Source organism: Sciurus carolinensis, chromosome 13 (assembly GCF_902686445.1).
Source record: "Sciurus carolinensis chromosome 13, mSciCar1.2, whole genome shotgun sequence".
Taxonomy (NCBI): Eukaryota; Metazoa; Chordata; class Mammalia; order Rodentia; family Sciuridae; genus Sciurus; species Sciurus carolinensis.
This window is the reverse complement of record NC_062225.1, coordinates 65,711,812-65,783,900: the sequence shown is the minus strand read 5'-3', so window position 1 is coordinate 65,783,900 and position 72,089 is coordinate 65,711,812.

Below are 72,089 nucleotides of genomic sequence, written 5' to 3'. Positions count from 1 at the left end.
GATCATTCTCCAGAAGAGCAACCACGACCGGCAAAAATAATTTTTTTTTTTTTTAAAGAAGCACACCTAAATTTCCGTAAGGGCATACAGAAAATTAGGAAACACTTATTAAAGAAAATTCACTAAATGTCACTACAAACAGGGAGAATTTGTGACACGTGAGCCGTGACCTGCTCCCTCCTCTCCCCTCCTCAGTTCACTGTGACAGATGCCTTCTTTCACCAGGGGTAGCCAGAAGACAGAGCCCCTCTCTTCTCTCAGTTTACTCAGAAACTGCAAGTTCATGCAAACACAAGACGCCATCACCCAGTCAGAGACACATCTGTAAGAGAAGGGTGCTTTTCTAAAGCAGTGGCTCATAGATATTTCCTGGAGGGAAATCCAATAAGCAGAGATGCTGAAGCTCTCCACAAAGGAAGGGACTTTATTTGAATCAAGGTATGTGGACAATTAAGCCTAAATATGCTCTTAAAACAATGGAGGTTTTGAGAGTAAACAAGAAGGGGTTGGCATCTCTGATAGCAATAGGTCAAACCCCAGGCGAGCCAGTTTACCAGAGACTAGGTAACAAAAAGCCCTGGAGATTAATATAATGTGTGGCAAACTGGAATCCTCCTATATGCCTCCTAAGAAATAAAATAGTACAAACTCTTCATAAAAATAGTCTGTTACTTCTTCAAATGCAAACTACAGAATTACCCTGTGACCCAACAATTTTATTCCTCTCATATAAAAAGATGAAGGAAAATATAGACTACAACAAAAACAACAGCAACAAAATACACTCATACACAAATGTACACAAATGGTCATGCAGCATGGTTCATAATAGACAAAAAGTGGAAACAATTCAAATGTCCGTCAACTGATAAATGATAAAGAAAGCACAGTATATACAAATGATGAAATACTATTTGACAATAAAAAAGAATTAGATACTAATATACACTATAATAGGGACTTCATGTTAAGAAAAAAAAATCACCAAAGGTCATATAATGTGTGATTTCATTCTTATAAAGTATCACAGATAGCCAAATTTGTGCTTTCTTCCAAGTTTTTTAAATACACGGTACACAATTATTGTGTATCACTACCCTTTTGTTCCATAGCATGCCTAACTTTTTTATTCCTGTCTAATCATAATTTAGTACCCACTGATCCATCTATTCCTATCCCTCCCTGCCCCTACTCACCTGTCTCTGGTAATCATTATTCTACTCTCAATTCCTGTGAGATCAACTTTTTCATATTTCACATAAATGAGAAAATCTACTACTTGTCTTTCTGTGACTGGCTTACTTCAACTAACATAACTCTTTCAAGTTCTAACCATGTTATCACAAATGACAGAATTAGATGCCTTTTTACAGCAGTCTAGTATTCCATTGTGTATAGGTACCATATTTTCTTAATGCATTCATCAGGTGATAGGTATTTCAAGACTATTGTTAATAATACTGCAATAAACATGAAAATGCAGATATCTCTTCAGTCTACCGATCCATTTCTTTTAAATGTGTATGCAGGAGTGAGTTTGATGGATCTTATATATGTAGTACTATTTTAACTCTTTGAAAAATCTTAAAACCATTTTACATAGTGGCTGTACTAATTCATATTCCTACTAACCAATGTTCAAGGGTTTCCTTTTCTCTATTTCCTCACCAGAACTTGCTGTCTTTTGTTCTTCCAATAACAGACATTTTCACTGCAGTGAGATGACACCTCATTGTGGTTTTTATTTGCATTTCCCTGATGATTAATGATATTGAGCCTTTTTCATATACTTGTTGACTTTCTGTATGTCTTTTTTGAGAAATGCCTATTAGGTCTATTGGAAGACAATGTTGTTAAGGTACTAGTGCTACACAATTTGATCTATAGATTTAATGTGATCTGAATCAAAATGTTAGTGTGAGCTTTTTAAAATATACACCAACTAGTTTTGTGATTTCTGTGCATAGAGAAATAAGTTGAAACATATTAACATATAATATAATTTTGTGCCTATAATAGACTTCCAATAAAATAACTCAATTATTGTGTTCAAATGTAAAGTTAAACCAACGCTGAATGTTAAACTACATATATATGTCTATGTACTTGAAAATGTGTGCATTTATACAGGCATGATTTTACAAACATATACTTTTTGAAAAACTAATTTTTCCAAATGAAGAAACTTCAGCAATGGATTTCAAATATGAGAGTTTATGTGGTCCAGAAGTTCAGAGGCTATGAAATCAGGTAATATTTTTTACAATCAAAATTTCCATACACAATTTTCTAGCCTCAGTAAACACATAAACTGGAGAAGCGGCATGTCTAGTTGAGCTTTTTAAGATATTGGATTTCATTGTAGGAAAAAAAAATATATTCTTTCCCCATCATCTGCCTGCATGCAGTTCCTGTGTTTGTGAGGAGTCTCCTTAAACTGGAATTCTTTTTTGAAGGATTCTTGTATTGAATTCTTAATCAGCCAGATCAAAATAATAAATTTGTTTAAAATGAGAGTTTATTGTCTTGGATAATATTAATTTCAAAGGCAGGTAGTTATTCCAAATTGTTTTAGTGGTCCAAGGGTCCTGAAACTCTGAGATAGTTTCTCTGCAATTCATTCAGCTTTTTAAAAATGATCACATTCATAACTACAGCAATTCCTCTAAAGAAGAAAGCAGACTGGGTGGGTCAATCTGCAGTTCTTTCTGCCCATCTCCTTTTGTTGCTCAAAGAGGAAAGAAACTATTTCTCGGAACTGCCCCTCAGTTCCATGAGTCGTAACACAGTTGCTTGCTATTAAAACAATCTACATTGTGTACAACCATAGAAATTAAATGATGTACCCCATTTGTGTACAATGAATCAAAATGTAGTCTGTAAAAAATTAAAAACTAAATAAAAAATAATAATAATTTAAAAAAAAAAAAACAATGAAAGACATGGGATCCCAGCATTATTTACCCTATGATAATTCATTCTTGAGACTGACCAAGGGCCATAAATCCCTGAAAAGTTGGTAATTCCCTAACAGAACTTGTGTTTTGGGGAGAGAGAAGATGGTAGATGGCAGCAGTGATTGTGAGCTTCCATTATCCCCTTGGATGTTCTGTCTGTTCCTGCTGCCTCCCTCCATCACAATCTGCATCAGACTCTATTTCTTGCTCCTTAGGGATCTGTAGTGCCCAGTACAGTGCTTCCCAAATAAAAGGTGCTTAATACCCATTTAGTGACCATTAAATGGATGAATGTGGTGAAGTTGAAAGTAAATACAACATACTCATATGAAAAACAAGGTAACTAGTTAAATGTAATGGAGCAATCTTTCTGTTTTTTATTTTTATAGGCTGCCTTTTCATTCATTGTAAACAAATGGGGTACAACTTTTCATGTCTATAATTGTGCATGATGTAGATCCATACCATATGTGTAACCATACATGTGCATAGGGTAATGATGTCTGTCTCATTCCACCATCTTTCATACCCGCCTCCCTCTCAATTCCCTCTATGTAATCTAAAGTTCCTTCATTCTTCTCTCACCCCCCTACACCCCATCCTCATTATATATCATCATTCACTTACCAGGGAAAACATTTGTGGTTTTTTTGGGCTTGGCTTTTTTCACTTAGCATGATATCCTCCAATTCCATCCATTTATTTGCAAATGCCATAATATTATTATTCTTCTTTTTGACTGAAAAATATTCCATTGTGTATATATACCACAATGTTTTTATCCATTCATCTGTTGAAGGGCATCTAAGTTGGTTCCACAATCTAACTATTGTGAATTGAGCTGCTATAAACATTGATGTGACTGCATTATTATAGTATGATGATTTTGAGTCCTTTGGGTATAAACCAAGGAGTGGGATAACTGGGTCAAAATGTGGGTCCATTCCTAATTTTCTGAGGAATCTCCACACTGCTTTCCAGAGTGACTGCACCAATTTGCAACTCCACCAGCAATGTAAAAGTGTGCCTTTTTCCCTACATCCATGCCAACATCTATTATTGTGTATGTTCTTGATAATAGGCATTCTAATTGGAGCAAGATGAAGTCTTAGAGTTGTTTTAATTTGCATTTCTCTAATTACTAGAGATGTTGAACATATTTTTATATATTTATTAATCATCTGTATATCTTCTTCTGTAAAGTGTCTGTCCAGTTTTATAAATGTCCATCTCTCTTAGTAACAACAAAAAAAAAAATCTTAAATTTTTCAAATTGAGAGTAACTTAGTCTCTTCTGAGTAAACATTTTCCTCAGGGCTTCTCCTGTTTTCTAGGTTCTCCACTACAGTGTGACATCTAGAGGGAACCCATAAAATCCCTTACTCCTTAACATATTCCTGAGTTCTCTCTAGTCTGCTGTAGGAAGGCAGGTCTGGTTTTATTCTTGGCATCAGAAATTCTTCTCTACTGAGGTGAAATGGACACTCTCAGGTTCTTTGGGATGGTGTTCTGTCAACCACTGCCAAACCCATAGCACCCTCCCTGGGTCAGAAAAGGTCCCTAGCCCAGTGGTGCCTTGCTTTTATCTGGAATCTTCTACTTACTTCACCCTCTTATCTGGTGCCTCTCAAGAGGAGGCAGAACTGTCCACACCAGGCAGCCTTATGAAGACATTCCATGTTGTCAGCTTTCCTCGCCACCAATCAGCTGCCATCTGGGTGGCCCTGCAGCACAGCACATGTCTAATGCGAAACTTGTCTAATAGACTCACAGATGTTACCACTCTGCATCACGAATATTAAGGAAAACATGCACACACACGACCAACACCAGTACCTCCAAGAACCGCAGCGACCTAACTAAATCCCCCGAAGTCTGATGATGGGAAAAGGGACATTTCAATAGCGCTCCCATGCATTTTGTGACTCACTCAACTTCATAGTTTTTTTTTTTTCTCCCTGACTTCAGGTTCTTTCTTTTCTTATCTGTGATAGAAATCTCCCCTTTATTATAGTCTAAACTCTGTAGCTGTTACTTATAGTAAAACTTTATGTTCAGACCCCCAAAGTTTGCTCTTAACGTTTAAAAAAACTTTTTGAAATTTTCAATTTCTCCTAATCTTCAAAAAATTATTCATAGTATTTATTGTTCCTTTCCTTGAAGCATGAGAAACCTATTGATTCAGTCAATAAAGACAGGCGTAATAATTTTTTAAAGAAATGAAAAGTACATTTAAAAAATATTTTCAAATATATCAATCCTACTGCAGAATGAATGAATGAAAACTATTAGATAATGTGTAATCAAAAGCAAGAATCGGATACAGTCCCTGTTCACAAAGACTTCACAGTCCAACAATAGAGACACATATAATACAGATTCTGATAAAAATCAGTCCATGAAGAGTATTGGGGAGTGCCATCTTTTCATTATCTGTGTTTGCTGTAACACGAATGTGCTAGTGCATCAAGCTTCTTGTTCATTTTTTGGCTACTCCAAGGATAGGAAAAATTGTCAAAAAGAAGGTAGAGTTTGAAGCAGATCCTAAAGTAAAGGTGAAATAAAAGTCACTAATTTAGGAAGAGGATTTAAATGTGAGCAGAGATATTAATATGGAAATATACATGCATATTTGAGACCAAAAATAAGATGAATTTGTTAGAATTATTAAAGAAGTAGAACATGGTGAAATAACAGCAGGACAGCAACTCAAGGATAAGTAAGAGACACTCATTCACAGGGGACTTTGCAACCTCAACTTGAGTGTACAAACAATAGTAGATAAGTAAAGATTTTCTAAAAGTAAGGTAATTTGATCAGAGTCAAACCCTAAATATGTTACAGTGACACTGATATAAAAGATGAGTCGAACAAAACATGAGACTAAAAATTCTCTTGGGAGGCAATCACTGAGCCTACATTAGAAGAATATAATGGAATTGAGTCAGTAATCTTGGTATAGGTCACTGTCAAAGCAAAATTACCAGGATTTCATCAACTGATAATATGGAGCAGGGGACGGAAAGAAGTTAAAGGTGACTCCAACAAGGTGAGTCCAGTGAGTAGGGAGTATAATAGAGTCTTACACAACTGCAAAGGCAGTGCATTCTATACATACTGTGGTAGTTCAAAATTAACTATCGTGTGCATTAGTGAGTCCCAGAAAAGAGATGATTTATAGTGTATATAAAGTCTAATGAAAATGCCATATGTAAGAAACAAGGGTGTAAGAAAGAAAATATTCAGAATTAATCGTAGAGGTCTATGGAAATTAAGTTGCACCAAATTGTTTTCTTATTTGTTACCAGAGTCAAAAAAAAAAAAAAAACCCAAAAGTGCAGATAATTTATTGGTGATTTCAAGAGAACTTAAGAAAGGAAAGAAGATAGAGATGAGTTCCAAACAGCTTTACCTGCACAACTCTTTTTGGCATATGAATAACAGATATGTTTAATATTACATATGCATCAACTTTCAATACCACTCACCTGCAGAACTCTTGGTATTTTTTTCTTGAGGTGTTTCCCTTGAACTTCAGCATTGAGCAAAAGTGTAATGCATGGGTTGAATAAGGTAGAGGGAAATATTACACTTACAAAGGAGATTTAAATAAAAATAGCCTACAAAAAGCTTTTTTTTTTTTTCCTTTGCTGTGCCTTTAATGGGATCATAACTTGAGGGTGAAATTCGTTTTCCTGCAAGAGACCAAAACTTTCTCCAGTGTCCAGTGAGCTCTGCAAGATCTGATTGGAGAGCAACATGGTTATAAAATAGACATTGCTTCCTCACTTTACTTCACTTTTTTCATCCTCAATCAACTCTATTCATGCGAACCCAACCATGGATTTCTCTTTTGGTTACATGTTCTTACCATAACATACACACCTGTGAGTAGGAAACTTTGTTCATTTCGGATGACTTGGTGCTTATTACTACATAGGATTTACTGGTGTGATTGTCTGCTTCATTCATTATGTTAAAACATCCAGAAGATGTCCCTGGTGGCAAAATGAGACTGATTAAATATTGGCAATACCACAGGCATATATATAAACAAATATTAACTCTATACTTTCTGTCTGTGTAGCAAAGTCCTTTAGAAAATCACCTATATCTCTTCATATGTCCAATAGGAAACTTATCTATTCTATGAATCAGTTTGCTTGGGTGAGAATTCTACTCCAATAGTTAGCCACATACATCTGGGAAATTATACTGGAGAACTTTTGGATCAAACCTTTGGATATTTAGCATGATCCATTTGGAGAGCAATTTTGCCAAAGAAAGCCCATTCTAACATTTTGTTAGAATAGTCTATGTTTATGGCATGGTATCCAAAATCCCTATATCTTAGTGGCTTAAAAAAAAAAAAAAGCAGAGGTTTCCTTTTTACTCAGGTACATTACACACTCACTACAAAAGTAGACATATATCTTTCAGTTGATGAAGAGTTTTCAAGTCATTCTGATGCTTAGAGTGGGAAATTCCAGTTTGCTACAAAGACACTGGATTAGTTCTATATGTTTACCATGCTCATATGACCTGATCTATGTCATATTAGATATATAGTGATTTTTGAGGAATTATGCAAAGCAGTCTGCAATATTATTTTCTTGTTAAATCCTACAATGGCCCCATAAGAAGTGATCCGAGTAAAACAATATGGGCTTGTACTATATCTTAGTGTATAAACTACATATTTGAAAATGAAGAATAAACAAAAAGCATGAATATATTTTACTTCCCATTGTTATGAAATCATAAATTCATTAAAAGAAAACACTGTTACCAGCTGTTTGTATAATAACTACAGTATCTAACAGAGGAGATCAGTAATTGATTTTGAACATATGAATTAATGAGAAACTGGATAATGTGAAGAATTTTCCATTATTTGCAAGATAGACATGTACAGATAAGCCATAAGCTGTTCCCTACAGTTGCAAGGTTCAAATATGAAGTTATACATATGAACAAAAGACAGAAGTGTCATTACACTTTTGGAAAATGATGGCTTCATTATCTTGAAGAAATTATGCAAACTGAAAATGTTTAACAGCAAAGAACCATGGAAGTAAAACCCCAGAAAGAATCACACCACAAGAAGAGACAATCTTGTGGGCTGTGGAGTGTCTGTTCTTTAATGAGCAGGATTGATGAGATGACCTGTGAGACTCTAGTCATGGACTCTGAGAAATGTGAAGCTAGAAATAACCTAAGGCATCTTGGGTCCATTTCTGAAGTAGGGGGCAGTCTATGTTTCTGCAGCAGAGGGTGTACAAAAAAAAGATAACAAGCTAATTAAGCAAAAGAGATTAATTGAACAGAAATGATCAAAGGAGAGTTTGGCTAAAGGATAGCATGTCATTCCTAAGGAGAATAATTACCTTACCTTGTACAACAGAAAGCAAAAGAGAGTACACCCAGATATTGTAACACAATATTAAGCTCTTCATGATGGTGTAATATAACCCAAGTGACATTTTAACTCTTTAGGTACAGTTTCAAATATATCTGAATAGGTTATACAAATATTTTCTATATAAAACATGTTACCCCCAAGCCCCAAAACCAGTATACAAAATGTACTAAAACTATTATTCTCAATTCAGAATATGACTGTGAATTACAATGCATCTCTTTGCTAATGACAAGATTGATACAATATTATTTTTAATATTTAACTAGAGAAATATATTGGATCCTTCTTGCTCCTCTGCCCCCAATATCTTGCAGATTTTTCTGTAATCCAGTATTTGATGTTTGTTTTGACAGGTCCATTGTGACTACCAACATAACCACTTTTCTGCATGAATTAAATACAAGTTGAGTTCCTACCTGGGGATCACACAGTCATAACTAGAGATCAGAGATTTATGATCTGGGAAATAAAAGCACTCAATTTCTTTCCCAAAGTCCTCTGTATCACACCCTAATGCACAGAGAAACATTAGCATTTAACTGATTTTTTTTGAGAAATAGTCTACTGGGTATCACTATGACCTTAAGTCTGTACAAAGTAGTCCACTGAACACAGGCATGTTAAACTACCTGCCTTTCAAGAAATTACATTTTGGTGGGAAACCAAAGTAGCACACATAAAACAATGTCAGCCATGACAATTACAGAGAAGCTCTTCTACTTGAGGGAGGGTGGGAAGCAGAGACAGGTACCAAGTCCACCTGTGCCAGTTACCAGTTCCATGACCTTGGGCAAAACCCACAATTTGTCTCAGTTTCAGCTTCTGTGCTTTACAAGTGGACATTATCAGTTAGAGCACTTCAGGTGGTTATGCTATTCAGGCTGTGGAACATCCATAATTTCTCTCCCATCCTCCTGAAAATTCTGCAAAGTAACTTAAGTAAGAACTGCAATGCCAGTATAAAATGGAAAATACAGAATATATAAGGATGGGAGGCTTTTTTGAAGGAAAAGTGCCAGAACACAGTAACTAAAAATGGAGTGGTGGTAAATGAGAGAGATTATCTTAATAGTATTCTAAGTTTAAGGGAATAGCAGTCTCACTGACCAAGGCAGGGAGGTTAGGATCAGGGAATGGTAAGTGGGGACTGGAAGGAAGAAGGTAAGGTCAATAGGAATGTGTTTATTTTAAATGGGTTAAACTTAGAGTAAAACATGAAAGTTTAGGAAGCCACTGGAGAGTTAAACCTGTCTAGAGACATTTCTCTGAGATGAATCAACACCTATAATAAGAATGACCACCATATAACTTCTTTCTGAATGTAGAATCAATAGTATGTCATGTCCACCTACATAATAGCCTATCCTTAGTTAGGCAAGTTCACTTTTATTTTGCAAATTAATATTAATTTTTCTCAATTTAAATTTAGATATACAGTATATTGATAAAGACAGAGAGTCTAACTATTGCTTAAATACATGGGCCCCTTCATTTTCATATACATGAGACAGTAAATTTTTGAAATATTTTTGCTTCATGGTGGTGTATGAAAATAAAAATATACATTATCACTATTGAATATGACTACAACACAGATTCATTAGAGATTTGTGCCATTAAATTCAATCTAGTGATATTACAGGGACACAATACATAACATTTAAAGCATGAGATGCAAGGAAGAAAACAGTACTTAAGAAATAACTATTGTGCCAGCTAAAATATGCACCCAGGTTTTCTGCTTCCTTTGTTGATATCTAAATTCCAGTAAGAGCTAAGTAAAATTATTCTTTGATCAGCCACCTGAGACTCATTTTTGCACATAATTTGAAATTAAGGTGCTGTAGAAAACTAGAATTTTAGAATGCCAGTACTGCTACTAATCAAGATGCTGAACTCATTGATCTTCTTAAAATAATTCATTTTATCACTACAATATACACACCACTGTATGCCTTTCAGGAATCCCATAAAACCATGGTTTTTAAAACTGAGAGTCAAGTCTCATACATGTATAACTTGCTCTTTGATTACCTTCTAAATGAAATTTCGTGTTCCTCTAGGGACACCATTAAATCATATTGTCGTTCATTTTTTAATATCCTACCTAATCATGTATCAGAAAGTGACAAGATTATGGGGAAAAGTCATGAAATGAAGCTTAAGATTCTGGGTGCCTGACCTTGATCTGATGCTCACTTGGGTTATTTAGTCACAATCAAATTTTCTTGGAAGTTAGGAGACAAGTATCTGCTTCATTCAAGTACAAATACAGTTGAAGTAGTTGAGGGCTACTCAAAGTCAAATACTTAATAGATGCTATCGAGAAATTTTGGTCAGAACTTTATTTTGAGAAAATTGCCTTGAATAGAGTAACTATGATTTGGACTCAAAAATTACCTGCATATATTGAAAGAAGAATTTATTTTTCTTTAGTTCCTCAGGTTTCTAAAACATTATTTTATTTGATCCACAATGGAGTACTGATAGGAAGGGAGGATATTAAATGCTTTTAGCCTTCCTTTTTCTTTATATGATCTGTGCCTGGTAATAAGTCACTCGTCTTCCCTTTCATTAGTTTCCTAATTATTGCTGCATAAACCAACCTGGTAAAAACACAATAACAGGGTACCTTAACCTTTGCTTCCTGTAATGATGTTTTTTATCTGCACTGCCTCCTCACCTGTCCATCTATTTTGAAATTGTTAAATTTTGACTCATAAACATCTTTTCTCTGCTTCCTAATGTCCTTTCCAGAGATCTATTAGGAAACCAATAGAAGGGGAAAAGACTCCACAACTCTTATGGAGGTAGAAATGGCAACTTCTCTTTAAACCACAATGGCTAATAGAATTATGCTACCCCAAAGTCCTATTATCTTCTTGACTCACATTTTAAGTTAGAAACATAGTCTCTTTAATTATTATGAATAAATCTGTGTTCATGGATGCTTGAACATTGAACATTATGGATAAAAGCTGTTGTATACTCTATACTTAAGTGCTTAAAATCTGTGGTTTCTGAAAATAATGTGATCCATTCACTATCCAGTAGAAAAGTGAGTAATTAATCTTAACTCTAAATCCATATGTAATTAAAAACAGGACTCTGATGCAAAGAGGAAAGTTTCTGTGCATTTATTCATTCATAGAATGGCTAGCAATCATTCAAGTACTAAGTTCATCCTATACAATACACACCTGTCTCTTTGTATATTGTCAAATAGGGGGAAAATGATAGGAGCATGCATTGGGACTGGACAAGTGCCATTTTCCAAGACAAATTAAAAATCAACTGTGATAAGAAGTGTTGTGTATTGTCTGTGTCCCTCCAGATCCTTTTTCTATGTTTCTTACCTGTTCTTAGCCTCAGAAGGTTGATCTATATTGAATGCATTCCTGAGCCTACAGTTGAGTTTGCCAATGGAGAGGAACCAGAGGGCATGAAAAGCCTGAGCCTGGATGTTTACTTCCTTACACCCTCTGCCTTTTCACCTTGCTTAGCTCTCTCTCTCTATGCTGATGGTCAGAGTGCTTACTAAACATAGCTCTCTTCTATAGATCTCAATCTGGCAAGTTCTCCCTTCCTTGGCTTCTTTTAGCATTGATTAGAAACTCAGCCCTGCTATTGCTATCCTAGGGCACTATGACAGCTTTTGTTATCTTTCATAAACACGGCTATGCAGTTTAAAATGTGTGTAAATCCTTTGGCATCTGTCCTGCTGGTTGACGAAGTCCTAGACACTTCCTATTAAACTGGACTCACCTTAGGGACTTCAGACCTGATGAACGAGAGCAGAAGCTGGGCTCTACGATTTCATAAGGGATCATGCTGCTTCTGCTTTTCTTATTGGGAAACATGCTAGGAGCCCTGGGAAGCCATATAAAAAAGCTCTGCTATCCTCTGGAAAGATCTTGTGAAGAAACCCAGTCAGACCACCTGTGCAAGCTCCTGCATGGTGCCAGCTCAGGTACAGACCTGTGAGTAAAGATGCCTTCAAATGAATCTAACTCCAGCCTTCACGTGCCCTCAAATTTGAATCCTCCAACCTGAAATCCCAGACTTTATGGAACAGAAAATAACCACCCCCTTTCTTCCCTTCACTAATTCCTGACCCACAGAATCCATGAGAATACTAAAATTGTTATTATATGTCACTGAGTTTGGGGTGACTTGTGGCATAGCAAACTTGCTCACAGCCTTGTGAACAGTTGGTCCTTTTCTCCAATTCTTCTCTAATTGTCCATGTTGAGTGGGATTCCCATTTCCTGGTAGAAGACTGATGGACAAAAACTTCCGGTGTTGTGTGAGGAGTCAGAACACACTCCCATAGGAGTGTGAAGGAAGGAGAAAACACTGCAGTTGGTGTAATCAGGATATTCTCCTCATGGGTAGCAGCCATGTCTGTTTGGTTGTAGGTTACCAACAACATCTCCTGAAGTTTGCTGAATGAGGAATAGGATCTTTTGCGAGGACTTTATAAAGAGCCGTGATTAGGATGAGAAGATATGAGAAAGCATACTATCATAGGCAAAATCATGGTAAAAATAAATAGCACAACAACCAGAACCTGACTGCAAATAAGAAATTCCATAAGGGCACAGTCCCTGGGGCAGTCCTCTTCACCTTCTTGCCTTCTTGGGATACTGATATTTTACCCTTTCCCCTCGGCCACATATTGGTCAGTCATTCTCCATAGTGCTCAGGAGAAAGTACAAACTTCTTAACAATGCACTTTAAATGTTTCTGGATCAATCTGCCTCTCTGCCACTGCCCTCAATTTTTCTTACCAGATCCCTAATTCCCAACTGTATTGTAGCCTCACGTTCTATCCACTGATTCAACCCTGACACCTTTACAATATTGAACATACTACAATGTTTTGGCTTAGAATACTAGAATATTCTGCTCGTCAGTCTTTTTCTTCTAAATAACTTGTAGTCACTCTTCAAAAATCAAGAAATGTGCCTTCCCAGTCACTGTCAATATGAGCTTTCTAATTTATCCTCCCTAATTGTTTGTAAAATTTCCTTTGCTCACCTGTGTTGTAGCACTTAACAATAAATAGACCGTAAACCTCTCAGACATGGACAGGAGTTTGGATCTTATGCATAGCAAAATAGATTAATTAATGGAATGAATCAATGGTTGAGGAAAGCAAATGTCAGAATAGTGATTTGATAGGTTTTGTGCAATTTGTCCTCATGACTGCACAGTCTTTTCTGTTCATTTCACTGGTCCTGGAACCTAGAATGGTGTCCATGACACATATGTTTGTGGAATAAATAAATGCAGCATGAATGGTCACGAATGAGAAAGAGAGAAGACATTACTGTATTTATTCATACTGCTGAGAAGCAAAGCCATTTAGAATCAATATAGAATTGTCAATCCCAAAACTCTTTGGAAAAAGGGTTCAGTTAATTAGATCTGTGTGTCTTGGTCTATTTAAATCAGGAGGGAACTTTTAAAAGAGCAACAGGATCATCTTTCTACTGCTTCTCGTCCCTGTTTCCTCTCTCACTGGTCGGGTATACAGTCCTCAAGCATAGAATTTAATTAATGCTTCCCTCAAGGGCTTAAGAGTGAAGACTTGCCTGAGATGAGATTCCTGGTTTATCTTTCTGTAGCTGCGGATAAGGGACTGGTTCAATTCACCCAGAATGTTTGCACAGTTAATACGTATTTCAATTTCAGTTTGCTTTGATGATTTAATGTTAACTATCTGAAAATGCTTTTATTTGAAGTAATAATTTTATGAATAACTCCAATTAATGAAGTACCTTAGGTGTCTTGCTTTCAAATACCATTTATACATGTTATTTCATGTTACAAAACTTAAGTTCAGTGTGCTGAGAGCAAGTTAATCCTATTTAAGAAATTTTAACAGTTTACAGTTAAATTATTCTTGAGTTTACCACTATTTTGGTAGGACATTGTAAGATCAAAAGTCAGAAGCTTTTAAATTTATTTTAAATGAAGTGCCATTTTTTAAACTCTGGAAAAGTGACATGAAATAAATTGCCAACTCTTGCATATTCCTCAGAGTAACGCCTCCCGTATTTAGTAAACCAGCTCCTTCTCATGAGCCTGTAAGACCACATTGATCTTCAGTCTAATTGAACCAAAATCATCATTTTAAAATTCTAAGCTAGTTTTACTATAGTTCCAAGTTACCACAAGTGATTGGAGTTACCTAATGTTTTAGTTAGCTTTTGCATTGCTGTGACCAAAATACCCAACAAGAACAACTAAGTGGAGGAAAAGTTTATTTGGTGTTCATGGATTTAGAAGTCTTAGTCCTTAGATAGTTGACATCATGGCTATGGACCCAAGGTAAAGCAGATCATCATAGCAGAAGGAACCACCAGAGGAAAGTTCCTCAGCTCACGGCAAGGCAGGAAGTGGACAGAGAGGAAGTGGGCACAGGAAGAACAGCCCTCCCAGGGCGTGCCTGCAGTGACTGACCTTCTCCAACCACGCCCCACCTGCCTACAGTTACCATCCAGTCAGTCCATTCAAGCTAAGATGGACTGCTTAGGTTACAGTTCTCATAATCTAAAAATTGTATCTCTGAATATTCCTGCATTAACAGGAGCTTTTGGTGGCCACTTCATATCCAAATCAAAACACATAATAATCAAATGATCTCTATTATTGGCAGTAAATTTTACTTCCACTATACTTTGGATATGGAATGTGCCCTAAAGGTCCATGTGTTGAAGGCTTAGTTGCCAGCCTATGAAGCTATTAGGATATGGTGGAAGTTTCAGGATCTAGTGGAAGAAAGGTCATTGGGGGTGTGCCTTGAGGGAGATCCTGGGACATGAGCCCCTTCCTCTCTCTATTTTTTGCTTCCTGGCCACTGTGAGATGAATAGACTCCTCCACCATTTGCTTTCATCACAATATACTTTGCCACCACAGGCCCAGAATAGGACCAAATGATCATGGACCGAAACCATGTGCCAAAATAAACCTTTTCTTTATATAAGTTGGTTATATCAGGTTTTTTGTCACAGTGATGGAAAATTGACTAAAGCAGTTTCTTGTTAGCTAGACCGACCCAGCTACAGAAACTGTCTTAAATGACATTTCTTTAAGCCTACAACTCTACTTGGTTTATTTTATTCCCAATCATTTTTGTTTCCTTCAATGACTCTATATCAACTCCCCACAAATTAACATTTAAAACTCTGAACTTTTTAACTTAAAGTTTGCCTCGTGTAACATCTGTTGACATTTAATTTATGATTTGTGCATTGAAAATTTCAAGCCAAAATAGATAAAGACATTCATTTCCTACGCCTTCCCAATTTGGCCATTTGATTTTAAAATGCCCTTAAAAACCACAAGGAATCAAACACAAATGAGCTATCTTGAGGTAAGGTCCGTCTTACCATTTAAAAAATTGCCTCTAGCCCGAAAGCTTCAAACTTTTATCAAAGGACCTGGAATCCAGACTCATGCCTAACTTGCATCTCTCTCTTTACTCTTACAGCTGAGTATGTCCCATGTGTGAAAATATTTTCTAATGGAAGTGCCAAAGAAATACCAGGTATAGGAAGGCCCAGAGTTCTCACCAAGGATCACAAAATCACGTAGGCACTCAAATTTGTAAGGTAACTGGTTTTTACCCACCTTAATTCTACTGGTTTTTAGGGCTATAAAATGGCTTCTAAATATAGTATTAGGTTCCATTTATGAAATAATATATGATGCGATTTATTTCCTAAGAGTGCCTTCATGACATGCAAGATCATATCCATGAAGTAAAGCACATCAGTTTCAATAAGGTTTGGTAGTAAAATGAAGCACAAAAGAAAGCTGAGTCAGGAGAGGTAGTTTGTATCTCTAAGTTCATCTGTTTCAAAATGTTGAGAAGCAAGAGACAAGAGTTCCTTTTTCATATTCTAATTATTTGAGAGAATTATGTAAAGAATAAACTTCAAATTTTGACTTCCAACAAAATTCTTATCCCCAGTTAAATAACTTGAAAATTGTATAGCTAAACTTGAGAGGAAACAAATAAAGAGGGTCTATATTACTCAACCTTTTAAAACAATTATGCCAAATGTTCATGTCTGGCATACAAACCAGCCTCTCTGAAACTTAATCTATCTGTTCTGAAAGTTATTCTTTCAGCTGAAAATAGCTACAAATATTGATTAATAAAAAAGTTTTGTTTTTTATTTTACAAGAATTCAGGGGATATCCTTGAAGGTCAAAAATGAAATGAAAGCAGTAATCCAGAGAGTTTAACATACTCTAAAATTTCTGGCTACTTTTATGACACCTAATGACCTCTGGTGCCCTTGAGTTTCATTTTTAAGATGTAGGGTAAATAGAAGACAGGAAGAAAAAGCCTGGGACCCTCCCTTGGAGTGAGTGATCAGAAGATTTCCAAATAAAACCAGAATCCTTATTGCTTCATTTTCAGACAAAAATACAATGGTATGTAGGTTTGATAGGTAGATGGAGAGAGACTAGATACATGGATAGATGATAAGTACAAAGATGATAGTGATAGGAAGGTAGATGACAGATAATAGAAAGTAGAAAGTTAAATGATAAGTAGGTAGGTAGGTAGGTAGGAAGGTAGATGGATGAAAAATAGATAAGATATTTTAAAATATTTTCCTAGCCTGTGTAGAAGCCACAGCAAAATGTTTTTCTTTACTTCATTATCCAATGATTTAATTTTAAGAGTAACATGTTATGGGAAGTATGGTAAGGAAATTAGTAATAGGGACAAAGAAGTTGCTCTACCATGTCTGTCTGTGTGTGTCCCTACTGCTTCATAGAAAGGAAACCTCACACTGCTATAGACTAGAATTTCTTCTTCTCAGAATAAAAGTTTTGGTTTCAAGCCCAAATTACCTATTGCTTTGTAACAACTTCAAATTTGGGTAGCTTAAAACAACCATTATTTTGCTTACATATCTGCAATTTGGGCAGAGGTTGTCAGGGAGAATTTGTCTCTGCTCCACTTGACACCAGCTGGAACAGCTCCATGGCTGGGAACAAGAATAATGTGAAAGTTTATTCACTCAAATATCTGCCGTCTGGACCCTAGCTGGGGCTGACCTCTAGCTGGGGCTGCAACACCTACGTAAAATGTCTCCACACTGCTTGGGCTTCCTGACAGGTGTATCTGAGGCAAAGTACACCTTATTTGTCTAATATTACTTCAGTTCTTTCCATTTCTTAGTTTCTTGTGGAAAAGTATCAGGCCATGGTAAAAGTGGGTATCCTCCCCTTGTTGGTGGAAATATTTTCAACTATTCCCCATTCAAGATGATGTTAGCTTGAGTTTGTAATATATGGACTTTATCAGATTGAGATACTTGTCTTTTGTACCTACTTTATTGCACATTTTTTATCATAAAAGACAACACTGTGTTTTGTCAAATACATCTGGTAAAATGATCTTGATTTTTGTCCTTCCTTCTGTTAATGTAGTGTATCACATTTATTAATTTGCATGGGTTGACCCATCCTGGTATCTCAGGGATAAAGCCTACTTAATGATGGTAACTATCTTTTTAACAAGCTATTGTATTTCTTTTGGTATTATTTTGTTGAGGATTTTCACATCTATATTCATCAAGGATTTGGACAATAGTTTAATTTTGATGTCTTTATCTAGCAATTTGGTATCAGGGTAACATTGGCCTAAAAGAGTTTAGAAGTAAGTATTCTTTTTTTCCCCCCTTGGAATAGTTTGTGGGGATTTGGTATTAGTTCTTTAAAGTCTGGTAGAATTCAACAGGTGCTTGACTTTTCCTTATTGGGATTGTTTTTATTACATCTTCAGTATCCTTTCTCATTATTAGTCTGTTTGTATTTTCTAGTTCTTCATGATTCAATAGATGGCATGCATATGCATATTTCTTCTAGGTTGTTCATTTTTGACATATACTTGTTCATAAGAGTCTGTTATGATGCTTTGTATTTATGTGGTGTCAATTATAACATTTCTGATTTTATTTCAGCCTTTTCAATTTTTCTCTTGATTTGTGTTAGTTTGTCAATTTTTTTTCTATTCTCGAAACCAGCTCTGACTTTGGTTGACTTTGTATTGTTTTATTATTCTCTTCTTCTGTTTTCCCCCTCTGCTATTCTTTTCTTCTGATGACTTGGGTTGTAATATAAACTAATTGTAATAATATTAGTTGAAATATATACAATATTTTTAATACATACTAAAATTTAAATTTAAATTTAAAAACAGTAAAGTATCAGGCGATTATGCTTTTCTGCCTAAAAGAGCATCTTTAGAAGAACTAAATGTGAGTTTAGCACAAAAGCCAAATAAGAGAACTTTCCAAAGTGGCAGTACATATGGAGACCGTAAAAACAGGGAAATGGTGAAAACATAAATCTCAGGTCACCTTGAACTGTGGAGTAAAATTTCCCCAGTTCCCCCAGCCCCACTCTATGACCTTTGTTCTGCCCTAGTTCTTTTGAATTTCATTTTCATTCATGGAAACTCCCTTCTCTTTCCACCTTTTCCTGCTTTCTCTTCAGTTCAATTATCAAATCTAGACTAGTATTATTTTCACTAAAATGTTTCCTTTCAAATAAAGAACTAAAGCTATTTTCCACCAAAGTGCTTCCCTTGTTGGATTGCAAAATTCACCTCAACCAAGCTGACCATCTATAAACTTCCCTTACATAAAGAGAACACACTGGGCATAAAGAATTCCAGCAAACATTGCTTTAAGTGGGAACACGTCCAAACATGTGGGTGCCAACTTCTCCCAGAACTTTGGATACTGGAAAGCCCTAAAGCAGAAGTGTGAATTAAGTAGAGTTTCTTTTAGCTAATTTCCCACATTCCCTTTCAGTGGCTTTGTCCCCTCCCAACCACTGAAGTCTTTCACCTAGATCTTGGTTGCCTAGAACTGCTCACAGTCAGCCTCACAAGGCAATTCCCTGTTCCTTTAAATCCTACCTCTCACGCCAGCAGCTGAATATATTCTTCCATGCTGGGATATTAGTACTTATCAATGGCTAAACAAATTCTTTCCATTCTTAAAATTAAAAGAAAAAGGTATCTAGAAATGATTGATGCTCTTATTCATCTCAGCAGACCAGGAGTTCAGAGCATTTAGCCAGACCATGCCATATAGTCTAAATCATACAAGACTAAAAACTCTGGTACGATCCTAATCATCTTCCTCTGTCATAAATAAGTGAATGAGCCAGTCTTTCTGAATACTCTGTCCCATTATTACTGATCCTGCCCTCCTGTGAGTCAGCACATTGCGACTCTGACACATGTGTATCCATATTGCATTGACTTTGGCTGTACTGCCAGTATGCTTTTGTATTCATGTTGATCTTCTCCACTACACCCTGTACTCCCCACGACAGCCACCATTTTCCAGATGGAAGTCAGGTTGTTACTCTTCTGCTCAAAACAGTTCATCAATCCTATGCCTTACAAGTTAAAACAGAGCTGACAGTGCCTTCCACCACAGCCAGTACCTCTCAGATCTTCTCTTCCTTCCTTCAGACAACCTTCTCTAGAACCTAACTTTCATGGAATTTTTGTCAATTTTGTTCACTGATGTAACTTCAATACTTCTAAATCAGCCTAGCAAGTCATTGGTGCTCAACAGATATGTATTTAATGAAAACAAAATTGGCTATTTTTCTCACTTTCTATCTTACGTTCCCTAGGTAAATGAGTGAGCCTTTTTCATGTTCCAAAATTAGTGTCAGATATAAATGTGGACTTTGGTCAGCTTTATGGTTCACAGAAAGTTTCTCTTCATCATGGGGTAAAAAATTTGAAAGTTCATTATTCTTCCCCCAGTAGCCTTTGGTGATCCAATGCAATTTGAATATATTTTTATGCCCTGTGCTTACTTACTGTGATCTCACTATTTCTGGGCACAATGTCGCCTCTCTAAATGCCAATGCAATTTGAGTCCGGCATAGCTCAATGGATTTGGGTGATGAAAAATTATTTGAAAATAAACAGGCCTGGATGATTTAGTCCCTTAACATCTTGTTCAAATATTTGCTTCATAATATAGTGACGTTATGGAACTGTGACAATACAGTCACAGATGTGCAGGCAAATGTGAATGTGGGTTTATATTGTGATTCTCCGAAATTTTTCAGTATCAGTTGTGTGGCAAAATGTTTCAGTCATAGTGTTCATCAGTTGCTTATTGGACTTCAAATTCACAAAACATCAAAGGGTTTTTACACAAACTTGCACTTAGTGGTGCTCAGGAGAAAATGAAAACAGAGGAACCAGTACCACCCTTTCAAATACCGAGTTTCCAAGGTGAGTCCCACCGTGTACTTCTACCTAATTACAGAAGGTGTTTTTTATCTAGTGGAATACAAAGACCATTGTCACAGGGTTCAGTCTTGCTAGTAGAGAGTTCTCAAAGCATTCAGTCCGGAAATATGCATTGGCATTACCCGCACCTAACAGAGCTGTGATTGGCTCTCCAGGTCATTCACACCTTATTCTACTGCTTTTTCACAGAAATGGATTAAGAAGGTACAAGTCTATACCTGCGCCAACACATATAAAAGGAAATCAAAGGGGAACTGAAAGCAGGCATTGAATATATCAGATTCCTTTTAGGCATGATGCCCAAATTTCAACAGAACCACTCCTTAAATTCCTTTAGACCTGCACTGAGGATCCCTTCCAGCTCACATATTCTATGCTTCACTGATTCTTTCAGACCCTTAGGATATTAACGTAAACTAATTTGCGTGGCTGAATTAAGATGAGGTTTCTGATGCTTAAACAGTGACAATTTCATGGTGCAAGAAATATGGGGACAAGAAGGCTAATCTAGTGGGAAAGAGCTTATCCCGTCAGGACTTTTCTATTTTAAAAAGCAGCAGAGACTTTGTTCAGGTCTAAGCAACTCAAATTTCCCCTGAGGCTGCCAACCTTTCAACATCGGGAGGGCATGGTTGCAGGAACAGAAAGAAAAGGGGAAACAGCCACACAAAAGATAGTCGGGCATGCCAAGGGAGAGAAAAATAAAGGGTGATGTTCCACAACCAGCGGGATGTTAGCATAATCTGCTTCATTGTTTTATCTAGTCAAGCTAAAGTCCATGGGGTAAATGGAAGAAATGTTGGTTTTGAAGTCAGGGAGCCTATGTGATGCAGTCAACTAGCTGGTACTAGGGTGCTCAGTTCTCTGAGGGTTATTCTCTTTAAGTGTAAAATCAAGGAATTCAGCTCTGAAGAGTAGGATGTGTGTGAAAAATAGAATACCTGGGTTTCAGTCCTGCCTGAGTGTATGCGTGTGTAAGTGTGTGTGTGTGTGTGTGTGTGTGTGTGTGTATGAGAGAGAGAGAGAGAGAGAGAGAGAGAGATTTAAAGCAAATTACTTCTACCTTAGATCTCAGTTTTTTTAATCTGCAAATGGGGAAAAAATATCTAGCTCAAAATGTAGTTATTCAACTGAAATAAAAAAATTCATAACATCATTTGTTACCTAAAAAATTACTGATATTTTTTTAAAAAATAACAGATACTTTTTAAAAATTTTTTAAAATTATTTATTTATTTATTTTTTATTACAGACCACATTTTGAGTCATTGTACACAAATGGGGTACGTCATTCCGTTTCTATGGTTGTGCACAATGTAGATTCATATCATTTGTGTAATCATACATGTACATGGGGTAATGATGTCTGTCTCATTCCATGATTTTTCATACTCCCCTCCCTCTCATTTCCTTCTACATAATCTAAAGTTCCTCCATTCTTTTCTCACTCCCCACTCCCATTATATATCATCTTCCACTTACCAGGGAAAACATTCATGTTGTTCCAGGGATTGAACCCAAGGGTGCTTAACCACTGAACCATGTCACCAGTCCTTTTTTATTATTTTATTTTGAGACAGGGTCTCTCTCAGTTGCTTGGAGCCTCTCTAAATTGATAAGGCAGACTTAGAACCTGCGATCCTCCTGCCTCCGACTTCTGAGCCTCCGGGATTTCCGGCAAGGTGCTGCCATCCCCAGAAGAAAATCTTAAATCTAATCTTAGGGAGCAGAGTCAGAAAGAAGATAAAAAGGCAGGAAATAAAGAGCTCTAAAATTCTAGTTGTCATTATTGCATGTGATGCTATTAATCCTAAATTGTACATAGGAGATTAGGCAGTGTTACATATATGCAAAACATTTCTTTAAAAAAAAGGGAGGGCAAGCATTTTTAATGTCCCAGTCTGCAAGAAATCATGAGTTCTGGGCACTTTTGAAAGCAAAGGGGAAAAGCAGACAGAAGTAAACGGCTGGCCTCTTCCAGAGAGGGGCCAAGAATATAAATTACCCAGCTCAAGATGTGTGGTGCTCTTGATTTCAATCTGAGCTAATAGTCGGGTCTAAGAGATCTGCCCTGAAGATATGCAGCAGGGCACAATTCCAGCTGGCAGAATTTTTTAGTACAAGTAGAAGTTTAGCCTTTGTTGGAGTTATGGGTAGGTAGTTCCAAAAGAGGTGTCCAAAACAGAAGCCATGCCTGGGGTCCAAGAGCTGGTTCAGGGACTTAGGATCCCTATCTAAGAGGCAAGTCGAAGCCAAGACAGTGACTGGAATGGGAACTAGATGTTGAAGTCCCAAGTAGAAGACTAGCCAGGAGACCAGATCACCCCTGGGAAGGAAAATGCGTTAGCTTTTCTTCATTGTGATGAAAACACCCTGAGATAAACAACTGAAAGGAGGGAAGATTTATTTTGGCTCATGGTTTCATAGGTTTCAGTTCATGGTCACTTGTCTCAGTTGCTCCTGGACCAGGGTGAGTGAGATAGAACATCATGGCAGGGAGCATGTAGTGGAGCAAAGCTGCTCCCCTCATGGCAACCAGGAAGCAGAGAGAGAGAGAGAAGAGGCAGGGGTCCCAATATACTCTTCAAGGGCACACCCACAATGACCAACTTTCTCTAAGTAGGCCCCACCTCCTTAAGGTTGCTCCACCTCTTCATAGTGTCACAGGTTAGTGACCAAGTCTTTCGGCACATGCGCTTTGGGGGACATTTCAGATCCGAATCATAATAGACACCAACCCAGAAGCAAAAGAGCTGCATATATCCCCACAGCCCAGCCTCTCACTGATTTAAGGATTAAATAGTTCCAAGCCTGCAGGTGGGAGAGCTTTAGGACCCACAGCTGTAGAAAATGGCACTGGCCCTAATTGGTAACATCTGCAGATGTATCCAGGCACTTTGCCTCCAGTTGTAACACATCCCCAACACTAAGCAACCACAAATATTACCTAAGTTCCAGATACTATCTAACCATCTCCAGTAGAATGTGAGATGTCAGTGAACAGGGGATTTACCACCATAAAGACCCTGTTGAAAGAAATAAGAAGAAGGTGACAATATAGAAGGCAAGTTCCAGATACTGTCTAAAGAGGTTGCTCATGCAGGTGAGTACCAGATGTATCTCACACTAACTCACTCCAGTGTCGCCAATTGCATTGATTCCACAAAACTAAAGGTAAAGGGACATTTAGATTCCAAATCCAACCTACAGGCATGTGGCAGAGCCTGGAAGCAGTATTTAGTTTTCCAACTAAAGAGGAAGAGCAAGTACAGATGCAGTAATTAGCTCTGCCAACCAGAAAGCAGTAAGTAATATGGTGTCCAACCAGGCAGGGGTGCACACTTAACCCGAAGTACTAAGAATCCATATGTGGAGGAAGTGCCATAGCAGACACAGGAATTCTGATTTTATCAACACTAGGCGCCTGACAAAGGGAGTGAATGATTTGTTTCTAGATGAGATCAAATATTTCATAAGCACAGTTGGAAAAGCCTACCAGTTTAAGCTGGCAGTTTTTAACAATACAAACAATTAAATGTTTGGCTAGAAAATTTTTTTAGAACTTTATTTAGGACCTAAGCCAGCTTCAGTAGTTTGAAACAAACACAGTGTGTTTCATTATGGAGCTCAGGAAGTAACATAAAATATTTTCCACAAAATTTGCCTCCAGGTAGTTGTAGTGGAATTCCGTCAGCAATTTCAGTATAATTTGAAAAGAAATAGCAGGCGGTCCCTTTAGCAATTAAAGACACATCTCAAAAGATAAATAAAATGGAGTTAACCCAACTCTAAAGGTAATCAATCCTGCATGGTGCTGAGAGCAGAAAAAAGTAAAAGAGTAAAGGAACAGGAGTGTGGAAGGGACGACAAAATCTTAACAGTCAGGCACACAGCTGAATTAAAAGTAGAATGAGGTGATTGAAGCCCAGATGGAGGACAGTCAAGGGAAATAAACAAATGACAAAATACTAATGAGACTGATACTGGTCCAGAGATGAACCAAGAGAATTTGTTTCTAAGAGCTTTGGACATGATCAGACCACTTGTAACCATCACAATAGAGAGAAATTGGTCCACCACCCACATGCAACCCTGCTCCAGGATCTTAAAGGCCACAGTACTCTCAGGTTCCTCTAATGCTCCAAACATTTACCTATTCACAGTTGGTGGATAAGAAGCACCATAGTGGAAGGAATAGAACTTTGATTAGAAATCAGAGAGCTTGAGTTTAAAGCTAACTCTGTGAATTCCCAGTTATGTGACCTTGAGGAGATTGCCCCCACCCTTCTAAATTTCAATACACAAAAGTTCTTTCAAAAGGAGACAGGACCTACTTTGTATGAATGTCCTTAGGATTAAGTAAGATAGAGGAAGAGTTAGAGTCCCATGGAACACATGCATGGATTATTGAACATTCTTGAAGGTAGATGTGTGCAAGTCAAAACACTAAGCATTTTACCTATATTACTTCTTAATATAATAATAATCTCTTATATATAATTTAATAAAAATAATATTTCTTAAACTCTTCTGAGATTAAGTTATATATTATCTGATTTCCTAGATGAAAAATTTGAAGATGATTTCTGAGAGTCTCCTTCCCCATTTCAAATGATTATACAAAAGTCAGATCAAGACAGAAAAAAATGAAGTCAGTAATTATATATGTAATTTCTTTAATTGTTAACCAAGGACAACATAATCACTAAGAATTTTGAGGAATGGAGCCTAGTACCCTGAGAGCTGCTTGTTCATACCAATTCCACACTCACCATTGTTTTTATTTGTTTGTCCATTCATTTGTTTGTTTCTCCCCTGTGAATTTGGTCAGTTTTGCTGTTTCACTGATATCACTGACTTTACTAATCACCTGCCTGCATCTAAGAATGGACAAGAAATAGAATCCTAATTTTTCTTACTGTGGAAAAATTTTAGAGTTTCCTTTAAAAGATTTAGCAGTCCAGGAATATAGACAAGGCACTAACAAACTGTTAGATCCTCAACGTAGAGACAACACATACCAAAACAAACACAAATCTATCACCATTACCCACCATCTGTGAAATAATGTAATCTTATTTTTAGTGATCTGGAGTTGTCAAATTCTCTTACAGTTGTTGAGAAGGAATCTCCAATTTGAAGGCATTTATCTCTCAGGTTCTTCCTTATGAAATAATCTTCATAAAATCCGTGGAAGTAAAGAAAATGGCTTTGGGCATTCTGATATATCCTAAGAGGAAAATCTGCCAGCTACCCAACAGACACAAAGCAAGTGACAGTAATTTGAGGGGATCAACATGGTTCATGACTTATCTGTGACCCATCTGCAGTTATTGTCATTTCAGGGAATGTCTATCCTGTTTGCTCTGCCTGAAGGATATTCTCTATCCAGTTATTAAAACACAGCCACTGTACAGTGAAGCATTTTCATTTATTACTCCAAGGAAACCAACATCATCCAGTCTCACCAGAGTTATGTGAACTTCCTGTCACGTCAAAGTCTTCAGAGGAGTAGACAGTAATCTAGATTCCACATCCACTCAGACACTCATATTTTGTTGTTGCTTTCTGTTTCTGTTTTGAGTGTGGTCCCTGGCCATAATTCAATGGAATCTCCTAGAAAATAGAGAGACAATGAGTGAGTGAGTGAGAAAAGAAAATAGAAGTCAGTGAGTCATGTGGACCAACACCAGAAATGCAAAACTTCAAGCCCAGCCCATGATTATTGTATCAGAACCCACAAAATCACCAAGATCCCAGGAGATGTGTATATGCATTAACACATACACACATATGTTCTATGCTTGGGGCTCAACCTTTAACTTATGACAGTTGGGAATCTTGCTACAAATTAAAATGAGTACAGGGAAGCATGAGCTGAGGAATTATGTCGGGAGTGTTCAGTATCATGAAATCCAATATTGGTTGGTGAGAAGATGGATAAAGGAAGGCAGGGCCTTGGTCCCATGCAGAAGAGGAAATATGGCTTTTTGTACACTATTGCAGCTTGGGTGGAAGGATTTCCTCAATAACCTTATCTGGGAGGCAACACCAAGACTAAGCCTTACTTCCTTTTCTTAAACTAGCATTTTCTGAGAAAGCAGAGAGGCATGCTAACTGCCACAGAAAGGCCATATTCTTCTTCCCTCGACTGAAAGTTTTTATTCTTATAACTGGCCCCAGGGAAAAAAATCTCTTTATTCTGACTCCCTTCATGGATGATTTATCCAACAGAACAATTTTTGATGTGGGAGTCACTACTCTGGTAAGAGTTGTAGTGGAATATTTAGGAGCAGGTGTGTTTGGTTTATAGTTAACTCATTGGTTTAGGCTGATAAAAACAGCCATTCAGGCTGGAAAGTAAGAAAATAAATTTGTGGGAAATGGAGGTGAGAAATTCTTTGATACATTCCCTGTATTCACTGCATTCATAAATTAAAATCTCTTCTCATCTGTTCTTTGTTCCAAGGGCTGATTCCTGCAACCTACATTTCTCAGCATTATTAGCCATGGCTTCCACTTAAATTTGACCAATGAGACCAGAAGGGGATTGAAGGGACAGAGGAGGGGGGAAACCACAGAATTCCTCTCCTGGCTCTACTTTGAAATCATCTCTTTCTGGCTGAGTTCATTTAGAGATTCCCTCCCACCATTTTTCCATCTCTTTCAAGGGACTCCTTTCACCATGATTCCATCTCTGGCTTAGCATGGTCCCTGTTATGGTGTTTTAATCAACTTTTTTATCTCTGTGTGACCAAAATACTTGACAAGAAGGTCTTAGAGGAGGACAAATTTATTTAGGGCTCATGGTTTTAAAGGTCTCAGTTCATGGACAGTCAACTCCATTGCTCTGGGCCTGAAATGAAGCGGTACATCATGGGGGGAGGGTCCAGCATGGCACAGTCAGGAAGTAGAGGGAGAGGAAGGAGGAGGGGCAGCAGGAAGAATAACCCTTCCAGGGAATTCCCCTACTCACTTCCTCCAGCCAGGTTCTACCTACCCAGGTTCTACCACTCAATTATTTCATTCAAAGTAGGGTAAACTGATTAGGTTACAGCTGTCACAGTCCAATCATTCCAGTTCTGAATATTCCTGCATTAACAGGAGCTTTTGAGAGACACCTCATATCCAAATCATAACACATGGTAATCCCAATTCCTTCCCAGTAGACCCACTCTTGTATTCTGGTAAGATCACCTCCTTCAATTTTAATTGCACCAAAGGGGCTAGGAGTAGCATCCTATTATTGCATTTTAAGCTCTCCCCAAATCTATTAAACTTGTTCCTCCTATTAAATTCTTTCTACAGCACAATTTAGAATGGCTTCCACTTGACTGACCTCACCCTAATACATTGACCTTATATTCTACGAGCTTAAGTATCTAGGGTCCTTCCTTAAGAAATCTAGTCTAGTGGGAAATATCATTGAAGTTAACCTTCAGGTTCAAACTGAGGATCATAGAATTTTACTACTAGAAAGAACTGTAGGTATAATCTAAGCTTCCCATTTCACGAATGAGCAACTATTCTCCAGGTACATGTGTTTTGTCCAGCTTATACAGTTATTAACTGGCGATGCCAAGATAAACTGTCCATATGGAGTGTGTTTCCATTGTTCTGTATCTTCTGTGGTGTATTTTCTACCTTTGTGAAATCAAAGACAAGTTGATACCAAAAGTTCTATAGAGATATGCATTTCAGTGTTATTAGTCAAAGTTATTTTAGAGGAAGTCAATGAGAAACTTTAGGGTTATATGTGTAAGTTTATACCAAATTTAAGAAACTTATCAAATATAGTTAAAATTAACTATGAGAACCTAAGTTAATAGCATGGAAGGTATTCATTTTCATCTGAAAATAAAAGAGATTTATAAAAGATGTATTTTTTTAAGTAGGAAGAAAAAGAGAAATGAAACCATAAGATAACCAATGATAATTCTTGGTGGGAGGTGAGGGGGAGAGAATGACTTCAAAGCTGTGTAAACATGACAGGTAAGAATTCAGTCAAGCAAGGTGGGATTTATGAGAAAATAATACAATATTTATTTTAAGAGAGAAAGAAACATTGCTGAATAAACACCCTAAGAAACTAATGGAAAATGGGAAAATAAATGTTTATATTCTTGTATAAGTCACAATGCTATAAAGGCTGCATAAAATCATCCAGCTAAAAAAATCACTTTAGGGTAGAGATCAATAGATAAGATAAGACTGAAAAAGGGATAAAGTTATTCTTGTATATCTGGTATTTAAAGCAGTTCTGGATAGGTGATACAATGTATTTAAGAGCATAAAACCACTTATGTTCAAATATAAGTTCTACATTTACTTGTGTACATTTTTAGGGTAGTCCAGGATGAAAAAAAAATGGACATAAAGAGTTTTTTGGTTCAAACCAGGAGAAATTTCTCACTTAAAGAACAGTCCAAGTTGAGTTTTTCTGATAAGAAACAGCTCAAGAATGGATTATGATGTGCAGTTAGCCATATCGTATGAACCTAAGGTTATTTTCTTAACTTCTCTGGACCTCTGGGATTTTTTCTTTTGTAATATCAGAATAATAACAGTGTTCCTGCATGTAAAATATTTAGAAGAGTAGTACATGTTCAATAAAAATCAGTTTTTTATTATCGTGACAATGATAATTATTAGTAGTAGTACAGGTTGACTCTTTTTGAAGTTCTGCCTAATACTGATAACTCCATATACATTAAAGATGTAGAATGTCTACTCTCTAAATTTTGTTTCCCAAGGACACTGGTTCTTAAACATCAGTATACATCAAGATCACTGGAAAGTTTCTTAGAGCCCACATCCCTGTGTCCCACCCTGAAGAACTTCTGATTTTGTGAGTCTGAAGAAACTGAGATTTTTCAGTTCTAATAAGTTCCAAGTGATGCTGATGCTTTTGGTCAGGAGACCACACTCTGAGAATCATCACCACAGAACAGGAGACTCAAAAAGCTTGAGCCCAGAAAGTCTGAAAAAGACCCAAATGACTGCACAATCCAAACTGAATAACTAACTTCCTTACCCTGTCTTACCGTTTACCATATCTTATTAGGTCTGTTGTGTAGTGTTTTATCTTTCTTATCTTTTAGCTTACACTTTGTAGAGGATCAGTGAATCAGCACACGTCATTCTATGACACCCTGGCCCACACCCACCACACACACACAAACACACACTCTGAGACCTTCAGACTCCTCTAGAGAAAAGAAATCCGCTTCTTGATAACTTAGTCACGTATTATGTAATGTTTATTTCCTACAGTCTGCAAATCATGATATAGACACTTTCCAAAATGTATGAATGAACTCATCATCCATGTTGTAAGAAGCCATTTTAGTGTGCCGGTATTGCTTAGTATAAATTTATCAACCTCCTGACCCCATTTTGTATATGCTTATGGTGTGATGGGCCGACAGATCTGACTCCATGAGAATGTTATAGGCCAGACTCTAAGGGAATTGACTAAACAGACTCCATTTTGCTCTGAGACTACATGTTATGTAGGAAATAAGCTTCTCCCATGGGAACACCTCACCTCTATGCCCATCATCAGTTACTTGGTGTGACATGTTTAATAATATACAATGGCAACTCCTATGTAATAAAGAATTGCTCTCTTTTGACTCCTATTGCTCCTAAACAATGTACCATATGAACAGTGATTGTGTGGATGTTAGTAACCATTCTTTAGTTTGTACCTAGGTAAGGGTCATTCTGACCCACTTCCCCCTCTGTCTATGATCTCATGATATTAGTTTGTAATTTTGAATCATAGCAACAGACACTTATGATTAATGTGATTTTTGGTATAAGAACCCCTACAACCCTGTGGTCGGGGTTGTTCTCCCAATAGCCATTTTTTGGGGCATTGTGTGAGACAGTCAGCCGGCCGGCTTAATAAAGACTCAAATTTGGACTTCTCAGTGGTGATCGTTCTGTTCTTAAGTTGCACCCCATAACAATGGGATGCAAACAAAACTTTGATATATGTTTGAGAATCAACTATAAGAATATGGCAGAGGATTTCAAAGTGGATTTTTGTACTTTCTATTCCCACTGCTTAAAAGAAAAGGTCTAAATTATTTAAGCCTTGGGTGGCAAATTCATGGCAATTTGAATTTAGCAAGCAAATGTGGCATTTTGCCAGCATGTTATTTGAAAGGTTTTGAATTTGAATGTTTAGTAGGGCCTGGCTGCTTCAGTTAGATTCTGTCCTGACCATTCCCTACTGTATTATAATCAGCTGATTGCTACTGGCCTGCACTCTAAATATATTTGAATCTGTAACACTTCCTTTGATGACTCATAATCTGTATTTATCATTCCCCACCACCCTCCTCACCTCCAATTTCCCATAAGATTTCCTTTTTGTCACCTAAATCCACTAATTAACTGACAAATATAAAATATGCTTTAGCAATATCAAGCTTGCACTTCTAACACAGGCTCAGTTGACCCCAACCTCTGCCATCTTAATCTATGAAATGAATAATGATAGCATCCCCCCGGGATTTCCCCACAAATTGATAATCCACATAGATATAAGCACAGCCCCATGTGGCTAAAACTCTGTAGCACTTTTGGAAAAGGAAATTTTCTATAGGTAAAGTTATAAAATAGGGAAATTATAGAAATTACTAAGTTAGAAGGAAAGTCCTCATTACTCACAGGGGTACTAGAGCCAGATATACACCTCAGGGGCTAGAGTTATAAAGTTTGGGCAGACAGGAGTTATAGTCGTAAAGTAATGAACAAAAAAAGGATTTTCAAGTCTATAACTGGAACCAGAAAGTCTGCACCCACATGCCCAGAGTTTTGTTAAGGATTAGCTACTTGATATGGGCAGTAAATAGAACTGGGGTTCTTAGTTTGTGCCAAATACAGAAAAGCAACCAAAGTTAAGATGATTGAAATGATAAAGAAATCCTGAACCAAAATATTAAGTAGGGATTTCTGTATGATCAGTGAACACCAACAGATTCTGATGGAAGCTTCCAGAACTTTCCCACCATGGCTCCTGCATGACTGAGGGCATACACACTAAACAAGGACTCATTAACAAAATGTATAAAGATACAAGGAAATGCACCACTTTATTCAGGAAAAATGCAAAAAATTAGACTATCCATATTTGAAAAATTAAACAAAATATAGTTTTAAATGATACAGGAGAACTTACGAAATAAGAATAGAATGCATAGGGAAAGAAAGAATGGGCCCATTTGAAAAATAATTATGTAGACATTAGAATATTTTAATCTTTAAATGTTTAAGATACACAACAAATGCTTAATAGAGACTAGACACAGTTGAAAAAAAAATTACAAACTTGAAAGTACCAGAGAAATCATCTAGAGTAGAGCAAAAGCAAATAAAAAGCTGAACACTCTGTACAGGAAGTTAATTGACATGGATGATAAAAAACAAAGCCAAGGGGTAACTTTGGTTAAATCTTTGCAAGTGAGTCAACCTCATGCCATCTGCCATATTCCCTAACCAGATAATTTGTTACTGTTTAATGAGCATTGTTCCACGTGGGATACAGAGGAAAATCATTAGTCTCTGACATCAAAATATTACGTTAGGTAGCACAATAAGTAGTAGCAATGAGTATATTAAAATTGCAACATGGGCTAAAGTTAAGGAAACTTCTGCAGAAACAGTAGAAGGTGATGATTTTGGATTTTGGAACACTACTCCAAGTTTTACATTGTGCTATCTATGTTTAAGTTTTAGTTGCCCGTCTCGGTACATTTGTGTTCTGTCAGGTTATGCCCTCCCCAAACCAACTGAAGGGTCTCTGGGGATGTGTTCCAGAAATTTGCTCAGGTACAATCTTCTTGAGTGATCCATAGGCACATTAGGTTTGATAAACCACTCTTTACAGTGGTTTCCATTATATCCCTCTTAAAAGAGATCCTCTTAGCCTACCCTTAAATTATTTGTCACAAATAAATTGTAGGTCTTATGTAGATAGGACAGTCTCCATTTCCTTCACATTTTCCAGAAATACCTAATACAGTATTTACAAACAAGAAAAGAGTCATGATCAGTTTACTCGGCTTTTTTTTTTTTTTTTTTTTTTTCTTTTTTGTGGTTGTAGGGATGTACCAGGGATTGCACTCAGGGGCAGTCGGCCACTGGGTCACATCTCCAGCCCTACTTTGTATTTCATTTTAGAAACAGGGTCTCACTGAGTTGTTCAGCACTACACTTTTACTGAGGCTGGCTTTGAACTCCCGATCCTCCTGTCTCAGCCTCCCAAGCCGCTGGGATTATAGGCCTGTGTCCACCGTGCCATGCCCAGCCCTTACCAGCTTTTTTTGAAATTCATCAAATCTCCAAAGAATCTGTAATAGCTAACTTTAGACCTTCCTAGATCACACTGATACTATCAAAATTACCCTTTCCTCTGTGAAATTCAAGAGAAGTATTCAAGAATGATATAGTGTGTGCATGTCTAGTAAGAAAAGTACTGTTACTCTAATTTTTCTCTAAACACTTAGGCTTGGGATGTTATTTATAATGAAGAAAAAACAACGCAATTGGTAGCCTGGATGATAATACATTTTTTAATATCAAATCTGTTAGAGTCAATTTGTACTTCAAGACTCTTACAGCCACTTGATTAGGTTTCCTTCATTTGCTTGTCCACACTGGGACACATTTCATCATGTTCATAAGCCAGAACGAAATTGTCTGTGGTCTTAACCAATCAGGGAGATGAAAGTACAGAACCACAGCAGGAGCAAAAGCCTGCTGTGCCTAATGAAAATGTGAAATTGCAATTCTTCTCCCTTGGTACTCCACCTGCCTCTGCGTCACCAAGGTTGCTCATTCTCTCCTCCTGACCTCCCTGCCTTGGTCAGCGAGTATCTCTGTTCCTGCCCTTTCTGACCTTCTGCTTATCTCTACAGATTTCAGGAGACAGGGTATCTATAATGCTGTAATAGCAGCAATTACAGGTATACTGCAGAAGAAAACAACAAAACTAACCATTGCATTGCCACCGGCATGGGCCATATGGTCTCCTCTCTCTCTCTCTCTCTCTTTTTTTTTTTTTTTTTCCCACACTGTCCACAACATGATGTGGAAGAGAACAAATCAGAATTCAGTGTAACCAAGTTACATCCACAACATTGAGACGAACAGGCCCAGGGGAGTTGGGAAAAGCAGCGAAGATGTGATTGAAATTTGAGCTCAGATGAGGTTCAGCAAATCTTTGTTTCTCAGTTTTTTATTTTCTGTAAAATAGGGACATTTGTAGTGTAATGCTATGGGTCCATTAGAAAGCATGAAAGGCTATTATTCATGAAAGAGCCCACAAGCAACTGGTCATTTAATAGTTTCATAGTGGTGAGGTAGCATGGGGATACAGAGCATGCCTTAACCTGCTCAGGCTGCCATAATAAAATACATAGATCGGATGATTTAAGCAACAGAAGTTTCTTTTCTACAGTGCTGGAGGCTGGAAGTCTGAGGTCAGGGTGCCAGCATGCCCTCCATTGAGGATTCTCTTCCTGACTTCCTGCCTTCTCCTTAAGTTATCAGGTGATGAAGAGCAAGCTCTCCCCTGTCCCTTCTGATAAGGGCACTGACTCCATCATGAGAGCCCCACTTTCCAAATTTCATCTAAACCTAATCACATCCCAAAGGCTCCATCTTCAAATACCCTTGCACTGGCGCTAATCCTTAGTCCCTTTGGTAGTATAGTATAACTCTCCCGGACTTAAGAATATGTGCCACTAATGTCCCTAATAGAAGGACCGCTGATCGCTCCTTCGCTATGGATTCAGGTTGAACAGAAGAGGAGATCGTGTTTCATCCTAGTACAGAACAACTTTGGTTTACATGGCCGAAAACCCTATAAAACTAAAAGCAGTTCTTGTTCTTGATTTATATCATCCACATGTGTTATTGGGGCTACTAGGACTGAACTAGAGTGCTTTCATATCTCAGCAGAAAGACAGAAAGGGTGGAGTTGTGCCCCCACTCGTGCCCAAAAAAGTATATTAAACTTCCTAACCCTCACTATCTAAGAAAGTGAACTTCTCTGGAAATAGCGTCTTTGCAGATATAATTAGTTAATATGAGGTCAGAGTGGAGTAGGATGACCCCAAGTGGAATGCTCCTGGTATCTTATAAAAGGTGGACATGTAAAGTCAGAAATGCCAGGAGAAACAGGTGAAGGCAGAGGTTTAAAGTGATGCATCTACAAACCAAGGAACACGAAGTTTGCCAGCAAACCACCAGAAACCAATAAGTGGTATGGAAAGATTCCCCAAAAGGTTTTAGAGAGAGCATCACACTACCAACATTGTGATTTTGGATGTCTAGCCTCCAGAACTGTGAGGTAATAAATTGCTTAAACCACTCACTGGGACACGTACAATAACCTTAGGATAGAATTAAGTAGGGCTCATGAACCAGGGACTGCATAAACAAAGAGAAAGATCCCCTGCTATTTATTGGGTGATAAATCTATTATTAGACAGTATAAAGGAAGTATGAAGGACAAATGGATGTGACTCAGGGTCCTTCCAGCGGATTCAGGTTTTGCCTCTTAAGTAGCGTTCTCAGATCTGAAGGACAATTTTCGGTACTATGTTTGCTTACCACACAATTTCTGAGATTCTCTGATTCTCAGATATGGAAGCTTATGGTGGAACACTGCACACATCTGTCTCAATTCCCTCTAATGGAACAGTCCGGTCGTTCTGAATCTTCTGAAGCACTCCTTCAGTTGTGCTCTTGGTGATTACTGTTGGAGGAGGTATGAAGTTACTGCTGGTTTACTACACAGAGCATCGGATTGACCTACTAGCATGCCACCGTCCTTTGCATGAACCCTCTTGCCCTGGACATACCCAGTGCCCTTTCTCCCAACACTAGGCACTCTTTCTGGCAAAGCAGTGGACCCAGGAAGTTACGTGCTTGAGCCCTCTCCTTAGCTCAAAATCCTGTTAACCTCCTTTTCCATTACCATGAAATTTCCAGACCTCTTTCCTGAAACCTCAGGATAACTTTGGACTTGCCTCCTGCCCTCGCTTGCTTGGCATAATGACAAACAGAGCAGAACCCTCTCAGATGCCATGTCTCTGCTGCCTGACTCTCCATATCCTGGACCAGCCCCAGACCAAGACAAATGTCCCCTGAATGGTTAAACCTTAGATGAGGGCAAAAGAGCTGCCATCGCTCATAAGTTATTTATTTGTGCCTCTGCCTCTACTTACTGTACTGCCACAGCAACCTACTAGATGGAGCTAGTCCACGGCTTTAGAAAACAACAAAATAGCTGGCTCACACACTGCTTGCAATGGGCTAAAAGTTTGTGTCCACACAAATACATATGTTGAATTCCTAATCCCCACATGCTTTGGGAATTGAGGCCTTCAGGAGTTAATTAGGCTTAGATGAAGTCATGAGGGTAGAACCCCCATGACAAGAATAATGTCTTTAATATCTTTATTAGAAAAGGAAGGGACTAGAATCTGTCCCCCCTCTTTCCCTCTCTCTCTGCCATGTCAGGCTACAGCAATAAGACAACCATCTACAAGCTAAGAAGAGGATCCCCACCATATTCCAATCATGTTGGTACAGTTTTCAAAACTGTGAGAAGTAAATGCCTATTTTTTAAGCCACACAGTCTATATTTTGTTTTAGTGTCCTGTGCTAAGTCACTGATAGACCACCCTTACATATAATCAAGACAGAGTAAGGACAGAGTAACACAGAAAACAGTTTGTGCCAATGTGAATGTGTTAGTAAGATTTTCATTGCTGTGATGAATTACCTAAGAAAATCAACTGTAAAAGAAGAAAGGTTTGTTTTAGCTCATGGTTTCAAAGGTTTTAGTTCATGGTTAGTTGGTTACATTGTTTTGGGGGCCTCTGGTGAGGTGGAACATCATGGTGGGGAGGAAATGGTCAAAACTGCTCATCTCATGGCAGCCAAGAAGCAGAGAAGGAGAGAGGCAGTGATGAGGACCTCAATGTCACCTTCAAGGACATTTGCCCAAAGACCCAACTTCCTTCCACTTGGACCCTCCTCCCAAAGGTCCCACCACCTCCCAAAAGTTCAATAGACTGACAAGCAATTCTTTAGCATATTTATGAGCCTTTGGGGAATATTTAAGATCCAAACGTAACAGTGGGGTTGACAGTCCTATACCAAAGCATTGGGTTGATGAGCTGCTGCTGTGATCTGGGAGGTGCTCCTGTGAACCCTTTGAACACAGAGATGTTAAGACTGTCAGGAGACTGAGAAAGAATGGACACCACAAGAACACTGGGAAGACAAAGAAACTCTGAAAACATGCAGCTTTTTCCTTCTGAAGTCTTTTCCCATATTGTTTTGCTTGGCTCTGCTCCTCCCCTCCAAAACCAATAGAATCAACCCAGGTGTTTTATAGCCCAACTGGCTAGGTGAGGGCAGCCAGGTTCAGACAGACAAGGACTTCTCAACATCTGAGTTATGGCTGTAAACCCAGCTGACTCCTCAGATTAAATGTGAGAACGTAAAAGGATGCAATCTCTAAAAGAAGACCAGGATTTAAATTTTTTTTCATCATATGTTATTCTGGTTTAACATTTCATTCTTTATCCCAAAGTAGTTTTGCTGCCAGAAGTTTGAAGAATCAGAATTACTGTTGTGAAATGTCCCTCAGTCCCATTCAATCTATTTGGTTATGTAGCTGGATATCTGTTTTGTAATCATTTATCACTTTAATAGGAAAGACCTGAAGGGGGAAAAAAAGTGCTTGTTAGGATCTATTTTATTTATTGTAAGAGGTTCTAGCCCCTCAGTCCCAGAAATTGTCTCTTTACCTCTTCTCCTAAGTCATATTTAATTTACTTCAGGAGCAATACATATTTTGTGTCACATAGTCTATTTAGCAGAGTTGGCTTGTTTTATTACCAAGACTATTTCCTTCTGTGATATATACTTACTTACAAATTTTGAAGGACTTCTCTTTTTTATAGTGTTTTCTATGCAATCTTCCATTCATAGTCAGTTTCTTAAAAATCAAATACACCTTAGATGTTAACTTCTAAAGGAAGTATTATTATTTTTGTATCCAAATGATGTGAAATACATGAGTGGAATTAATATGATTCATGACTTTTATTTGTAAAAGAACATCTTGGAAGTTTTGAAAGCCTGTGACCTCATTGAGTTTTTATCATACACTTTGTAATAGATATTGCACACTTCAAGCAACTGATGCTGTAGTGGACTGGTATATTACTGAAGATCACATCAGCAGTTAGACTGTAAACTGTGCTTCCCTGTATGCTCCCTGCCTTTTAAAATATTGGATTCTCAGGTTTGCCCATGGATTCAGGCTGTGATAGTCTTCCTCAAAGTCTTCCTCAATGGGTTATAAGCACTAGTCCCTGAAGAAGAGTGGATGGACTGATGATGTAATTAGTGGGATCTTAGAAGTTATCATCTTATAAATCAACCACATCCTGGAGAATGTGCAGATTCCAGTTCCAGGGTTTCTTCTTTTTATTTATTTATTTTAAATTGGCCAATTAAAATATATTTATGCCTATGTTGGGCTAATTAACAGGAGCCTTACACGCTTGGTGTGTCTGTATGTGTATGTGTGTGGTAAGAACACTTAAAATCTCTCAGCACTTTTTAAGATAAAATACATTGTTACTAATTATAAAGCATGCTGCACAATAGATCTCTTGAACTTATTCCTCCTATCTAACTAAAATGTTGTGTCAATGCAATATTTGTCTTTCTGTATGGGACTTATTTCTCTTAACACAATAGCCTCCGAAATTCTTCCACCTGTCTTCCATTGTGTATAAATACACATTCATTCTGAGGTAAGATTGAAGAAATAAGAAATAGGAAGAAATGAGACAGAAAGAAGGGCCAATAAAATAGGATTTTCATTCAGAAATTCCTGGTCTGTCACTTCCTAAACCAGTCTTTCTTCTAGGCCTGTTACTCTCAAATTCCTGAAAAATCTGTAAATCTACATGTCCACTGTTAATTAACCCCTGATAATTAGATTAAGCAAAGAGAGATACAATATCTTAAGGAATCTATCATTTAGGGGACTTTCTGGTGCTACACATTGATCAGATAAGGAACAGCACATCAGTCAGAGGATCCAGAGATTAGCCAGACACCAGAAACCATCTTGAGATCACCAGACTGATACTGTTATTGCATATGTTCTCCTACCCACCCTCATTAAGTTTCCTTTAAAAGGGAGGGGAAAGGGCATGGGGGTAGGAAGAAAAGTCGAGTGAAACAGACATTATTACCTATGTACATATATGACTGCATAACTGATGTGATCCTACAATACATACCATCAGAAAAACGAGAAATTATACTCCATTTATGTAAGATCTATCAAAATGTATAAATGCATTCTACTGTCATACACAACTAATTAGAACAAATTAAAAATTAATAATAAAAAAAGACATGGGGCAGCTGGAGTTGTGGCTCAGTGGTGGAGCACTTACCTAGCACATGTGGGGCACTGGGTTCCATCCTCAGCACCACATATAAATAAATAAAATGAAGATCCATTGACAACTAAAAAAAATATTAAAAGAAAAAGACATGGGAACCCCCCAAAATATATCTTTCTCTCCAGATGGCCTGCATTCTCCCTTGTTTATGTATCTGCTTTCCTAAATAAACTTCCATGTCTCTGACTGGTGTGTGCCGAAATTCCTTCTATTGTGAATGTTGAGAACCCCACTAGTGCTGAGTGGAGTTCCCCCTTCTCTCCTGGAACTCCTTGGACCCTTGTTCAGAGGACTACCTCTTCTCCCATGACCTTTCCATACCTTGGCTATTGTAAATAATTTCCAGCCTGTATAATATCCACAAAAGAGCTGTGACCAGTCAGAAAGAAAGAATATCAGAATCCTCCATTCAATTAATCAGGTAAATATGTGTGATGTAAGTCATCTAGAAATTCTCTGAGATTCTGCAGACTCGATTCAGGTGAAAAATACTTGGTAAGATATAACTTGAAATCAGTGGAAACCCACTGAATTTGGAAGGTATAGATTAAAAATTTCTGTTGTAGAAGCAACCGGGCACCAGAGTATATATTCTCTCTGTGGAACAAGGGGAAAACCTCAAGTCCTTTAGCTGCCCTGTTCCTTATAGGATGGTAAGCTCAACTTGGAGTGCTAAATCTATATCCTTAGTAGTGAACAAATTCAGGTTGAGGGTGTCTCCATCTGAAATAGGGAATAACTTCCTCATGTTGAGAATAGAAGTGTGGGAGGCTGCCTTTGCTCCTGCTGAGCTGAAGATGGAAGTTTCTTCCATCTTTCTTCAAAGCTGGCTTTGAATAAAACCTATTTTCTACCAATTTGACTTCAAATATTTCTGGAGCAGGGAGTATTCTGGCCTAGCCTCTTTTCTCCCAGGGCAGGTTCTTGTGCTGCCCTCCAACAGTAGGAAAGTGTTTTCCAACACTGGCAAGACTGAATTAGGTATATAGGTGATTAAATTTACATTGTGCATCAGAAGGCTTGGCAGAGTTAAGGAAAAATAAGAATTTAAATCTACTTTAAATGTTTTAAAGAAACTTAATAGATAGTTTTAAATGAAACTAGTTATTTAAATGTTTATTCATTTTAATTTGAGTCAACTGAACGTTATCACTCCCCATAGTGATCCTTAAAGTTTATAAGATTTATAAAGAGTTTAATAAAATTTGTACATGGAATTAAAGGCTTAAGGAAAACCAGGCTATAAACTATCACTTTAATAAACTGAATTCCAATGTAAAATCTCAAGGGATAAATATTCTTTTCTGCTCACAAAAGCCTCTCTCCAGCCCACTGAGGGGGACACAGGAACTCACAGAGGGGCATTCACATGCATACAGATATTCTTGTCAGGAAAATACCTGTGTGTTCCTGTTGAGTCCATAACCAGTCATCCCTGCCTAGTATATATGGCCTAAAGGGCCACCTGGAGCCACAAATAGCTAGTCTGTCTATCCACTTTTGTTCTATCTCAGCAGGGAGAAAAGGGACAAAACAGCTGCTCCCTGACTGGCCTGAGTTTGAAGAGAATGCTGAAATGATTAGGACAGAAAAAGGTGAGGAGGAGGGGGGCTGACAGGGTATTTCCTTTGTGAAACATAGAACACCAGACAATTAAGGCGACAGTTTCATCTGGGCTCTTGTATCAAGGGGAGAACATTTGTGAAAGAGAAAAATCTCAAAAAAGAAAGAAGTAAATCTGAGATTTTATTAAACAAGGGAGCCATGGAGGAGGGCGGGAGGTGGGTCATATCTTGGCATTGCGGGTATAGGGTGGTCTTAGTATTAGGATAGGCATTTCTCAGAACAGAAAAGTTGGTGACCGGAGGATTTCTCAAACATCCTCACTCTACAGAAGAACAGGACTCAACGTTTAGCAGTGACATCATAAATATCCCCACAGGAAGCTAATTTTTCAACAATATTTGTGAGTTTAAAAATCAGCTTCCTGGCTAAAGCTGAACATTTGATTTTTACTTTGTCTTCTTCCTTTAACTATTACTTCCTTTCTTCCTTCCTTTAATTTTTGTGCCATACAATGGTTGCACAATCAGAGAGGCATAGGTTGGAGCCAAAGTGACCACAGGGATTCTCGGTCACTGATTCTTGCAATCTCAAAAGAAGAATTTCAGATGAGTCACACATTGTAGCATGCAGAAGTATATTTGGGAAAATGAGAATAACAAAGATAAACTTACAGTATAGGCACCAAGTGACCTACAGCGTCTCCAAAGAGAATGAATTGGCCTTGAGAGAATTAGGGATTCTTCATGGGTTTGAAGTTCTTTGCCCTTGTTCTCTTCCCTTCTACCCTTAAGTGGTTAATTATCCTTTGGTATAGTCAAAGGAATTTCCTACATGAGGGTTAGGAGAGTCACAAGGGGTAGTTGTGACATGGTTTTGTGATAAAGGTGGGTCCTGATGACCTGGTCACAAGAGATAGTGGTGACATGGAACCTAGTTCCCTGAAGGATTATAATTAACTATGACTTGGGGGTGTTTGGGCAAACCAGACCCCATTTTCCTGAAGTTTGTTTGCTTTGATAAGGTTCCTCATGATTCCCCTAAGGGGTTATGATCATGTGTGGGCTGGAGAAGTTTGGACAGTTTAGCTCCCATTTTTCAGATGCTTTCCTGCCTGGTAAGACTCCTCATGGTCTCAGCTTTTGTTAACTCATTTCTCAACAAATATGCTTGAGGTCTGCACCGCCCTTCATCTGTTCATGGCTGATGAACCTGCCCAACAAAACTAGATCAATTCAAAGTACTTTTAACAAGAAAACATACAAAACAAAATGTCTGCGTTCAGAATTAACAATATATGTTCTTCCAAGAAAAATACAGTCTTTTGTTCTAAGATTATGTTCTCCACTTTTTTCTTATGAGAGTTTCCTGTGATTTATGAAAAGATGGTATTATGTGGTATATTTTTAAGTGTAATTCTTGAATTACAAATTTATGATAAATCCTAGCATTTTATCAATTTAGTCATTTAAATCAATGAAAAGGAACCATTTTTTTCTGTAGAATAATACAATAAGAGAATCTGGGAAGCCTTAAAATCTCTCAAAGATCCTTTTTGTAGTGCTCTTTTATTATGCAAATAGTCTAAGAGAATTAACGTGTTGTCATTAACACCTCAGTGTGGAAAAGCTTTCCTATCAACTTCCAACTGGGAGGACCTGGGGCAATCAGAGATCACAAAATCTTTTAGAGGGTGAAGGGAGAAAAGGAAGAGGGTCACTTCCCCCGGAGGAGGGGAAAGAACATGCTTAATATCTTTGACTTCCTTTACAACTTTGTCAAAGGCCACCTGTAGGCACACTTAGAACTTAGCTACAATTTGACATTTTTAATCTCTTGTTCCTATCTGTACAGTAAACAAACAACAAAATTATTCAAGCTCATTATCATCTAGTCTCACAATAGGAAATTATGGTAGTGATTTGAAAGTTGAAAGAGAAGCCCAGGAAAATCAGTCAGGGCAGAGAAATCAGAGCTGGGTTTCAAGACTGATGTCACATGATGAGCAAGAGGAAAGCACCAGCATTCAGCAGTAAGTAGAATTACAGGTTAGAGGTCAATCTTGACAGGTGAGAGACAGAAGTGCATTGGGATACAGAGTTGGTGTCACCTCCCAATGAACTGCACAGAATAAAATACCCTGTGAAGATCCAAAGAAGAAAATCAAGACACGCACTCAGGGCAAAAAGGAAACCTAGTCAACTACAGTACATGGTTTTGTTAGGTAGGTTAGTTAGCTATGAAGAGGTGGATAGAGGGAAAGGACAATGAAGGACAGACATTAGCCCTATGACCAAGAAGAATCTAGGAGCCCTAAAACTGAAACCATGGGGAACCTTATCTGAACAGACAAGCATTGGGAAATGAGATCCAGAACGCTAACCTTCCCTAGGCGGTAGAGAACTATAATCCCTAGAGGAAATTATTACTTAAAATCCTTGAACCCTAACTAAAATAGATAAGTATCAGAAAAGTGGGATCTGATACATCAAGACCCCCACCAATATCTAATTATAACCCCTCAAGGGGCACTGTGGTTTCCAGATAAGTATCATCATCATCTCTTACAACCAACTATGTTATAACCATCCTGTCAACCTGACAATCCAGGCCTTCACAGAGGAAGTTGCTGGGGGTTAATTATCCAAAGGGTCATAAAACAATTTAGGGGAAAGGTCAAGGACTCAGTTTTCTTAAAAACTCCAGCCCTGTGAGCACCACACCATCCTCTTTTCAAGGCAGTGAGTGCAGTCCCTAAGCTATAAATGATCCTCTCTTTTCATTCTCCCTATTAAACATTTTGCTTATTATTCAGTGTTTCTCTCGGATTCTTTCTGGCAGTCATGAGAACTAGCACCAGAGGACTACAGTGACTGCCCTGGCTCAACCTGTCAGCACCTCAGCTCTGACTATACCAGTTTGATCATGAGAACCATGTTATTAATCAGAATAAGAGGAAGAACTTACAGGTCTATGAGTAGCTACATTTCTCCCATCAGGAAGCTGTTCTAGTCGTTCTTTTTCACTACTGTGACCAAAAGACCTGACAAGAACGATTTCAGAAGAGGAAAAGGTATGCAGCTCACAGTTTTGGAGGTCTCCATCCATTGCTTTGTGCCTGAGGTAAGGCAGAACATCAAGACAGAAGGGTGTGAAGGAGGAAAGCAGCTCAGGATGAGAGAAAAAAAGTGTTTTTTGTCAAACTAAAGAGACATTATTTTTGTTAATTTCCTGGGCCATTTTATTGCAACCCAGCTGCCATTCTAAAATTAATATATCCTCAATAGTAATTTTCACCCAAGAGTGTGTGGTCAGTCTCAACCAATGGTCCTGGCCAAGCACACTTGCATCAGGGATAAAGGCCCAGCAGACCACTTGCTGAACACCTGCTTTTGATTTTGATTGTTGTACACCGTTGTGTGCAGAGAAGTAAAATTCTTGCTTTGCTGACAGAGCTAATTGGTTTCCAAGTGTTTATTTTGGCACTTGGGGTTTCCAGGAACCCCCTTCCCATTAATTCCAATAAGAACATGGCACCAGGAAGCAGAGAGATACTTCTTTGCTCATGAGGGACAAAATATATACCCCAAGGCATGTCCCCAATGACCTACTTCCTCCAGTCACAACCTACCTGCCTACTATTACCACCAAGTTAATCCATTCAACTGAATTAATGCACTGAATAGGTTTCAAGTCTCTCATAACCCAATTATTTTACCTTTAAACTTTTCAGCATTGTCTAACAATGAACTTTTGGGGAACAACTCACATCTAAACCATAACAATCAAACTAGTTTTTGTAACCCAGAAGGAGGCTGCCTATAACTTGAGAAGGTGACTCAAGTTTTAGGGATTAGAGGGAAAATAAGCAAGTGGTTTTAAAATCAGAACCAGATGGAAGTTCATCTGGGCACCTCGAATGGCGGTCTAGAGGACATACGTAGGCACGTTTTGAGGGTCATTAATCCAAAATAAAAGATCACTATCTGTGACCAAAGTCATGAATTTGTTGCATAGTTTCAATCCAAGAAAGGAATTAAAATGTAGGAAAATCTGAGACCATCATAAGAAAGACAAAGTATCTGAATGGAATGGAAGATATGACACAGTCCAAGAATTCCCTAATAACTCCCAGGTCCTCAGATATACTAAGGAGAAATAAAATGTAATAAAAAGCAATATAATATATTAGAGATATCCTAATGTCCTAACACGTTGACCAAATGGCCAAGCGAGACCTAAAAGTATCTGTACTTTTTCCCCTATTGAGAATCCAGGTATTTCTTTGAAAAATTTTATAAAAAGAATCTAGTTGACTATGGCTAAGCATATAACTTCTAATTTCTCCTGTACAGCATTTGATATTCACAATAATTTTTTAAAGAAGTTCTTTCAGGTATGAAAGCTTTTCCCTTAGTTTATCACTCTGGTGCCGGTTGAATTGAGTAGGTCCCAGAAACCCTACCTGATTGGTTATAGAGAGACGGGAGTGATGGTTGTAATATAATATAAAGCTGCTCCCCTGCCCTTTACGCTGCAGTCATTTCCCTGCCTCCCGACTACTTGTCAGTCTGTGAACATCCTAGCTAGCTATTGGTTCATCAGTCAGTTTGCAAGTATCCTTCTCCGTTATTGGTCCCGTTAACCCACAGAATTCAACTGCTTAAGGATAACCCCCGCCATCTTTTCTCATGCTTCCTCTCTCCTACTCACTTTCTCTCTCCTCCTCGCTTTTCCACTCTCTCTTGCGTGCATGCTCTCTCTTTTCCTCTCATTTTCTCTCTTACCCTGCAGGGAGAAACTCTGTTTGCTTGATAAACCCTCTTATGTGAGTTCCCGTGTCCGGAGTGGTTTCTGGGTTCTTACAGTGGTAACACGAGGTGCAGGAGATAAGTCTATAAATCGGGCCTACCACTCCAGCTCTGTCCTGGCTTAAGTCAATAGCACATGCTATGTTCTCAGCAAACAACCTGTTATCTGCAGGATAAATGCAAGCCCGAAGGCTCCTCCCTGCCGATAAGAATGTAAGCTACCCCGAAAGACTGACTTTTGTAAGCAAAGATTCCAGGACTCAGGAAGACAGGATTTCACAGGTTTGGACTCCTTCCTAGGCCCTTAAGCGTTCCTTATCAGATCAAAAGGGAGCCAGACTTCCTGGGGCCAACATCTGCATCTTCAGATTTCAGAGGGGGAAGGTTTCCAAATTCACCTAGTTTCAAACTCCTTTAAAAGCCCTGAAAAATGCCGTCCTCTCCAGAAATTGCCCATGTCACTCATTGACCTATACTACAGGTTTGTATCTTCCATTTCTCTTTTCCAAATAAACTCATGCTTGGTACTCTGTTGCCACCTGCTTAAAATTCTTCCTGCAAGATCAGAAAGAACAGGCAGTCTTTAAGTTCATGAGGTTATAATGTCTGTTTCATTCTACTATTCCTCCTACACTCCACTCTACCTAATATAAGGTAACTCCATTCTTCCCTAGCTCCACCCCACTTATGGTGAATTAACATTCACGTATCAGAGAGAACATCCGGCCTTTGTTTTTTTTTGGATTTGGCTTACTTCATTTAGCATGATATTCTCCAACTCCATCCATTTACCAAATGTCATAATTTCATTCTTCTTTAAAGCTGAGTAGTATTCCATCATATATATACATATATATGTATATATATATATACATTTTCTTTATCCATTCATCTTTTGAAGGGCACCTAAGTTGGTTTCATAGTTTAGCTATTGTGCATTGAGCAGCTATAAACATTGATGTTGCTGCATTACTATAACATGCTGATTTTAAGTCCTTTGGTTATAAACAAAGGAGTGGGATAACCAGGTCAAATGGTGGTTCCAAGTTTTCTGAGGAATCTCCATACTGTTTTCCATAATGGTTACACCATTTTGCAATCCCATCAGCAAAGTGTAATTGTACCTTTTTCCCCACATCCTCACCAACATTTATTGTTGCTTATATTTTTGATAATTGCCATTCTGATTGGAGTGAGATGAAATCTTAGGGTAGTTCTGATATGACTGCATGACCAATGTGATCCTATAATATGTACAATCAGAAAAATGAGAAATTACACTCCATTTATGTATAGTCTGTCAAAATATAGAAATGCATTCTACTGTCAAGTACAACTAATTAGAACAAATAAAAAATTAAAAATGAGAACCTGTGTCCTCTTTGGCTCCAGGGTGTAATCCATGGTTACTTTTCAGAGGCCCGGCTCCAGAGGTGAGTCTCAGGCTGCAACACACCATCTCCCTAAAGCAATTATGATCCTCACTTAAGCCATAACTTGACACACAAGGTTGACTTCATTGCAACATGATATGCTACATGCATCAGAGAAAAGGAAAATTACACTAAGAATCACCCTTCTCTCACATAATAGCTCAAATTCTTTGATTAACTTGATATTCTAGAATAAAGAATGGAGAGGAAATAACATTTATTAGATATCTGATACAGAGTAAACAGGATGTTAAGATGCTTCTACTTGTAATATCTTCATCTACTCCTATTGAGGTAGGATAGAAGAAATTACAACATGGGTAGAACAGAGCCATAAAGAAATGACAAGAATATAAGATTTAAATTCAGAAGTTCTGCATATACTTCCAGACCCATCATTCACTAAGCCTGTCTCTCTTCCAAGTCTGTTACTCCCAAATTTCTAAGAAATCTCTAAATTCTACAGTACACTCTTAATTAACCCATAATCATTAGATTAAGCAAGGTGAAATATAACATCTTGAAAAACCTATACCTTAGGGGATTTTCTGTTGCTATCTGTTGATCCACTAATGAAAATCATGTCAGCTTGAGGATATGAAGATTGACTGACCAGATTAAGAGAACACATCTTGAAATCACCTGAGTGACATTTCTCCATACCTTTCCACACCCAGTCCTCACCAGGTTTCTTTTTTTATTTTTAAATCAGATCATACTTTTTTTTTTTAATTTTTACAGACTGCATTTTCATTCATTGTACACAAATGGGGTACATCATTTCGTTTCTATGGTTGTACACGATGTAGATTCATACCATTCGTGTAATCATACATGTACATAGGGTAATGGTGTCTGTCTCATTCCAGCATTTTTCACACACACCCCCTCTCATTTCCCTTTATGTAATCTAAAGTTCTTACATTTTCCTCTCACCCCCATCCTCCCACCCCTATTATATATCATCATCCACTTATCAGGGAAAACATTTGGCCTTTGGTTTTTTGGGATTGGCTTATCTCACTTAGCATGATATTCTCCAATTCCATCCATTCATCTGCAAATGCCACAATATTATTCTTGCTTATGGTTGAATAATATTCTATTGTGTACATATACCACAGTTTCTTTATCCATTCATCTGTTGAAGGGCATCTAAGTTGGTTCCACAATCTAGCTATTGTGAATTGAGCTGTTAAAAACATTGATGTGACTGCATTACTGTAGTATGCTAATTTTAAGTTCTTTGGGTATAAACCGAGGAGTGGGATGACTGGGTAAAAAGGTGGGTCCATTTCAAGTTTTCTGAGAAATCTCCACAGTGCTTTACAGGATGGCTGCACCAATTTGCAACTCCAAAAGCTTTTTCTCAGCAAAGGATACAATCAAGAATGTGAAGAGAGAGCCTACAGAGTGGGAAAAAATCTTGTCCACCCACACTTCAGACAGAGCACTAATCTCCAAAATTTATAAAAAAGTTACAAAACTTACACCAAAAATACAAAGAACCCAATCAATAAATGGACCAAGGAACTGGACACACACTTTACAGAAGAACATATACAGGTGATTAATAAATATATGAAAAAGTGTTCAACATCTCTAGTAATTAGAGAAATGTGAATTATAACAACTCTAAGATTTCATCTTACTTCAATTAGAATGGCTATTATCAAGAACACAGGTTTCTTCTAAAAGAGCCAGGTACCCCCAAATGTAACTCTCTCTTGAGATTTCCTACTTCTCCTTTGAATATGTCTTTGCTTTACTAAATAAACCTGTCTATGCCTCTGATTGATGTGTGCTAAAATTATTTTTAGTCACCTATGCCAAGAACCCCACTGGTTCTGAGTCAAGTTCCCCCTTTTCTCTGGAATTCCTCCAACTCGTCTTCAGAAACACCTGTTCTCCAGGGACACTATTATTTCATTTGTACATTATTCCCAGATGAACTATCTCTTTGTATTTCTGGTTAGGCACTTCTGCATGTATTATCTCATTTATCCCTCAGAAGAGCCCTGGATCAGTTGTGTTTATTCTAGTTTTATAAATGGTAAAACTGAGATTTAGACATATTTTCTAACAAGTCACAAATCACAATCAATGAGCACTAAAACAAAATCATTCCAACCCAGACATGCTGGACCAAAAAAAAATCTGTGTTTTTCTATCATTTGTTGAGGGAAGTAAGTCTCCAAAGGAGACATTTTCACAAAATCACCAGCATAAATATGAGGTCATTTTTTGTATTGTCTTACTAATTGATATCAATAAAAATATTAGAAAATCATAAAACAGAAATAAATTCATTTGTACCTTCCCAATTCCATTTCGTCCTTCTGTGATATTGTGAGATAAAAAGAAATGCATATTTGATCTTTATTTCCAGTATCTGGCACAAGATCTTGAGCTCATATTAACTTATTATACCTTAAAAATGAATAAATGAAAATTAAAGAAAACAATGTATTCACAAATAAGGTCATCTTTCCAAGGACTAGGGTTTAGGAATTCAATTTACATTTTGGTGGGCACAGCTCAACACAGCAGAACCTTGTTAGACAGAAGTAGATCACATGACCACAACAATATGCAATCAAGAGAGGAAATGTCATTAGCTAGATACATTGCCATCCCAAATTAAACCACTGCTGTTACTAAGGAAGAAGAGAATAGATATTGATTATCTGTCTTAACAAGTAAATAGTATTTGCCATTGAACCCATACATAATACCCAGCCACAGCATATAACAAGTAATAGACCCTCACTAGACATGTTTTAAATGAACAAGTGAATGACTGTTCTCAAATTATGTTGATGAGGAAAACAGAGCACATGTTAGCAGGAAAAGTCTATAAACTTGTAAATCTCCATCTTATACTGGAAATTCCAACTTTATCCAGAGAAAATATTCTTCATAATTCTTCGAGGCATCATAACAATATGGAATGAAGAGCCTGTCAAAAATTCAAAATGGAGCCCTTTTCCATTTCTCCACAAACTGACCATACCATAAGTCACAGGCAAGGAGACAGGGGGCTTTCTCCCACACCCCACCAGTTGGTAATAAAGACCAGCAAATGTTGGGCTTGCCCAGCAAGTTGCCCAAGGCCAAACCCAAAGAGGTCAAACAGAAAGTCAGAAAGAAAATCCAATGTGCAGAGATCCTTGGGGTAGAGCAGTGTTTTTTAAAATTTTTAATTCATGGCCAACTTTTCCAGATAGAAATCTGGATATACAACATGTTTTGAAAACCTAAAGGCCTGTAATATTAAGCCCACATAACTACATAGCAATCATTGGCTGAGTCTGAATAGGGGCTGTCCATTTCAAATGGGGCAAGCACTGCCCAGTTTTTCAGTAGCCCCAATTCTCAAAATGTATTCCTTCCTCCTGAATTCTCAAAGCATTCAGGTTAGTCTCTCCTGGCTTAAAATCATCTAGAAAACCTAATTTAAATACTTACATATATGTGTATGTCCTCAACTTTAAAGTATTAGTATTTGTTATCAAATAATAAAGGCACTGTATCTATGGATGTGTGACATGAGAAAATAAGCAATCTCTGAATTATGAATCATGCATGTGCTCAGGCTTCTTTCCTGAGCTGCTGGCAATAGAATAATTTTCTTTTCCTATCTTTTTTCTGATCTCATGTTCTAGCACCATGAACTAGTAAGTTGACAAAGGGAAACTAATGTGTTGGACTTAAAGAGAGTATACATGGATATGTCTGTTGACCAAATCACTGCAAAAATACTGTATATATTACTCAGCATTATTCATGGTGCTGGATGGTGGCATAGAAAATAAAAGAGACCTGAATGTCTGCCCTCAGAGGACTTCTTGACCATTGTTTGTGTTTATAGAGAAAGGGGAGAGAAGAGAACAATATATAAATATTTTAAAACAATAAGTCAAATGTTGATGAATAGTTTTAAGAAAAATAAAGCAAGAAAGGTGAATAGGGAAATTTGGGTCATTATAATTAAAATAAGGTCCTCAGACAAAGTGTCACTAAGAAAACAAGGAAACAATTTAAGCATCTTGGGAAGTAAATTTTTAAACAGGAGATAAAACAAGACAAAGATTGGAGGCCATGAGAGCATGACCAGCATGTTCCAGGGATGGAAAGAACTCTAAAATGTCTGGATGAAAGAGCAAGAGGGAGAATAGGAAGAAGTGAAGCCAGAAAAGTTGTGAGAGGACAAATCATGTATGTCTGCAGGTCTTTATATGTCATTTGAAGTAGCTTTGCTCTGCTCTGAGGGGACAGAAGCCAACAAGTGTTTAGAAAATAGATATACCACCTCACGTTGAATTTTAAAGGGATCATTTTGGCTGCTGTGTTTGATTAGGTTGTAGGATGCCAAGTGGGGGTGGGGGAGCAGGAATATTACTTCAGGAGAATTTCCAGGCAATAAAGAATTTTAATTTGGACCCAGAAAAAAGCAATGGGAATGATAAAGAGGAGTCCTCAGATTTGGGATGTATTTTAAGGTAGGACTTGCTACTTAAGAAAAAAGAGTCAAAGATGACTCCAAAAATTTTTGATCTGAGAAAGTGGGAGTAAAGTTGCCATTTACTAAGATGGAGAGGACTGAAACTGTTCTGTGGAGGCGGGGGGGAGTACTCAGGGCTCTCTCAAGAAACAAAATCAGTAGAATACATAGAGAGATGGAGATATGGATATTTCTATAGATATAGAGACTTAAAGAGATTTATCATAAAGTATTAGCTCATGCAATTGTGAAGACATGAGACGTCCACAGTCTGCTCTCTATAAACTGAAAACCTGGGAAAGCAGACCAATGTAGTTTAAAGTCCTAAGAACTGGAGAGCTAATGGTGGAGATTCCAGTCCAGATACAAAGGTCTAAAAACTAGAGGGACTAGGGGCAGAAGATTGATGTTTCAGTTCATATAATCAGGTGGAGAGCCAATTCAACTCTTCTCTGCACTTCTGTTCTCCTAGACCTTCGCCGGATTAGATGATTCTCACCCATATCAGGAAGGGCCTCTGTTTTACTTAGTTCAATTCAAATGCTAATTTCTTTCAGAGATACTGCCTAGACACAGTCCAAAATATTTAACCAGTTATCCGAGCATTCCATAGCCCATTCAAGTTAAAACATTAAAACTAACCATCACGAGGGGTCGATCAATTATTTACTTAAGGTCACATAAAGTCTCAGATGCTTATCAAGCGTGCTAAAAATGTTCAGGCTGAAGATAAATTTGGGGATTCTTTTATATAAAGATGGTGATTAAAACCATTAGACTTGACATTATTGCTAAGAAAATGTGTGAAGAAGAGAAGGAGAATTCTAAGGACCAAACATTCCGGTTAAGTACTCCAACAGTGAAAGATGGAGAAGATTAAATAAGAATAAGTGGAAGAGTGTGGTGTTCTAGAAACTAGAATAGGGGAATGTAACTTGGATAAGGAAACAACTATGGACATAACCAGTGGAAAGTATATCAAGAAGGAAGTTTAACTATGGGTTAAGTATAGCTGACAGACCGAGGCAGATCAAGTTAATCCCTTGATAGGGATTAACTGAGTAGTAACTGAAAGCAGATAGGGTGTGCTGGAGGAGGTGGGTCACTAGATGCGTGCCTTTGGGGTCTATAGTTTGGCCTTTTTGAGCAGAGTTCTCTCTTTCTCTGCTTCCTGGTACCATGTCACCAGCTGCTTTCTTCTGCTCCATTTCCATGATGTTCTAGCCCTCAGAAAAGGAATCAGCCATCTGTGGAGTGACACCTTTGAAACCCTGAGCCCCCGAATAAACTTTTCCTTCTAAAATTGTTCTTGTCTTGTCTGTGGTCACCACAGTGAAAAAGGTGAGTAAAACAAGAATCTTGACTCAGAAATGTTCAAGAGAGAAGCTGCACATAATCGAAGACATAGGTATGGAACTGATTTCAACTATTATTCTTTAAAAGGCAATAAAAATTAAGTGAGAAGAGGAGAATAAGGAGTCAAGGGAGGCTTTTGGTTGGATTTTACTTTTTTAAAAATGGGTGAAATTTTATGTTTGTGAATTGATATGATTTGGTAGAAAAGGGGAAATAATTAAATCAGGAGCATGGGAAGAAAATGTTCAGGTAGAGTTCTTGACTAGGCAGGTAAGAAGAGAATAGAACAGATACACAAAGGGCTGGTTCACCTTTGCTAAGGACACAGTTCATACAAATACAGGGAACTGAAAGCATAACATACAGGTGCAGAGTTAGATGCACAGGTAGTTAGATGTGGAGATGAGAGCTTGTTGACAGTGCCTTCCGATTTGCATTATTTTCGCAGAGTATTAAAATGAGGTAATCAGTTAAGATTAAGTATAAAGGACTAGATGTTTAGAAAAGAGGAAATGTGGGAAAAAATTGATACAAGGGAGTGATAGGGAATGAGCCAGAGCAATGAAAGAGGACAGATTTGAAGCACTAAGGATCCTCTTGAGATGAGTTGTCATGAATCTACAGTGAGACCAGACAGCCTGGTTTTATATGTTGCTCCAATTGCATTTTCTCTGTATTTTAAAGCACAATGTCAGTGGAGAAATATATTTAAACAGTTTTGGAATGTGGTCAGGCAAGTCTGTAAAAGTGAGATATAAAGAAGAGCTTTAACGCCAAATGGAAACTAACCAGGATAAGGAAACAAGTATGGACATGACAGGTGTAAAGGAGGGTTAAAAGAGATAGAATCCATACACTATATCAATGTGCTCAAAGACTTGTTGAATTGGGAGTAGTGAGCTGGAAAGGGATGGAAAAACATTTGGAAAATGAGGATGCTTACAATTAAGTTTACACAGGTCATTTTTGGGTAATGATGTGATCTAGGTTGTGGTCACAGGAGTGAATAGCTGTGGAAGGGTAAAGGACAAGATCCTTAGAAAGGAGGAAGGCAGGGTGTGAGAGAAGATTATTAGAAGGATCATTTAAAAGATAGTGAAATCACCGAGGACCATTAGTGAGTAGGACAGACGTTAGAGTCAGTGGATGACAACAAAATGAAAGGGTGATTTATGATATCTTTTGATAAAAGATATTCAAAACTCAGTGATCACAGGGAGAAAGGAGGGAAAGGAAACTGGAAGCAATTATAATGTGCAAAGACATCTACACCATCCCGGGGTCCATGTTGTAAAGACTGCGGAAAAGAAAACTGTGGTCACCCCTTGAGTGGACAATAAGGGAAACAGGACTACCATGGAAAGAGATGAAGAAACACTCAGAAAAGAAAGAAGAGAAATAAGCTTTTAATATAATGCTTATGGTTCTTAAATTCCTGAATTCTGGAAGTCAGGGTGAAGATTAAGTAAAATTGGAACTGAAAGAGACAGACGGAGAATTGTATGAGGTTGACAGTCCAGGGGATGAGCGATGGCATTCCTGTGCAACTGATATAAACAGAGAAAGGGGGAAAAATGGATCAGTCTACCCAGGTCTGGGATGTGGGTGCCAAAGAGTGACACACTGGCATCAAGGGCAAAATTTAAGAGGATGCCAAGAAAAAAAAAATCCACCATAAACAAAAGATGAGGATTTGAAATAAAAACAGGACCAGTATTGCAGCTTTTCCTTCCTTTCTCAGGCTTCAATGTGGCTAGGCATGGTATTGTTATTAATCTATGAATTTGGTAATAATTTTGATTTTTTTAAACACCACTGAATTAAAATGGTATTCCTTGATGATTGAGATTCATGGAGCCCCCCTGAACTTTACCACCAAGGTTAGTATCTCATTGAATTCAAATCCTTCTCTCAGGCTAGAAAGTAGTGGCAAAGGACACCAATGATTCAAGGATCAGAATTAGTATAAAATGCTGAGTCTGCTTTCACTTCTTTTGTGGTCATTGTTTTCAGATATGCATGACAGTAGAGTGTATTTTGAAATATTATATGTACATGGAGTACAACCCATTTCAATTAAGATCTGATTCTTGTGGATGTACATAATGTGGAGTTGCACTAGTCTTATATTCATATATGAGTAAAGGAAACTTATACCCAATTCATTCTACCGTCTTTCCTATTCCCATTCCCCCTCCTTTCCCTTCATTCCTCTTTGTCTCATCTACTGAACTTCTATTCTTCCCCTCCTTACCCTTCCTTGTTGTGGGTGAGCATCCACAGATTAGAGAAAACATCCAGCCTTTGGTTTTTGGGGACTGCCTTATTTCATTTAGCATGATATTCTTGAGTTCCATCCATTTATTGGCAAATGCCATAATTGCATTCCTCTTTATGGCTGAATAATATTTCATTATGTCTATATATCAAATTTTCTTTATACATTCATCCATCAAAAGGTACCTAAATTGGTTTCATAGTTTAGCTATTGTGAATTGAGCTGCTATAAACATTGATATGGTTGTGTCACTGTAGTATGATGATTTTAAGTCCATTGGGTATAAACTGAGGAGTGGAAGAGCTGGGTCAAATGTGGTTCCATTCCAAGTTTTCTGAGGAATTTCTATATGCTTTCCATAGTATGGCCATATTATGGAAAGTATGGCCATAGTGGTTGCACCAGCTTGCTATCCCACCAGCAATGTATGAGTGAACCATTTTCCCCACATCTTCACCAATATTTATTGTTAATTATAGTCTTAATAATTGCCATTCTGACTAGAATGAGATAAAATCTCAGTGTAGTTTTAATTTCATTTCTCTAATTGCTAAGGATGTTGAACATTTTTAAAATTTATTTGTTAATAGATTGTATTTAATTTTCTGTGAAGGGTCTGTTCAGTTCCTTTACCCATTTATTGATTGGGTTATTTGGTTTTTGTTTGTTTGTGGCATTAAGTTGTTTGAGTTCTTTGTATATCCTGGAGATTAATGTTCTATCTGAAGTGCAGGTGACAAAGATTTCTCCCATTCTGCAGGCTGTCTCTTCATATTCTTGATTGTTTGCTTTGCTGTGAAGAAACTTCTTAGTTCAATACCATCCCATTTATTGATTCTTGATTTTACTTCTTGTACTTCAGGAGTCTTATTGAGTAAGCTACTTCCTGATCTGACATGATGAAGAGTTGGGCATACTTCTTCTTCTAGTAGGCACAGGGGCTCTGGTCTAATGCCTAGGTTCTTGATCCACTCTGTGTTGAGTTTTGTGCAGGGCAAGAGATAGGGGTTCAATTTTAATGTACTACATATGAATTTCCAGTTTCCAGCACCATTTATTGAGAGGTTACCTTTTCTGCTATGTATGTTTATGGTACCTTTGTCTAGTATGCAGTAACTATATTTATGTAGGTATCTCTCTGTGTCTTCTATTCTGTACCATTGATCTTCATATCTGTTTTAGTGCCAATATCATGCCTTTTTTGTTATTATGGCTCTGTAGTATAAAGTCTGGTATTGTGAAGCCTCTTGCTTCACTTTTTTCACTTTTTGTTGTGGCTATTCTGAGCCTCCTATTTCTCCAAATTTTTCTATTTCTATGAAGAACTGTCATTGAAATTTTAATAGGAATTGCAATAAATCTCTATAGTACTTTTGGTAGTATGGCCATTTTGACAATATGAATTCTGCCTATCCAAGAACATGGGAGATCTTTTCATTTTCTAAGGTCTTCTTCAATTTCTTTTTTAGTGTTCTATAGTTTTCATTGTAGAGGTCTTTCACCTCTTTTCTTAGAGGTGATTCCCAAGTATTTTTTTTTATTTATTTTTATTATAAACAAATCAGATACATGTTGATTCTCTGTACATGGAATAAAGGCATACCATTTGTGTAATCATACATTTACATAGGGCAATGTTGTTTGATTCATTCTATTATTTTTCCCTACCCCCCCACCTCTCCCACCCCTCTTTTCCCTCTATACAGTCTCTCCTTCCTCCATTCTTGCCCCCTCCAAACCCCCATTATGTGTCATCATCTGCTTATCAGCAAGATCATTCTTCCTTTGGTTTTTTGAGATTGGCTTATCTCACTTAGCAAGATATTCTCCAATTTCATCCATTTACCTGCAAATGCCATAATTTTATTATTCTTTATGACTGAATAATATTCCATTATATAAATATACCACAGTTTCTTTATCCATTCATCAATTGAAGGGCATCTAGATTGGTTCCACAATCTGGTTATTGTGAATTGAGTAGCTATGAACATTGTTGTGGCTGCATCTTTGTAGTATTCTGCTTTTAAGTCCTTTGGGTATAGGCCAAGGAGTGGGATAGCTGGGTCAAATGGTGGTTCCATTCCAAGCTTTCTGAGGAATCTCCACACTGCTTTCCAGAGTGGCTGCACTAATTTGCAACCCCACCAGCAATGTATGAGTGTACCTTTTTCCCCATATACTCGCCGACACCTGTTGTTGCTTGTATTCTTGATAATCGCCATTCTAATTGGGGTGAGATGAAATCTTAGGGTAGTTTTGATTTGCATTTCTTTTATTACTAGAGAAGTTGAACATTTTTTCCTATGTTTGTTGATTGCTTGTAGATCTTCTGTGAAGTGTCTGTTCATTTCCTTAGACCATTTGTTGATTGGGTTATTTGTATTCTTGGTGTAGAGTTTTTTGAGTTCTTTATAGATTCTGGAGATTAGTGCTCTATCCGAAGTATGGGTGGGCAAAGATTTTCTCCCACTCTGTAGACTCTCTCTTCACATTGCTGATAGTTTCCTTTACTGAGAGAAAGCTTTTTAGTTTGAATCTATCCCAGTTATTGATTCTTGCTTTTATTTTTTGTGCTATGTGAGTCCTGTTAAGGAAGTCTGATCCTGGGTCAACATGTTGAAGATTTGGACCTTGGGAATCAATCTAACAAAAGAGGTGAAAGACCTCTACAATGAGAACTACAGAACACTAAAGAAAGAAATTAAAGAAAACCTTAGAAGATGGAAAGATCTCCCATGTTCTTGGATAGGCAGAATTAATATTGTCAAGATGACCATACTACCAAAAGTGCTATACAGATTCAATGCAATTCCAATTAAAATCCCAATGATGTACCTTCACAGAAATAGAGCAAGCAATCATGAAATGCATCTGGAAGAATAAGAAACCCAGAATAGCTAAAGCAATCCTTAGCAGGAAGAGTGAATCAGGGGGTATTGCAATACCAGATCTTCAACTATACTACAAAGCAATAGTAACAAAAACGGCATGGTATTGGTACCAAAATAGACAGGTAGATCAATGGTACAGAATAGAGGACATGGACACAAACCCAAATAAATATAATTTTCTCATACTAGACAAAGGTTCCAACAATATGCAATGGAGAAAAGATAGCCTCTTCAACAAATGGTGCTGGGAAACCTGAAATCCATAGGCAACAGAATGAAACTAAACCCCTATCTCTCACCCTACAAAAAACTCAACTCACAATGGATCAAGGACCTCAGAATCAGACCAGAGACCCTTCATCCAAGTATTTTTTTTTTAAGTCTATTATGGAATAGTTTTTCTGATTTCTCCTTCAGCTAAGTTCAAGAAGCTTTCTGGTGGAGTATTTGGATCTTCTATATATAGAATCATGTTGCTGTTAAATAGTGATTGTTTTTAGAGGAAATGCTTTCAGTTTTTCTCCATTTAGAATGATTTTGTTCTTGGGTTTAGCATAGATAGTCTTTACAAGTTTGAGGTGTATTCCTACTCTCCCTAGTTTTTCTAATATTTTGAGCAAAAGCGCTTTCTGCATCTATTGAGATAATCATGTTGTTCTTGTCTTTAAGTCAATTTGTGTGATGAATTACTGTTATTAATTTCTGACATTGAACCAAACTTGTATCCCTGGGATGAACCCCACTTGATCATGGTACACTATCTTTTAAATATATTTTGTATGCAATTTGCCAGAATTTTATTAAAAATTTTTGCATCTATGATATTTATCAGGGATTTTGCTCTGAAGTTTTCTTTCCTTGATATGTCTGTCTGGTTTTGGTATCAGTGTGATATGAGCTTCATAGAATGAGTATGGAAGTGTTCCCTCTTTTTCTATTTCATGGAATAGTTTGAAAAGGATTGGTATAAATTCTTCTTTTAAGGTCTGGTGGAAATCAACTGAGAAGCCTTGTGTTCTTGGACTTTTCTTTGTTGGTAAGCTTTTGATGGTGTCTTCAAATTCATTGCTTGAACTTGATCTGTTTAAATTTTCTATTTTCTCCTGATTCAATTTGGCAGGTCAAATGTCTCTAGAAATTTGTTAGTATCTTCATTATTTTATATTTTATTGGAGTATATATTTTCAAAGTAGTTTCTGATTATCATCTGTATTTCAGTAGTGCCCAGGTGATATTTCCTTTTTCATCATGAATTTTAGTGATTTGCAGTTTTGCTCTCTTTCTCTTCATTAGCATAGCTAAGGGTTTATCAATTTTAGTTTTTCAAAAAGCCAACTTTTTGTTTTGTTGACTTTTTGAATTTTTGTTTGTTTGTTTGTTTCAATTTCATTGATTTTGGCTCTGATTTTAAATAATTCCCCTCCTCTACGGCTTTTGTTGTTAATTTATTCTTTTTCTAGGGCTTTGAAATGTAATTTAGGTTATTTATTTGGTGACTTTTTATTCTTTTAAATAATGTGTTCAGTGCAATGAACTTTCCTCATAGAACTGTCTTCATAGTGTTCCAGAGATTTTGATAAGTTGTGTTGCTAGTCTCATTTACTTCTAAGTATTTTTTTTTAATTTCATCCCTGATTTCTTCTGCTATCCATTGGTTATTCAACAGTAGTTCCAAGTGTTAGAGTAGTTTCTATCTTTTATTTTATAATTGATTTCTAATTTTATTCCATTATGAGTTGATAGAATATACTGTATTATCTCTATTTTTTTTTTTCTATTTGCTAAGATTTTGATTTGGGACCAAAATATGGTCTATTTTAGAGAAGGATTCATGTGCTACTGAGTAGGAAATGTATTCAGTCACCAATTGATTAAATATTCTATATATTTCTGTCAAGTCTAAATTATTAATTATACTTTTTAGAAGCTTTATTTAGTTTTTGTTTGGAATATTTATCCAGGGATCAAAAAAGTGTGTTAAAGTCACCCAGTACTATTGCATTGTGGTCTATTTGATTCTTGAAATTGAGAAAGGTTTGTTTGATGTATGTAGATGTTCTATTGTTTAGGGCATAAATGTTTACAATTGTTATGTCTTGTTGATGTACAATTCCCTTAAGCAATCTGAAATGACTTTCTTGGTCCCTTCTAATTAACTTTAGCTGAAAGTCCACTTTATCTGACATGAAAATAGAAACTTCTGCTTATTTATGGGATCCATGTGAATGATACGCTTTTTTCCCATCCTATCACTTTCACTCTGTGGATGTCTTTACTTAGTTGAGTCTCTTAGAGACAGCAAATATGTTGGATCTTTTTTTTTTTTTTTTAATTCAATCTGCCAGTCCATGTCTTTTGTTTAATGAGTTTAGGCCATTTACCTTAATGTTATTATTGAGATTTGATTTGTATCCCTGGTCATTTGGTTTATTTCTGGTTTTTAATTTGAATTAGTTTGTCCTTTGATTGACTATTCCTTTAGTGTAATTACTCCCTTTGCCGCTTTTCACTTTATTTTTCATTTCTTCTACATGAAATATTTTATTGATGATTTTTTATAGTGTAGGCTTTCTGGTTATGAATTCTTTTAACTTTCATTTACCACAGAAAATTTTTATTTCATCATCAATTCTGAAGCTTAATTTTTTGGGCTACAGTATTCTTGACTGACATCAATTTTCTCTCTGAGTTTGATATATATTATTTCAAGAACTCCTAGCTTTGAGGATCTGGGTTGAGAAATCAGCTCAGATATGGATTGGTTTCCCTCTAAATGTGACCGATCACTTTTCTCTGGGAGCCTTTAAAATTCTATCCTTATTCTGTATGTTAGGCATTTTCATAATAATGTGCCTTGGTATACTACTGTTGTAATTTTGTATATTTGGGGTACTGTTAGCTTCCTGCATTAGGTTTTCCATTTCTTTTTTTTTTTTTTTTTTTTTTATTTACTTATTTTTTTTTACGTTTACATAGGGTAATGATGTTTATTATATTTTTCCCCTCCCCCCCACCCCTCCCCCCCCTCCCACCCCTCCCACCCCTCTTTTCCCTCTACACAGTCCTTCTTTCCTTCATTCTTACTGCTCTCCTTAGCCTAACTCTAAACCTAACCCTAAACCTAATGCTAGCCCCTCCCACCCCCCATTATATGTCCTCATCCGCTTATCAGCGAGATCATTTGTCCTTTAGTTTTTTGAGATTGGCTTATCTCACTTAGCATGATATTCTCCAATTTCGACCATTTGCCTACAAATGCCATAATTTTATCATTCTTCATTGCGGAGTAATATTCCATTGTATAAATATGTCACAGTTTCTTTATCCATTCATCAACTGAAGGGCATCTAGGTTGGTTCCACAATCTGGCTATGGTGAATTGAGCAGCAATGAACATTGATGTGGCTGTATCTCTGTAGTATGCTGATTTTAAGTCCTTTGGGTATAGGCCAAGGAGTGGGATAGCTGGGTCAAATGGTGTTTCCATTCCAAGCTTTCTGAGGAATCTCCACACTGCTTTCCAGAGTGGTTGCACTAATTTGCAACCCCACCAGCAATGTATGAGTGTTCCTTTTTCACCACATCCTCGCCAACACCTATTGTTGCTTGTATTCTTGATAATCGCCATTCTAATTGGGGTGAGATGAAATCTTAGGGTGGTTTTGATTTGCATTTCCCTTATTACTAGGGATGTTGAACATTTTTTCATATATCTGGTAATTACTTGTACATCTTCTTCTGTGAAGTGTCTGTTCATTTCCTTAGCCCATTTGTTGATTGGATTATTTGTATTCTTCGTGTAGAGTTTTTTGAGTTCTTTATAGATTCTGGAAATTAGCGCTCTATCTGAGGTATGGTTGGCAAAGATATTCTCCCACTCTGTAGGCTCTCTCTTCACATTTCTGATAGTTTCCTTTGCTGAGAGAAAGCTTTTTAGTTTGAATCTATCCCAGTTGTTTATTCTTGCTTTTATTTCTTGTGCTATGGGAGTCCTGTTAAGGAAATCTGATCCTGAGCCAACAAGTTGAAGATTTGGACCTACTTTTTCTTCTATAAGATGCAGGGTCTCTGGTCTGATTCCGAGGTCCTTGATCCATTTTGAGTTGAGTTTTGTGTAGGGTGAGAGATAGGGGTTTAATTTCATTCTATTGCATATAGTTTTCCAGTTTTCCCAGCACCATTTGTTGAAGAGGCTATCTTTTCTCCATTGCATATTGTTGGAACCTTTGTCTAGTATGAGAAAATTGTATTTATTTGGGTTTGTGTCCATGTCCTCTATTCTGTACCATTGATCTACCTGTCTATTTTGGTACCAATACCATGCCGTTTTTGTTACTATTGCTTTGTAGTAGAGTTGAAGATCTGGTATTGCAATACCCCCTGCTTCGCTCTTGCTACTGAGGATTGCTTTAGCTATTCTAGGTTTTTTATTCTTCCAGATGAATTTCATAATTGCTTGCTCTATTTCTGCGAGGTACATCATTGGGATTTTAATTGGAATTGCATTGAATCTGTATAGAACTTTAGGTAGTATAGCCATTTTGAAAATATTAATTCTGCCTATCCAGGAACATGGGAGATCTTTCCATCTTCTAAGGTTTTCTTGAATTTCTTTCTTTAGTGTTCTGTAGTTCTCATTGTAGAGGTCTTTCACCTCTTTTGTGAGATTGATTCCCAAGTATTTTATTTTTTTCGATGCTATTGTGAATGGAGTAGTTTTCCTAATTTCTCTTTCTGAAGATTCATCACTTATGTATAAAAATGCATTGGATTTATGAGCATTGATCTTGTAACCTGCTACTTTACTGAATTCACTTATGAGTTCTAAAAGTTTTCTGGTGGAATTTCCAGGTTCCTCTAAATATATAATCATGTCATCAGCGAACAGGGATAGTTTGAGTTCTTCTTTTCCTATTCGTATCCCTTTAATTTCTTTGGTTTGTCTGATTGCTCTGGCTAGAGTCTCAAGGACGATGTTGAATAGAAGCGGTGAAAGAGGGCATCCCTGCCTTGTTCCAGTTTTTAGGGGGAACGCTTTCAGTTTTTCACCATTTAGAATGATATTAGCCATGGGCTTAGCGTAGATGGCCTTTATAATGTTTAGGAATGTTCCCATTACCCCAATTTTTTCTAGTGTTTTGAGCATGAAGGGATGCTGTATTTTATCAAAATTACTAAAATTCGGAATGAACAAGGAAACATCACAACAGACACGAGTGAAATACAAAACATAATTAGAAGCTATTTCGAAAATCTATACTCCAACAAAACAGAAAACCTTGAAGACATCAACAAATTTCTAGAGACATATGAACTACCTAAACTGAACGAGGAGGACATACACAACTTAAATAAACCAATTTCAAGCAATGAAATAGAAGAGGTCATCAAAAGCCTACCAACAAAGAAAAGTCCAGGACCAGATGGGTTCTCAGCCGAGTTCTATAAAACCTTTAAAGAAGAGCTCATTCCAATACTCCTCAAACTATTCCATGAAATAGAAGAGGAGGGAACCCTACCAAACTCGTTCTATGAAGCCAATATCACCCTGATACCTAAACCAGACAGAGACACATCAAGGAAAGAAAATTTCAGACCAATATCCTTAATGAACATCGATGCAAAAATTCTCAACAAAATTTTAGCAAATCGCATACAAATATATATTAAAAAGATAGTGCACCACGATCAAGTGGGTTTTATCCCAGGGATGCAAGGTTGGTTCAACATTCGGAAATCAATAAATGTCATTCACCATATCAACAGACTTAAAGTTAAGAATCCATTTCATTTTTAACATTTGGAAGTTATTCTGATATTATTTCATTGAAAAGATTGTGTATTCCTTTGGTTTATATCTTTAATCCTTTATCTATCTAGATAAATCTTAATTTTGTCTTTTCATGTTATCCTGTATTTATTGGAATTTCTGTTCCAGGTATTTTAGCATCTTTTCTCCATGGTTAACTTTATTTTCAAATTATGCATTTTGTCTTCATTGCCTGAAATTCTGTCTTCCAAGTTGTCTAGTCTGTTGGTGGTGGTTTCCAATAAATTTTTTTTTTTTTTGGAGGCGTACTAGTGATTTAACTCAGGGGCACTCAACCACTGAGCCACATCCCTAGCCCTACTTTGTATTTTATTTAGAGACAGGCTCTCACTGAGTTTCTCAGCACCTCATCATTGCTGAGGCTGCCTTTGAACTTTTGATCCTCCTGTCTCAGCCTTCTGAGCCATTGGAATTACTGTGTGTACCACCATACCCAGCTTCCAGTAAAATTTTAATTTGGTTTATTAATTCCTTAATTTTGAGGATTTATGGCTGATTCTTCTTCAGGCTCTCTGACCTCTTTTTGAAATGATCTTTCCCTTGTCTCTAATTTCATTTCTTGTGTCATCTTTTTCCTCATATCAGTTAAACCATGAACTTTCTGAATTCTATTTCTGATATTTCCTCCTCTGTGGTGTCAATGGAGTCTATTGTTGAGGTATTCTGTGTTGTTTGGGATGGTTTGTCCTTTGTTTGTTTCTACCCATCTATCTGGATGGTTCTGATGCTATAGAATTTCAGCATTATGAGTTTATAGTGTCCCTCCATATTATTAGTACCTCACGGATTGTGGGGGTTGGGGACAATGATAGCAACAATCTATGCAAATAATACATAGCAGTAAACTAGGTCCTTACTTCCTATTTTGATATCTACTATTAATTGGTACAATATGTAGAAACAGTAAAATCAGTCTTTTCCATCAGTAAAAATAGTAAATAATCATGTATTAGGTCTAATTTAAAATCAAACAATAGGTATTGTCTATGACTTCTGCCCTATTAATTATTGCTGTAACATTGGTGGTAGTGGCAGAGATTATATACCTCAATTAATATTAAGAGGTATTAAGGATAGAGTTGGATAGGAGGAAAGAAGAAGAGATAGGAGGATGGAAAAGTGTTTGCAATTTTCAAAGGGTGAATAGGGCAGATGTAGTGGTAACTTAGGGTATATCATAAATGCAAAAGGGGAAGAAAAAATAGAATAATATAAAGGAGGAGAGAAAGAATGGAATTTGGGTGTCAGCAAGAGAAAAAAGAGAGAGGGAGACAAGGGAAATAGAGTAGTGACAAAGAAGATACAAAAAAAAAATTCAAATATGCTAATCAAAAACCCTAAACCTCAAAATACAGGATATGGGAAAACAATACCTTCAAAACAATAAAAGAAAAAAAAAAAGAAAAAGAAAGAAAGAAAGGAAAAAAGGTTTAGAAATGAGGAGAAAGATACAAATGTGTATATGTTTAGGAGTCCTTGGATCAATCAGTACACATTCAGAAAAAACAAAAATCTAATATAGAAAACCAAAAACAAAAAGCAAAACAGAAGAAGTATAACAACAACAACACCAATAAAATCTTGGTGAAATGTTCAGAAATTAAGGAGTCCTTTTCACTGTGGTGGATGAAATAGTGAGCATGTGTGTTCACTGTCCGTGCCTAACTGATTTTCTTTTCTTTTTTCTTGAGGTATAAATTAAGCATGTGAGTGTGAGTCATTGGTTGTCAAGTCCTGCCTTTTATCGTGTTTCTCACTGAGTTGACGATTTGGCGTTTAAGACTTTCCAATCCCCTTTCTTCGGAGATTAGTGTGGGCAGACCTGGCTGTGTCCAAGTGTGAAGTGGCTGGCCGGTCAGGTGGGCCTGACTGTGAAGTGTTTTGTTGGACAAGCTGGGTTGTGGGTGGGTAGTGAAGCAGTTGGACATGTCCAGAACCTGACTGGCTATGTCCCGGGGACCCAGCTGGCCTACGCCAGGTTGATCAGGGCTGGCCACTGGATCCCATGGGCCAATGGCAAAGCTGTGTGCTGGGCCTGGCAGTTCTGACAGCAAAGTAGTGTCCTGGCTTGCAGGGCTTTGGGACAGCAATAAATCTGCTGGTTAGGAGGCACAGTGGTGGGACAGGTCAGGGGCTAGGGTGTTGGGAGACTGAAGACTAGGGAGCCAGCGGGCCCTGCAGGATGTCAGACTGGTGCTGGACCTGGCAGGTCACAGGGACTCAGGACCCATGGATGCCAGACTGGTGAGGGAGCTGGTAACCCTGCTGGTGCGGAGATTGATGAGTGTGGGAATCCAATGGGTGTCAGATAGGCCAGCTGGCAAGCCAAGAGTCAGATGCCCTCACACCTGCCCTCCCAAACTCCCATTCCACTATAGCCAGCCCCATCAGCCCCCGTTTGCCACAGGACTCACAGGGCTGGCTCTCCCTAGTCTCTCTAACCTGCGTTCCCTCAAGGTGAAACACTCCCAGTTTCTGACTTTCCACAGTTTGCTAGGTCCAGCCCAATACTTGCTAGACTCAGACAGGCCCACTCAGACCTAACTGCAAACTCATGGATCAGGGTTTCCAGTTTCCTTTGGCTCCACCACACTGTAGTCCCAAGGTGGCTCCTGGATTGACTCTCTGTGGACAATTGATGTTTTCACTTCTGCCAAAAAGGACATAGTGGTCTTAACTGGAATTCTCAGCTTCCTCGGGACGCCTGAAAATGAAAGCGTCAAAGCCAAGGGAAGACCATGCCATCAACACAGCAAACTCCTTTGTCTTTATTAATCAAGGATCTGAGACCTGGATTCAGAGGGTATGTGTTTGTTATGCTCTGAAAAATTAGAGACTGCTTAATTGTCCATCAGAGAAAGAGGGAAAAGAAATTGGCTGATGGCCCAAATCTATGCCACTGTTTCTTAATGTGAGTCATTGCTTATAAAGGGAACTAGAAGAGTTTTTAGGAAAATAATAATTGCAAATGTGTTCATCTCAAACTTAGTACAACCAGAATCTGTCTCATAACTTCCCACTTTTGCCCTAAATCCCTCCTCCTACAGTCCTCCTCACCTCAGTAAATGGTAACTCCATTGTTCAAGTTTCTTAGGACACACTATGAAATACAGTTCACTTCAGGTATTACAACAGTGATTAAGATATAACAGGTAAATAAATAAATACAATGTGTATAGATGATCTCCAACTTACATGGTTGGACTTACATTTTTCCAGCTTTTCATCTGTATGAAAGCTATGTGCATTCAGTAAAAATCATACTTCAAAGTTTGAATTTTCATCTTTTCCCAGGTTTGTGATATGCAACCTACAGCTCCACATCAAGCATGTGATCATGATAGAAAACAACTAAGACCTTACAATGAACTGTTGCTGAGCTATGATGTTCTATAGGTTACATGTAGTAAATGCTTTCTCAACGCATGGTATTTTCAACCTACAATGGTTTATTGGGGCATTAGCCTATTGTAAATTGAGGAACTTCTATATTATGAACAACTGGGTATATTTATCTGTAACCAATATGAATGTTGTCAAAGGAAAGGTTAAAATAGTGTTGAGAAAAGTCATAAAACCTATCTCCATCCCATTCTAAAAGATACAATCACACTACACAGATAGATGCAGTAAAACCAGTTTGATAATTTTGGTGAATATTGAAAGGTGATCAAAAAAGCGAGGGAAAAGAAAATGAAGAGAGCCATATAAGTGATTTATCAAAAGATCTAGAAGCTTTTTTTTTAGAAGTAAGTGGGACATTTGGCTCTGAGCTTACTGGTAGTCAGAATAAAATGAAAAGTGTATTCAAATCTTGAGCTTATATTTCTCGTAAGAATTTTAAGATAAAAATGAATAATAAAAATAACTCTTCAAAGGAATAAAGAAACTCCTGATAGTGAGGCCTGAGGGAATATCTTCCCATGGGACCTCATAAAGGCAAAAATGTGACTGTAATAAATGAGATTCTCAACAGCATTCCTAGGGTACATTTAGCAATGAGTCTCAGAGGTCTTTACTGAAGTCCCGTAATGAAGGACAGTGACTATCACCATACCACAACTCAATGAAAGCAAAAGTACTATGCTCCAAGAACACAATGCTGCAATATTCTTAGTTAAACCAAAACTGAAATTTAAAGTAGCTGGAATAGCAGCTGCTTTCTCCTTTTGGAGATTCAGGAAACATTGTCTAAATCCAATGTTTCAAAAAATAAATCAACCACCATGAAAAATTTTTGACTACCTTGTTAACTCTTGAAATACATTGCCACTCAAGAAACCTAGTTTGTAAAACACTATTTTAATGATATGTATATTTTTAAATATATCTATTTTAAAGCTGTGTGTATATGTGTATATATATATATATATATATATATAATCTATCTCTATATAAATAGCTTTAGATGTATATATACATATATGTTGGGGAGGGGGGTTCTCCAGACAAATTTCCACAATTAATCTCTGGATAAATAGATCACTTTTAGAACAACTTCCTACAACCAACCTTCTGATAAACATTCAGAAGGAAAATATCTTAGGTCATACTCTGAAAAATGTATGAATTGCTATCTTCTGCATTTCTAATTTACTACAGGTATTTACATTTGATAGGAAGCTATGCTGGGAGTAGAGTTAATAGCCTCTTATGAAGAACATAACTAGGACTTGTGAATATATAAATGGTGCCCTCACATTGCTATGGTAATTATTATAAGACGGAATGATGAATCAGGAGTGCTATCTTCCAGGCTAAAGAAATCCCACAAAAAGCCTCCTTTAAAAAGTGTTATTACATAGTTCACTTTCAAGGAAATGTTCAGGTCCATGGCCAAAGGGGGGAAAAAAAATGCTTCATGGATATACTGATCTCTTTCAGAGGATGGTTATTTTTATTTTCTAAGATTTAAAATGAATGGGATTTTAAGGCACTTGCTTGATATCAAGGCAACTTCCAATAGCTGCACTTGGTCAAATGATTCAAAGACTTCAAAGGTTCACAAAGCTTTAACTCATAACTTGATATTTGGTCAACAAGTGGCAAGCACTACTCATCAAAAACAGAAAAGGAACACTTAACTTCATTCACTTTCATGTCTGTATGACAAGTTAGGTGAATGTGATATAGAGATTACAAATGAGGAGTGAATAGTTCATGATCTGTGCACTAGAAAATCAATGAGAGGAAATCAGGTAAGCCAGTACTTTCCATTGTGCACCTGCTCCGCCTAGTCATGAAATTAAACATTTAACAGCATTAACCTAGCCTTCCTGCCTCAGCCCTTACCTGCCTTTACACACTGGTGTAAAAACATGAACAAAAGCATTTTCTTCCATACCCTCTAGCTTCTTGTATGCATTTTCAAGTCACGCCAAGTGACAGGAACTGGCATTAAAAAACCCATTACCACTGACAATTTTTGGAAATCCATGTTAAGAATATAAAGAAATTCAGAACAAATTATATTGTTTGTGACTGATTTTGGCAATTGATGCTCTGAGTTTCATATTGAGAGCTCCAATGACAATGAGAGATTTATCAAAATAATATATTAAAACTTTCTAAAAGAAGAAAAAAAATTAACTTCTATTCATCACATCATACCAATTTTTTTGAAGAGTACTAATTATAAGTAAAGTACTTGTCATACAAACCAGACCTCATCAAATCCTTCTTAGGAGGTTACCAAAATTAGCAAAATATGTTCATGCTCAGGAGCTTCATAAGACTTTCCAGTATCCTGAAGGGATAGTTTAGGAGAGTTTACAAACAGGATTCCTGAAATGCAAACCCCTATTTCCTTCTTCTTGTCTGTTCCCACTCACTGACTGGCTTAGGGCAGCCATTTTCCCCGTGCTTAGATGTCTCCTCACAGTCATTAGCCGACTATGATCTTACCCCCCTTATTCTTAAAAATCATGAGCTCCTCTTTTCAGAAACCTTCACTTCAATAGTGTTCCTAACCATCCTCAAGGTCAACGTTTTTAAGATGAGAAATAGTCTTAATGGGAATAAAGAGTTTACATGACTCCTCATTAGAGTTTGCTGTTGTTGCTTCCAACTGCTTCTTCTCTGGAAATATTAGTCATAAGAAGAGGAATAGAAATGTAAATTGTTATGGCAGTTGGGTTGCCAGAGGGTATTCATTCTTACAAAACCTGAACTATACCAGGTATCCACTAATTTAAACGATAATCATTTTTCATGTAATTAAAACATTCATGTGGCATTGATGCAGGAATCAATCATATGGCCTACCTTTCTTATCAGAAAGAAACAATAATAATTAAAGATGCCTTCAGCATTTTGCATGACAGTTATTTCCAGATTTATGAATGTAAAATAATGATTTCCCTTTTGGGCAAGATTATGCTCTGCTATTGTGGTACTAATCAAAGCAGTGATAAATATCAGAATGCAAGAAAGTCTTACTAACGGCTGGAGAATGGTCTTCCAACAATTTCTACGTTGCCAGGAGGAGTACAGAGTTTGAAAAATATATTCAAGTGAAACCTAATCATCCGTGAGAAGGCAGATAGAATACTGAAGATGGGAAGAGCAAAATAACAGGCTTATTCAGGGAGATGATCCAACTTTAGGACCCACTATTTGAGGTCACTGAGAGAAAATGTAAAATGACTTTCTGAAGCAGGAACTTCAGAAAGGAAGCTGTAACCATGCACAGAGATTCTCCACTCATAATAAGATGGCTTTCCTTTGTTTTTCTAAGCAATATTGAACCATTGGGCTGAATCCCGGCAGAAGTTATATTCCTTCCGGACAGTCTATGCTGAAAAGGACAATGAAAACAAAGGTGGAAATAATATGACCCACTTTTTGGGTCAGACACAAAAGTGAAAGCAACACATCAGACAGCAGACATAAGTCCACTGGCAACATCTTTCTTATTTTCAAAATTAGTTAACTAGGAACCCAGGAATGACCAAGGAAAAAGCCCAGACTTGGGACATCCTATTGTCTCTCTCAGCCTTGCTGTGGCAGTGGTGTGCAGGTATCCATGTGAACAGTGGGTTCACTTGAATCCACAGTCCAAAGACATCATAATGGGAAACTTAATTTCTTCCTTTAGAAATGTCTGGATGTTCATCTCCCTCATTCTTAACACCCTCCCCACCCAATATGGGGCCCAAAATGACTCTTTCTATTCATTTTTCCTGTAACAAGGAAGCAACATCCCCTGAGTACACAGGACAGAGGAATCCCTTGACCCTATTATCCTTTATTTTTCAGTTGGGAACTGTGCTCTTGTTTAGAATCTATATTCTTAAGCTTTGCTCCAAAAGTTGGTTTCTTTCAGATATTTGGCATCCTCCTTTCCTTTAATCTTTCATTTGTGTAAGAGTCATTTCAAAAGCAGAAAAAAAAAAAAAAGTCAAAAGCAGGAGGAAAGGGACTGTTACTCCACCAACTAGTGATATCTTCCTGATTTCTGGAACACACAGACTTGGATGGGCCACATTAACACAGGCTCTTTCTGCTCAGCCCCTCACTTCCACAGCAAAGTCTTCACAGATGTAAGTGAATGTAGTCATCTAATCTCCAGTGATGCAGTCTCCCCTCCTACTAATACTGCAAGTCCAAAATGGCTTTTTCTCAAACCAGTTTATCCAGCACAGCCCAATTCCAGTCTGCAAATGGAGATCTTAGGGAACCAAAGGAATGAGGCCATGGTAAGTAATCTACATGGCCTGGAAGGTCATGTTTAGAGATTAGACAAAAACTGTTACGGTCAGACTATTCTTTGAAGGGTCACGTCTTGATGCTTAGGAAATCATGGTCATAGTGGAGAGGATGCATAAGATTCAAAGACAAATGATCACCTGAGTTCTTGGGAAAGGGCTTCAGGTATCTAAATGTGACCCTTTTTAATAACAGAAAAAAAAGTGGCAATAGCGGTGAAATGTACCATAAAAAACTATTTCTAATGAAATTGTTTATTGCTTGCCCTAAGAGAAATTTCCTAGGTAAGATATTTTTCCAAGTGTAGAATGCAATAGTAGTGGTGACATCATTTGCAAATCATTGTAATGTGGTTCTAGATGCATATTATCACACTCCAAAGCAATTTCCTGAATGTACCCAGAAATAGATTAAAATATGACAAGATACAAAACTGCAATGATAACAGAGCAAAAATGAAAAAGAGAACTTACATATAGTGCACAATTTAAGCAG